Genomic DNA, 72,089 nt, shown 5'->3' with positions numbered 1-72,089 from the left:
CACACACACACACACACACTGATGTGCAGAGGTCTCTTCAAGGGTCCACACACACACACGCTGATCACTGATGTGCAGAGGTCTCCTCAAGGGTCAGCATCAGGTTTAGGATTACATGAAGTCGTGCTCTTACTGTGACTGTAACAGGCTCAAGAATTTCTCAGCTGTGCCATACACTCATATACATTCTCCCTCTCTGTCTCTCTCTCTCTGTCTGTCTGTCTGTCTCTCTCTGTCTCTCTCTTTCTGTCTCTCTCTCACATACGCTCACCAACAGCTTGAGTTATATTGTCACACACATCAATAGAGTATGTATGGGGTATATAGCCTTCTATATTCTAATATACCTTTACAACTTAGTATGTATGGGGTATATAGCCTTCTATATTCTAATACACCTTTACAACTTAGTATGTATGTGGTAGTTAGCTTTCTATATTCTAATATACCTTTACAACGTAGTATGTATGGGGTATATAGCCTTCTATATTCTAATATACCTTTACAACTTAGTATGTATGGGGTATATAGCCTTCTATATTCTAATACACCTTTACAACAGAGTATGTATGAGGTATATAGTCTTCTATATTCTAATGCACCTTTACAACAGAGTATGTATGGGGTATATAGCCTTTATATTCTAATGCACCTTTACAACAGAGTATGTATGGGGTATATAGCCTTCTATATTTTAATGCACCCTTATAACAGAGTATGTATGGGGTATATAGCCTTCTATATTCTAATGCACCTCTACAACAGAGTATGTATGGGGTATATAGCCTTCTATATTCTAATGCACCTCTACAACAAAGTATGTATGGGGTATATAGCCTTCTATATTCTAATGCACCTGTACAACAGAGTATGTATGGGGTATATAGCCTTCTATATTCTAATGCACCTGTACAACAGAGTATGTATGGGGTATATAGCCTTCTATATTCTAATGCACCTCTACAACAAAGTATGTATGGGGTATATAGCCTTCTATATTCTAATACACCTTTACAACAGAGTGTGTACGGGATATATAGCCTTCTATATTCTAATGCACCTGTACAACAGAGTATGTATGGGGTATATAGCCTTCTATATTCTAATGCACCTCTACAACAGAGTATGTATGGGGTATATAGCCTTCTATATTCTAATGCACCTCTACAACAGAGTATGTACGGGATATATAGCCTTCTATATTCTAATACACCTGTACAACAGAGTATGTATGGGGTATATAGCCTTCTATATTCTAATGCACCTCTACAACAGAGTATGTATGGGGTATATAGCCTTCTATATTCTAATGCACCTCTACAACAAAGTATGTATGGGGTATATAGCCTTCTATATTCTAATACACCTTTACAACAGAGTGTGTACGGGATATATAGCCTTCTATAGTCTAATGCACCTTTACAGGGAATGAGTCATGAAGGGATAGCAAGGGATGGAAATTTTACCAAAGTTGCTACTGTTTCCTCCCATGATTCATACATAAAACAGGGCTTAAATTCATCATAGTTCATGTATCCCATGCCAACAACATGGGTGGACAACATTTGGGTATTTCATTTACAGACAGGAAATAGAAAAGGGTATTAACTGGAATTTTGAAACCTCACAACAACCAGAATTTTTTCTGTCTGAAAGAGACATGTTCTGTTCTGTTCCCTATTTTTTTCTTTTTTTTTTTCTTTCAGCTTCAGTTTTTGTTCTTTGAACTGGTTGTAAGCTTTAGTCTCTGGCATGTCCTAGACCAACAACTGCCGCATAACACAATGCCACAAAGGTCTCCTGGAGGCATTGAGCTGCAACAGCTGCCTTCTCTCTTTGTCCATCGTAATACTGTGCCCTGCACCTCTCCACCTCTTCTCCTCCATTATCCCTCGCTACTTAGCCTCAGCTTCAGTAACCAGCTCCTGCTCCCGTACATCGGGATGTCACTTAAACCAATACAATCGGCCAACCCTAATTTGGTATTGGCACTGCTGATAGAGTTGCCTACTGCGTGGGATTAATTCCATGTAAGAGCATGGAGATGGAGGACAGAATGACGATTGTTTGATGCAAATTCAAAGTCTCTCTCCTCCATCTGTTCTGCTCTGCTCTTAATGTTCTCCTCTCCTCCGCCCATCCCCCTCTTCACCTCTCCGCGCCTCCCTCGGACAATAAACACCATTCTTTCTCCTTTAGGTCATTATAATTTGCTTTTCTTTGCATTTACAGCTCTTCATTTAAACACCAGCTGATATGGCTGCTGTGTCACTTTTTTGTTTACCTTAAATAGAACTGGTGAAACGCTTCATGCGACGGCCCTTTTTTTTTTAAATACATCTCTCAGACCATCTTTTACTGCAGTCAAATTTAGATTATCTGTGTTTCAGTGAGACAGTCTATGTATTGTGCCGAGATGATCAAATCCATTCCAACTTTGTCTTCCCTTGTCTGTAGGAGTACAAGGAGACTGTGCGAGGTGAGCGGCTACTCCACGCTGAGCGCAGTGAAGACATGCAGGTTCTTAGATCCAATGAGGATCACCTCAGCAGTGACTCTGAGGGTAAGCCTGGTTCAAGCCTTGCAAGTGTTACACCAGAATAAATACAACCTTTTATATCCGGTTGTATATGCAGCACTGAGTGCGTTTCTGTCCTGTAGGTCCACTGTCAGCCTCCGGTACGGGGAGCTATGTAGAGGCCCGGCCCCCACCCTCCTCTGGTCACATCAAGAGGCCCATGAATGCGTTTATGGTTTGGGCCAAGGACGAACGCAGAAGGATCCTCCAGGCGTTCCCCGATATGCACAATTCCTCCATCAGCAAGATACTGGGTAAGCCTGGCACTTTGTAGGCACACTTCCCTAGTTGGGGGTGTGTGCATCTCTGTGTCTCTATTCTGAGACTGTCAACTGTGGCTGTCCCGCTTGGCACAGTGGGGCATGTGAGAGCCAGATCTGCCACCTGCTTTCTCAAGTAGACACGAACATTCACCATTCACGCTTACACAACCAAACACAGACACACAGACACACAGACACAGACACAGACACAGACACACACACACACACACACACACACACACACACACACACACATACACACACACACACACACACACACACACACACACACACACACACACAGGCTGGCACCCATTTCCCCTGGCCGAACACTTTAATTCCATTCCATTGTGGAGAACTGGAGACACTCATCTCCCCTACCCCCCTTAAACCTCAAACACTCTCACCCTCTCTCGCTCGCTCTCTCTCACTCACTCACTCACTCACTCACTCACTCACTCACACTCACTCACTCACTCACTCACTCACTCACACACATTCATGTATACAGACACAAATACAACAAATCCCCCTCGCTTCCATACACAATTACTTGAACACTCACTTTTTATTCTACAGTTCCCACGTGTCCTGGAAAACCTGGAAATTTACAGACTAGTTTTCTGGTCTTTGAAAACTCCTGGACAATGACAAAATTGATCAGATGTCCTGGAAATATTCTTTAAGTCATGGAAAATTGTAAAGTTAGCTCATAAATTTGTGTTTTTTATTATTTTTATATTTTTTTTAGTGTAATTTTCATCTGAGATTGCACATTTTTTTTGCCATATTTTTAACTACTGTGGTAGCGCATCAGTGCTTGATGTTTGAAGGTTGGTACACTCGGTGACCAGATAAAAGTTTCACAGTCCATTTAAAGACTGTCAAGGCCTTCACTGATAGTTAATACTGACTAATATGACCTTCTGCAAGCAACAGCTGTCGTGTGCTGTATATCCAAGCAAAAGTCATGGAAATTGTCCCTGCAGAGTCCTCGAATATGATTTCCTAAAGAGAGTGGAAACCCTGATATCCTCTGCCATATTTCCTGGGACTGTTTTCTCCTATACTTTGTACAAATCCACTTTTGAGGAGACTTGCAAAGCTTTCAATTTGAAAAATTTCAAGTGAAAATTCCTGGAAAACTTGTCTTTTCACCCACCCTGCCCTATCCTGTTTGTGTCTAGGGTCCAGGTGGAAGGGCATGTCTAACCAGGAGAAACAGCCCTACTATGAGGAGCAGGCTCGGCTGAGCAGGCAGCATCTGGAGCGCTACCCTGACTACAAATACAAACCCCGTCCCAAAAGGACCTGCATCGTGGAGGGCCGAAGACTGAGGGTGGGCGAGTACAAGGCGATGATGAAGAGCCGCCGGCAAGAACAGAGAGCAACGTATGCTCACAGGTACAACATAAGGATGGCGCAAAAAAAAAAAACGTGTCCTTGGCAAGCGATGCTCAACTGTTTGCTGAAGTTACAGTGGAACATTCAACATCTCCACACCTTGTAAAGAAAACACCCGCAGGCAGCTCCCAAAGCTTTTTTTTGGAGATATAAACAAACTGCCAGCATGGTGGCACAGTGGTTAGCGCGGTCACCTCACAGCAAGCAGGTCCTGGGTTCGAGCCCTGGGGTAGTCCAACCTTGGGGATCATCCCGGGTCATCCTCTGTGTGGAGTTTGCATGTTATCCTCATGTTTGCATGGGTTTCCTCCCACAGTCCAAAGACATGTAGGTCAGGTGAATCGGCCATACTAAGTTGTCCCTAGGTGTGAATGTCTGGGCCCTGTGATGGCCTGGCGGCCTGTCCAGGGTGTCTCCCCGCCTGCCGCCCAGTGACTGCTGGGATAGGCTCCAGCATTCCCGCGACCCTGAGAAGGATAAGCGCTTTGGATAATGGATGGATGGATGTAGACAAACTGAAATATGGTAATGCGGCAGCACCACTGTAATCGGTCTGCTCTTGATAATGAATGGCAATACACCTCTTTCAACCAATTCTCCAGCTCTCCCCAACTGAATCAGTTTTTTACCTTTTTTCTTTTTTGGCGGACATATTTTTGATGGGTTGCTCTTGATGCTTTTTAAAAATGAACAATCTATCTCTCTATATATGTTGAATGGATAACACTCCATTAGCAACCATTATACCAAGCAGTCTTCTGCATGTCTCTGAAATCCCTGCAAAACTGTGCAAGAAAAAGGTTTCCACCAGTGATGTCACTGGTGCAGAATCTGTGAATCACATTTTTTTTTGTACCTCATTCGGTCGCATTCACTATAACAGCTGTATGGAGCATTGATATTCACAGTTCAGCTCCTTATATAATGTAGTCTATGTCGATGTAGCCTAATGAAGGGAGCGGCAAACCAGGATGCAGTCATTTTAATTTTCACTTTTTGTGACTGCGGAAACTTTTTGACACAGTTTCGGCAGCGTTTAAGAGACTGAATGAAGACTGCTCAGTATTATGTCTGCTAATGGAGAGTATCATAATGTCTACAAGACATGAGATATTGTGATTTTCCCTTTTAAGTTTGCTCATAGATTTGTTTCGGGTATATCACTGATATAACGACTACATCTTTGTCTTACCTTTGACTGTAATTTTAACTATAAAGTTATCCAAAGGAATTGAATCAAGTGCAACTAGACTTGGTATATATCCATGAAGACGTTTCGCCTCTCATCCAAGAGGCTTCATCAGTTCGTGCCTATCTGACAAGACCAAGCTAGTCTGACTGGCTGGTGATGAAACTCAATATGAAAATCAAGGCTAAATATCTGAGTTTCATCACCAGCCAGTCAGACTAGCTTGATCTAGTCAGAAAGGCATGAACTAATGAAGCATCTTCGATGAGAGGCAAAACGTCTTCACAGATATATAACCAAGTCCAGTTGCACTTGATTCAATTCCTTTGGATAACTATGACCTGGATGAATGAGAACATTCACAGACAACTATAAAGTTGTAATATTTTTTTCTTTCATGTTTGTCATTACCTCCTGTTGTACAGCCAATCAGAGCCTCAGCAGATACACTATGCCCCCAGCGACGGCCCATACCCGGGCGGTACCGGCTCAGTGTCTGTGGCAACCATGCCGTTTCACCCTGCGATGCTGGAGCATTACCTGCCCCAAGTCCCGCCCCCACGGCGAACAGAGGGACAAGCCACCCCCACTCCTCTCCCCAGAGAGAGGGAGCAAGAGAGGGAGAGAACCCCGTACAGCGAAGTAGAGGAGAGTGACGGAGGAGAGAGGAGTGAGGGAGAGCTGGTGCTCCTGACAGACTGAGAGGAGATGGGTTATGAATGAGGGAAGAGCGGGGAGCGCTTTTCATTGACTGACCACATCAGAGAGAGGACGGCGTAAACAGAGAGAGGGATTGAGTCTGCAGTGAATGGGAAGTCTATCCTTCTGCCTGACAAAAGTGAAGAGATTTGGTGACAGAGGAGTTGTACTCTCTCCCATGTAAATTAGTTCAACCTCCCATCTATCCCACCAAAGCGCACGCCGCGCGCGCGCACACACACACACACACACACGTGCGCGTGCTAGCGCCCCCCCCCCCCCGTTACCTTTGTTTATATCAACAGCTGTTTAGTGTTAGGATAATGCTGTAGATCTATCCTTTAATGCCTTACTCCTCAGTTATCCATCCTAATGTTGACCTTGTGTAGCTACGGCTGAGAGTTGTACAACCGCTATTTGTCCAGACCATGTCTATTATTGCTTTTTGTTAAATCAGACATTATGCCAGCACTTCATGTTAATTCATGAATGGAGGCAGACAGTTATGTTAAAAGCGTCTCTGCAACCTTACAGGCGCTATAAAATAGAGCTGGGTGCGATCAGTATGCGAGTGCTGCCCCCTGCTGTTGAGATTGAGAACAGCGCCAAACAAAATTTCAGTCTGCCTAACGGAGTATGCAACAGGATGTTGGAACTTAATACTGCATATTTGGAGCTAACGTTCATAAACAGAAAAGTATTTTAGCTCTAAGATTATGTTGATTCTAAGGTGATTGTTTAACCCAACCCTTATTGCTCTGGGGATTTAGCCCTTGTATTACTGCCCATACTACCTCTCTGGTCCTTCCCTGTCTGTCAGCTTTTCCAGACTGCACTTTGACTGAAGCCTTTGCCCTGTGTTTTTTTCAACAGCGCACACCAACTCCCTTCTTCTCCTCTAGCTATGCTAGTGCCAGATAGAGGGAAATGGTGTGTCTACAAATATAAAGGCATAAAAGACACAACGTGAAGTGAAGAGTAGAGGTAGTCGATCATGTGCCATGGAGAGTCATGTGTACACAGGTTTGCTTTCCAACCCAGCGCTACACCAGTTGATTTCACTAGAACTCCTACCTAAAACGGCCATGGGCGGTCAAAATGACGGCCGGTTTTTAAACGCTATATTCTGTCATGATAATACCCAATTGAGATATTAATGCATTGGATATGTTAGTATGTCTGTTAGGAAACGACTGACACCAAAAATTAACATTTTAACAACTATAATACTATTTTTAAATAAGTTAAACTTCAGAGACACATGGTCGAATTTGAATAGCAAAATTGAAAAATTGGAAATATTGCCCGAAAAACAAAACAGAAAACACATATTGCCAATCTAACAAACGTAAAAAAAGAACTGAAAATAACCATTGAAACAGTCCCAAACAATGACCGGAACTTAAAAAAAAAACAACACCTTTAACCAGACAGGGGAGGACGAGTGTAGTGTTGGGTTGAAAGAAAACCCTCCTATTGAACCGGTTGTTGCACTTAAATCCACAATGAAATCCTTCTCCCCTCCCACATCACACCCTTTCCATACTTGCTATTTGTGTGTGCGTGTGTGTGCGTGTGTGTACTTGTACCAAATCCGTTTCCTTTTGTAGGCTGACCTCAACCTTGCCTTTTTTATGTACCTCTTGAGTGTGCCTCTGAGTGTTTTTTGATTAAGGTCGTGTTGAGCACCTTGTGTCCTTGTGCACAGTTGTCTCTCCTCAACCCCGCGGGTGCAGTCGTTTCTTTGGAGATGCAGCCAGCCGCGCCCCTCGACGAATCAGTCAGCCTCAGATTGAGGGTGAGGCCGGGCTCTATCCAAATGGGCTTTAGCGTTCTCCTCTTCCCCTTGTTATCGTTCACCGTCCCGCTCCATGGTGGTCTGACAGGAAAAAAGCAAATCCTCCACAGTTCTGAAAAAATAACTGCGTAGGATTTGCGTTTTTCAATTGCACTGGAAAAGGAAGTAACTGTTAATTTTAAGGATGCACTTGTGAATCCCTCTTTGGTGTCCACAGAGGTGGTAAAAGGGTCAGATGATGGTTTTGGGGGATTTTTTTTTAATGTCCTGGAAACAGTTGTTGCTTTCATGATGCTGTATGTATATACCACATGTGCTGACATGGGGGTCAATCCATCTTTTGCTGACTGCAACTCCTGATCATTCATGGAAAAAAAGATAGCGTTAACCCCAGCACGGTGCACATCCTACTGAAGGAGGTTCCCTTCCCCGCTTCGCAATGCGCAGAGCAAATATGCTGGGTTTGTGTACAAAAATAAATATCAGACAAAACTGTTTTATCTTATTTTAGTGGAGACACGCTGAGGCGTCACCTATTGTCACCCCTGCTGATGTAAATATAGATAGACTTTATTTTGTTTATAAGAGCCTGTGTAATTTAACGGTGTACAATTTCTGTATGTTTTCCAAGTTTTGTGAGTTTGTTTTTTGAAAGATAATAAATCGACTGCCCTAATCACATTTATGAGTTATTTGTAAGTGTGTGTGTGTGTGTGTGTTTTAATCATGGCTATGTGAAACTCTCACAATAGATACACAGGGTGCTTCTGTAATTAGATGGCTGCAAGGCTCCCACAGGACATTTCCAAGGTAACGAACAACCCCAGCTCTTTCCAGCATACCCGTGTTGTGCATTACAGCAGCATAATGACACATTCTGCTGTGTGGTGTCCTCTCTTCATGTTTCAGCTGATGGAAAACTGTGAATGTATATAAGTGCTTTGGGTGTCTTGAAAAGTGCTATATAAATGTAATTATTATTATTATTACTATTGTTATTATTATTATTAGTCACTCAGGCATCCCTGTCTTATTAGCGTGCCGACTCCAGACATCTTCTATTGAAGACCTTGGTACCATAGAAAAGTCCTGAGCATTGTGTATGTGGGCACGATGGCCTAAACCTGAAACTAATAAGTAGGGCACAGGACCTGTCAAACAATAATTTCGTCATTGGAAGTAATCTCAAATCTGATGCAGAATTATGTATTTGGACGTCATCATAACTGGCCCAACTTACGGGGCACAAGACTTAGCTAAATATTAACTTTTGGCTTTTTGGTATACCGAGTATGGTTTCAAATTAGTGAATAAATGATTTTAATTTCAAACTGACCCTTACTCATGTGAGATTGCTCTTTTGAAAGACTTGCCTGATTTTTTTTCTTTCTTGACCATTACCTTTATTGATCCTTTTATGAAGAATAGTATGCAGTATGAAGAGTACACAGAATAGTGTCTACTACTACTTTTGGCTGCTCCCGTTAGGGGTCACCACAGCGGATCATCCGTTTCCATTTCTTCTTTTAGCATGCAGAATAGTATGTAGTATGAAAAATAGTATGCAGCATGGCTGAGAACAGTATGCAGTGTGAAGAATAGTATGCAGAATAGTATGCAGAATGAATAGTATGCAAATAGTATGCAGTATGAATAGTATGAAGAACAGTATGCAGAATAGTATGAAGAATAGTATGCAGAATGAATAGTATGCAGAATAGTATGTGGTATGAATAGTATGAAGAATAGTATACAGACTAGTATGCAGCAGGGCTGAGAATAGTATGTGGTATGAAGAATAGTATGCAGAATGAATAGTATGTGGTATGAAGAATAGTATGCAGAATGAATAGTATGGGTGGCACGGCGGCGCAGTGGTTAGCACAGTCATTACATTACATTACAGTCATTTAGCCGACGCTTTTATCCAAAGCGACTTACAATAAGTGCATTTAACGTAGGAAATCAGTAGAACTACTAGTCATCAGAGGTCATAAGTGCATCTAAACAAGCATCTAAGAGCAAAACCAGTGCTAAAGTAAAAGTGCAAGAATGAGATTTTTTTTTAAAGAGTGAATACAATAAGTGCTAAGAACAAGTAACAGGGTAGTAGTTCTTGAAGAGGTGAGTTTTCAACCTGCACTGAAAGATGGGCAGCGACTCCGCTGTCCTGACATCAGTGGGGAGTTCATTCTACCACTGTGGGGCCAGGAGAGAAAAGAGCCGTGACTGGGTTGATCGGCAGCAAGGGCCTTTGAGCGATGGGGCAACCAGGCGTCCTGAGGCAGCAGAGTGAAGTGGTCGGGCGGCGGTGTAGGGCTTGACCATGGCCTGGAGATAGGAATGAGCTGTTCCTTTCACTGCCCTGTAGGCTAGCACCAGCGTCTTAAACTGGATGCGAGCAGCTAGTGGGAGCCAGTGTAGGGACATGAGAAGGGGAGTTGTGTGGGAGAACTTAGGGTGGTTGAACACCAGATGAGCTGCAGCTTTCTGAACAAGCTACAGAGGTCTGATGGCCGACGCCGGGGCGCCAGCAAGGAGGGAGTTGCCATAGTCTAGCTGGGAGATGACCAGAGCCTGGATGAGCACCTGTGCCATCTCGTCGGTGAGCAATGGGTGAATCCTCCTGATGTTATAGAGGAGAAATCTGCAGGAGCGAGCAACCGATGCAACGTTTTCAGCAAACGACAGTTGGTCATCCAGGATCACACCCAGATTCCTCACAGTCCGAGTGGTCTCGGTTCGGGCAACCTTTCCCCAGGAGGACCATCAGCTCTGTCTTGTCCAGATTGAGCTTCAGGTGGTGTGTTGCCATCCACTCCGAGATGTCAGTCAATCATGCAGCAATGCATGTCTCTATTTGTGTGTCAGAGGGAGGAAAGGACAAGATCAGCTGGGTGTCATCGGCATAACAATGGTAAGAGAATTCATGCGAGCGAATAACAGAACCCAGGGATGTCATGTACAGGGAGAAAAGGAGAGGACCCAGAACCGAACCCTGTGGAACGCCTGTAGTCAGTCTGAGAGGCTCTGAAACAGATCCCCTCCATGTCACCTGGTAGGAGCGACCTGTCAGGTAGGTTGCAAACATTGAGAGTGCAGAGCCTGTGACACCCAGCCCCTCGAGGGTAGAGAGGAGGATCTGGTGGTTCACTGTGTCGAACGCAGCTGACAGGTCCAGGAGTATAGGAACAGAGGAGAGTGAGTTTGCTCTCACAGAGTGCAGCGATTCTGTCACTGCAAGGAGGGACGTCTCTGTCGAGTGACCGACCCTGAAACAGACTGGTTGGGGTCCAGGAGGTTGTTCTGGTGGAGGTACAAAACAAGTTGGTTAAAGACAGCATGTTCGAAAGTTTTGGATGGAAAGGGTAGAAGGGAAACTGGTCTGTAGATTTTGATGTCAGAGGGGTTAAGTGATGGTTTCTTGAGAAAGGGGGTGACTCTAGCAGTCTTGAAGGCAGATGGAAAGCATCCTGCCTGGAGGGAGGTGTTGATGAGGTGGGTTAGATAGGGAAGGAGTTCAGGTGCTACAGACTGAAGAAGAGGGGAGGGGTCAAGGGAGCATGTGGTGGGGCGACTGGATGTGATGAGGTTTAGAACCTCATCGGGGGAGAGGGGAGCGAGGTGGGATAGGGTGGGACGTGGAGAGGTGAGGGAGGGTGCAGAGGGTGGGATAGTGCAAGCAGCACTAACCAGGTGGTGAGAAAAGGAGGATCTGATGTTGTTTACTTTCTTGTCAAAGAAGTTAGCGAAGTCATCAGGGGGAAGGGAGGAAGCAGGAGGAGGAGGTGGGGGTTGAAAAAGTGTAGAGAAGGTTTCAAAGAGTTTCTTAGGATTAGAGGTAGCGGGTTGGGTTTTAGTGCGATAGAAGGCAGCCTTAGCAGCAGAAAGGGAGGAGGAGAAAGTTGAAAGAAGAGTTTGGAAGTTGAGAAGGTCATCTGGGAGTTTGCGCCTTTTCTCCATTTGTGCTCGGCCACTCTCAGGCTCCGTCTGTCAGTACGTACTGAGTCGGTCAGCCAAGGGGCAGGTGGAGTTGGATGTGCAGGCCTGGAGGTGAGGGGACAGATTGTCCAGAGAAGAGGAGAGGGTAGAGAGAAACGATCAGTAGCAGTGTCAGGGGGTAGGAGAGAGAAAGATTCAGGTGTAGGGAAGATAGTGGTAACAGAGGAAGAAAGATCAGTGGCGGAGAGAGAGCGGAGGTGTCTACGGGTGGAAACCATGTGGGTAGGGGAAGGGGCTGAGGAGGTTGAAGAGAGGGAGAGAGAGTAGGACATGAAATAGTGGTCAGAGAGCTGGAGAGGAGTAACAGAGAGACTGGAAATAGGACAGTGTCTAGTAAAGATAAGGTTCAGCTGGTTGCCGGCCTTGTGGGTAGGAGGAGAGGGTGAGGGGTGAAGGTCAAAACAGGAGAGGAAAGAGAGAAGAGGATCTAGCTTGTTAGTGTGGATGTTGAAGTCACCAAGAAGGATAAGTGCAGAGTCATCAACAGGGAAGTGCGAGACAAGTGTGTCAAGCTCCTTCAGAAACTCACCAAGGGGACCGCGGTACACAACCACGATGGTGAGTTTGACTGGATAAGAGACAGTAACAGCATGAAATTCAAAAGCAGGTGGAGAAAATTGTGGCATGGAAACAAGAGAGTATTTCCATTTCAGGGAGATTAGCAGGCCAGTCATCTCACAGCAAGAAGATCCTGGGTTTGAGTCCCGGGGTAGTCTAACCTTGGGGGTCATCCCAGGTTGTCCTTTGTGGAGTCTGCATGTTCTCCCCGTGTCTGCGTGGGTTTCCTCTGGGTGCTCCGGTTTCCTCCCACAGTCCAAAGACATGTAGGTCAGGTGAATCGGCCGTACTAAATTATCCCCAGGTGTGAATGTGTGTGTCGGCCCTGTGATGGACTGGCGGCTTGTCCAGCATGTCTTCCCGCCTGCCGCCTAATAACTGCTGGGATAGGCTCCAGCCTCCCTGCGACCCTGAGTAGGATAAGCAGTTTGGATAATGGATGGATGGATGACTAGTATGCAGTATGAAGAATAGTATGCAGTATGACTAGTATGCAGCAGGGCTGCGAAAGTATACAGGATATCCTCTATTGGGTCATATCAGTTTCCCAATCGTTAGAATGCTTTTTGGACAGCGTTTCATCATTATTAAGTAAAATGTAGCACTACCGCTCTTAGTGGATCTGCTTGCTGTTTTCCATGTAACCATAACCAACCCCAACCAAAGCCAAGTTTCTGTTAGATTTTTCACAGCTCCAATCTTCTGTTTAACATGGATTTGGTAATGTCAGTTGTTTTTCTCCGGTAACTTCAATATCGCAGATTCTGAATTAGTTATATAATGTGTGGGTTATATAAATTATAGTCATATTTTAAATTTAGATAGCTGCATTGATTTGAGTCTTATTGATCTTGCAATGTAGGACATTTTTTCTATCTGTTGCCATTTTGTTTTTGAGGTGTCTGTTGGGCCTCATCTTATTTCAGCCTCCCTTATCTTACAGCTTAAGTAAAATGCATGCTTCGATATTGTTTTTGAAGCAAACTGAGCTGAAGTCTTGCAGTCTTCCCCCGAAAATTCATTTGTTTTCATATTTTTACCCATTACCACAATTTTTCCCCAAGTGAATGGTTACTGATTCTTTTAAAACCATTGACAGATTTAAAAAACAAAACGATGGGATAAAGAAGCACACAGCCTTGATAGCCAAGATAGAAAACCACCGTGGCATTTCAATTGCTTACCAATGAGGGACCTGACCTTGCAAAAGTCAAAAAATAAAATGCAAGTCTCATATTATTCTGAATTTATTAAATTCATTAATTTCTAATTTATTTATTAAAAACTGTTGACCAGAATGACTGAATCATGAAGGTTGAAGATTTGGGTTTTGAACTTGTTTTGTTGTTGACAATATCATCATTTAACAACTCTAATTTTCTCTTGGTGATACGCTGAGTTCCAACTGAACATTTTAAATCATTCATTTCTTATTTAAGACCTAACGGACACTGTGCCGCACACATGGGCAATGCCACTAATTTTGACTCTGAAATGGCTTCTTACAATACTCCTTGCCAATTTACTTCACATTGTAAATGTTTTATATATTATGTGTGTGTACACACACACACACACACACACATATAAAACATGTATAATGTGAAGTAAATTGTGTCAAGGAGTGTTTGTGTAGCCCTTTGCTTAGCTCATTTTTCAAGCTGACTTGCACCAGTAAAGGGCTTTCGTTAAAGCATGTGGTAAAACTGTTTAAGGCTGATCTATTTGAGAAATCCGCAATGCATCTCCTGTTACACCAAGGATAAGCAGCTGGCCATGTTCATGAGAGGTTGAACAAGGCCTGATGAGTAAGCAGGGGCTTCAACACCTGGGTCTGCAGGATGTTGGGAGTCGGCCTTGCGTTAAAGAGTGAGGATGTTGCAGCTGTCTATGGTTTGCTGACCTTTGCATGCATTCAACTATGCATATGTGTGTGTGTGCGCATGTGTGTGTGTCTAAGACTGGTAGGATATCCCTATGGTGTGGCTTTCCCCTTCCGCTCTACTCTCGGGGCTGAAGACCCAGGTCAGCTGGCAGAAGAAGAGGGGCGGATACTAGAGCATCAACAGCTGTGCACCAACATGAAGTGAACCTTTGTGCAGGGGTTCTCCCCACCGTACTGACGTTTTATCACATCATTTGACCTTAATCTTTGCTTTCAGTCAGAGACCTTCACAGGACAAATAAAATCAGAAGTTTTATTTTAATTCAGACAGAAGGAAATAGTTCCAGACGAATGTTAAATAACTAAATAACCTTGCCACTCCGATGAAAGTGTGAAGGATCACTGTACAGTCAGATTTCACAGTATTTCTCACAGTATACACACTTTCCATCTCCACAGGCCCTTATCGCTGACGCATCCCCTTCGGAAGGGGATGACCACATAAACAAAGTCGCATCTGCATGCCGGCACACGTCCATCTGCAAATGTTGGGTCCACGTCAATAGCTCGTTCAGATTCAAGTCAAAGCATGTACAAAAAGTAAAGATGAGCTTAGAGCGCAGGGGGGAAGAAACACAAAAAACATCTGTACAGTGCTTAGGAAGTACATCAGTCGATACATTCGCACACAAAAAAAAAGTTCATCTCAAATGAACTGCAATGCAAATCTTATGAAGCTAATCATTTTGGTGTGTTGATAAATCAGAAAACAATGAGTGTAAGAGAACCACAATGACAGATTCACTCTATAAATACCCTGGTTTAAAACTGCTGTAAAACATAGAAATTGCAATCTTTCATGCCCGACACATATAATAAGATATTCACAGGGCCCGGAGTGGTAATGACCATCACAGAACTAGTCTACACTTGTCTTTCATATGTTGGTCCTTAAAACATCAGATTCTCCAGACAACTTTACAGACTTTCTTGAGAGAGCAATTTTTCAGTGAACTCAATTCTCAGGTATGTGCCTGTTTTTTGTCATTCATTATCCGAGCCGCTTATCCGTATTCAGGTCACGGGATGCTGGAGCCTATCCCAGCAGTCATTGGGCAGCAGGTGGGGAGACACCCTGGACAGGCCGCCAGTCCATCACAGGACACACACACACACACACACACACACACACACACACACACACACACACACACACACACACACACACACACACACACACACACACACACACACACACACACACACACACACACACACACACACACACACACACACACACACACACACCCCTCCCTAGGGACAATTTAGTACAGCCGATTCACCTGACCTGCATGTCTTTGGACTGTGGGAAGAAACCGGAGCACCCGGAGGAAACCCATGCAGACATGGGGAGAACATGCAAACTCCACACAGAGGATGACCCTGGATGACCCCAAGGTTGGCTAACCACTGTGCCACCGTGCAGCCCTGTTTTTTGTCAACTTACTTTAAATACGATTTACATTTATCGTGGGAAAAAAAAAGACTAAAGCACCCAATTAACTGGTCCCTATTCCAGTCAGGGTCAAAACCTCTGCCAATTACTTGAAGGATTAATTATTAAATGCTCCATTATGTAGGCCCCTCTTGTCCATGTTCTATTGCAAACAATATATATTTAAGGATTGTGTATTAAAGCAACAAGCTTGTTATTTTGGCATTTACCTGTTTACTAATTCTGAGCATTCATTCTCACTTTGAACTCACAGGTGCACAGCTAATCCCCAGCTCCATCCAACATCATCATACAGAAAATGCCAGCAGGACATTTACTTTGACCCGTTTCCTTTTGTATCAGTACACGTTAAATACACTGGATGAGAAAGCCATATTGGACTGTAAGGTCCCATTGCTCATGTTGGAGGAAGCAATCCATTAGTGTTGATATAAAGATTCACAAATACACATGTACATGTAGAATAAATAACTCTTCACTTCAGCCGTTCACACTGATCTTACATAAATTTTCCCTAAACCCCCAATTGTTTCACATGTTGCAGGCTCTTATCCTCACTTCAAATAATAAGAACTCAATGAATGTAGACCAGCACCACATTTCAACTCCGAATCTGTACCTTCAATAGAAACTTGTTACTGCTCCAGTTAACTTTCCTGGCTCAATATGCGTCCAGAACACCAGTGTATCTGTCTGTCCTGAGTTTCTGAAGGACCGATACTCACTCCTGGTGAATTATTAAGCCCGTCCGTAACATGAGACCAACACTGGAGGACAAGGGTCAGGCCCCAGTGTCTCCCCCCTCTGGGCCTCCAAGGAATTAAATGAACGGTTGTATTCTGTAAATGCGGGGAGGACTGGGGAGATGGAAGGGCACAGTATTCTTTTGTTGGAGTCTGGCATAAATCTACAGTTTCTGAGGTTAAACTTATTGGTAACTCAAAATCATGTGCAAATCAAGTTACTCTTACCACTTTAGGTGCATCCTGACAATTATGAAAGGTCATTATAGGAAAAGGTGGACCAGTGGTGGTAATCAGAGGTCTATCTGAGTGGCTTGAGACTCAATCCCCATGTACTACAGGATGCTGTCCACTCCCAAATCCAGACAACATAGCATTTATTTCTGCAGTAGTTCAAGGGAGGAACGTTCTCCGCTGTCTTGTTACATCTGAATGTAATGTCAGAGCACAAACGGCCTCCAATTACTCATTCCTGCCTCTTTAAAACCCAGACTTGCTTCAAACCTTTATACAACCTGCTGCTGTGTTGGATTATGTAAGAAAATGTGACTGGGATATTGTGAATGGCTTATGATGGGGAGGTGGGGAGCAGGCCCTGATGTTGAGTGTGTGGAACAGGCATTACTGCCACCGTCCTAAGTAAGCAGAAAACTGTCCGGTGGCCGATCTGACAGACTGTTGCGAGAGAGGGAGAGGAAAGGGGCAGGGTTAGAGAGAGCAGACAGGGTCCGGGAAGGCGAGGGGGAGGTGTGGTGACAGAGGGTGACAGAGGTTGTGATTTTCCAAGTGATTTGCTAGGAATGGAAAGTTTAACAGAGCTGTTTCCTGTGACAATAAAAGCCAAGAAGGTGGAACACATCTAAGGAGATTATGAGGGCAGAAGCACACTCAAGAGTTCAGTGTGACGTTTACTAGTATTAACCCTTATAACTCCCACATCCACTCCACAATTGTTGATCTTCACAATCCTTCCAAAATGAACAAAACTAAGTTTTTTCACCTGACATGCTTAAAATGCAATGCTGGATACAGCAAATGGGGGGAGGGGGGTGTCTCTCAGTACACGCTTAAAGATGGGAGGATTCTCAGGTGAAGTGCCTCTGTGCTCATTACAGTTATAAACACAATACTCTGAGCTCCAAAGCATTAAACTATTGATACTGCACACATAGGTCAGCATAAACTACGCTTCAGTGTCAGTATCCAAGCCTCCCTGCTATTAAGATCCCCTGTTTGAACTTCATTGCCAGTGTTTTGGAAGATTTGCTGGCGTGACAGACATTGGATCCCAATGTGTTGACCACAGTTATCAGATCACTGAACTTGGAATATGAGTTCCAGTGTAAACTCTGACCGCTACAGTCACTGCATCTTCAAACAAGTGGTTAAGCTGCCCAGAGTGGGAATGTGATGCGCAGGGTTCAATCTCATCTTCACAAAATAAATTAAAATCAACACACGCGCACACATGTATACTTAAAAACATACAAACTGTGAAGGTTTTGGAAATGTTGCTGAGCTAGAGTTGTGAGACAAAGGTGGAGTGAGTTAAAGAGGATATCAAGTAGTAATTGCGCTTGGCATAATGAGAGCCAAAAAGACCACATTATGGTCCCTCATTACTTGGCTTTATAAGATAAATTCCAGCCCACAGGAAACTCCCCTCATACAACACACACGTTTCTAATGTTCTGTGGTATCCACCCCTACCCTGATGTCAAACACCCAGCTCTTCAGCTAAAAGTGCATCTGCTCCTGTAGTAAATTGCAAGTGATACCCCACCCCCACCCTCAAACACACGACCTCTTCTATGGTCCTTTTCTCTTTTTTTCTCCTCTCATTCTGGGATCTGCAGGGCCATCACTGCAGGCTTGGTCTTGAAGTACTGGTTAAAACGCAGCACCGCGTATCTGTTAGACAGAGCAAAAGGAACGAGAGATAAGTGTGATGATGAAAAGGAAAAGGTTCTCCGTATGCTTCAAACTAGTTCATGTGAATTGTCATCAGACCACATCGGAGAGTAGCCATTTGTATTTTTTTCTGAACGGCTAAAGTGAAAGGTAGGGCATAAAGCTGTCCATCATAAGGAAGGGTGGGACTGTAAACTAGAAGTAGTTGTTGCTACAAGAGATCAGTTAGTGGTGGTAATGCACAATTTCTTTGTTTGCCAACTGCATTTCTTTGTTCACCAAAAGAAGAAGAATAACAGCAATTCTTTTTTTTCCCCCCTTTTTCTCCCCAATTGTATCCGGCCAATTACCCCACTCTTCCGAGCCATCCCGGCTGCTGCTCCACCTCATCTGCCAATCCAGGGGGGCTGCAGACTGCCACATGCCTCCTCCGATACATGTGGAATCACCAGCCGCTTCTTTTCACCTGACAGTGAGGAGTTTCACCAGGGGGATGTAGCGCATGGGAGGTTCACGCTATTCCCCCAGTTCCCCCTCCCTCCTGAGCAGGTGCCCGGACTGACAAGAGGAGGCGCTAATGCAGCGACCAGGACACATACCCACATCCAGCTTCCCACCCACAGACATGGCCAATTGTTTCTGTAGGGATGCCTGACCAAGGGAATGACAGCAATTCTGTTTACTTTCAGAAAAACACAACTGTAGCTGATTATGCACTACATGCCACCATGTCTATTGTTTATTATTTACATAGGGCTGCAAAATGTTGTTTTTTTTTTGCCACAGCAATATGAACTTCTACAAAAAAAAAAAAAAAAAACATTGCACAGGGGCCACAATTTCAAAACTGCTGAGATTTATTTGTCAGCGGTGACAGAAAGTTTGCTTTTCCACATTTAACTGATGATTTAAACGAGCTTTTTGTTATGCCGTGCTTATGTGTTTCCAATAAATAATGAACACACAAGAGGGTTTTGTAAACATTCATTTTCTTTGTCTATCATAACTGGATTTTAAGTGACAATCTCCAACTTTTTCAAATAATTGAATGTCCAATTCATTACTATCTATCACCGACTATAGTAAAACAACAATGATTCAGGTTATGCTCAGTTCATGAAAGCCTTTGCTTCGGAAAGTGATTGCATAGATAGGGAGAGAGAGAGTAGGACATGAAATAGTGGTCAGAGAGCTGGAGGGGAGTAACAGAGAGATTGGAAATAGGACAGTGTCTACTAAAGATAAGGTTCAGCTGGTTGCCGGCCTTGTGGGTAGGAGGAGAGGGTGAGAGGTGAAGGTCAAAACAGGAGAGGAAAGAGAGAAGAGGATCTAGCTTGTCAGTGTGGATGGATGTTGAAGTCACCAAGAAGGATAAGTGCAGAGTCATCAACAGGGAAGTGCGAGACAAGTGTGTCAAGCTCCTTCAGAAACTCACCAAGGGGGCCTGGTGGGTGGTACACAACCACAATGGTGAGTTTGACTGGATAAGAGACAGTAACAGCATGAAATTCAAAAGAGGGTAGAGAAAATTGTGGAATGGAAACAAGACAGTATTTCCATTTCGAGGAAATTAGCAGGCCAGTACCACCACCTCGCCGCCCAGCTCTGGGAGTGTGAGAAAAAGAGTACACATCTGACAGAGCTGCAGGTGTGGTAGTGTTTTCTGACAGGATCCAGGTCTCAGTTAGCGCAAGAAAGTTGAGGGAGAGCAAGAATACGTAGCCTGAGAGAAACTCAGCTTTCGGCACCGCAGTCGGGCAATTCCAGAGCCCTCCCGTCACCACTTGCGCAACGTGAGTAGAGCGAGTGGGATAGATGAGATTGGAAGGGTCACAGCGCCTAGGTGTGACCCAACATCTATGCCAGCCCCGGGAAGAGGAAAGGACAGGAACGTGAAGGAAACACATAGTCTATCCTAGGTACACAAAATACAGATGACTGACCGGATGTAAAAAGAGCAGTCCTTGCTTGACGAAGTCTTGGCTTGAAAAAGCCACGCTTGCCTTTGTTCAACCTAGACCTGTTTGCCTGTCGCTTGGAAGCATTAGCTTCCAAGTAGCAGCAGTAATTTAAAGAACACTGATTGCTGATTGTCTGCCAGGTGTGCAGAACACACCCTGGCCACTTAACACCCAATTGGCCAAAGACGTAAACTGAAACTAGGCCTATTGCCTAAAAACTGGTCACTCATGTAAAACTCTATCAAACCTCACACAAAACTATGAAAACTGCAAACAGCAAGTTACCAAGGAATATATTTATAAGCTAAAAGGATAACTAAGTCAAAACAGCTAGGCAACAAGAAATATTTAAGGACACACTAGGTAAAAAACAGCTACAGCTAGAATAAGACAGCTACAGCTAGAATAAGATCCCACTAGTTCCCAGTAGGAACCAGCAGTTCTATAGAGAAAAGGACTAATACTCAAGCAGCTAGAATACGACTAACAGCAACTTGTTCAGCAAGAAATATGATACCTTCTCTATTCTAGATGAACCAGCAATTCAGAATCACTCGTGAAGTTAAATGCAGACTGGACTGAAACTGAACCAGGCCAGACTTATAAATCCCTGTGATTTTCTGGTCACACCCTGGCCACTTAACAACCAATTGGCCAAAGAGGTAAATTGAAACTAGGCCTACTGCCCAGAAACTGGTCACTTATGTAAAACTCTATCAAACCTCACACAAAACTATTAAAACTGCAAACAGCAAGTTACCAAGGAATATATTTATAAGCTAAAAGGATAACTAAGTCAAAACAGCTAGGCAACAAGAAATATTCAAGGACACACTAGGTAAAAAACAGCTACAGCTAGAATAAGACAGCTACAGCTAGAATAAGATCCCACTAGTTCCCAGTAGGAACCAGCAGTTCTATAGAGAAAAGGACTAATACTCAAGCAGCTAGAATACAACTAACAGCAACTTGTTCAGCAAGAAATATGATACCTTCTCTATTCTAGATGAACCAGCAATTCAGAATCACTCGTGAAGTTAAATGCAGACTGGACTGAAACTGAACCAGGCCAGACTTATAAATCCCTGTGATTTTCTGGTCACACCCTGGCCACTTAACACCCAATTGGCCAAAGAGGTAAATTGAAACTAGGCCTACTGCCCAGAAACTGGTCACTTATGTAAAACTCTATCAAACCCCACACAAAACTATTAAAACTGCAAACAGCAAGTTACCAAGGAATATATTTATTAGCTAAAAGGATAACTAAGTCAAAACAGCTAGGCAACAAGAAATATTTAAGGACACACTAGGTGAAAAACAGCTACAGCTAGAATAAGACAGCTACAGCTAGAATAAAATCCCACTAGTTCCCAGTAGGAACCAGCAGCAGATCTATAGAGAAAAGGACTAATACTCAAGCAGCTGGAATAAGACTAATAGCAACTTGTTAACTTGATACCATGGTAACAAGTTGCTATTAATCTTATTCCAGCTCCTATCATGGTTCCTCAAACCATGATAGGAATAGATGTGTTTTATTTCAGACAGCAGTGGTTCGTTGGTTCACCGGAGAGGATAAGCAGAACGTCCTCTCTCGTGGACCAACCACAGAAAAGCTCTGCTTCATCTAATAAAGATAACACAAGATGGAACTGACATTTATGTAGCTAGTGAGCAGAGATTTGCCCACTAGGGAGGGTAAGGTAGAACTTCTCTGGTGGACCAACCAGAGAGAAGCATCAAAGACAGTCAACTAGTGAAAGATAGTAATCAAACGGACAGTGGAACTATTCTGTAAACCCATGGAGGAGACACACCAAGGATCCTCTTTACCTCACTCTGTGTGTTTGAGTGTTTTGTGGGAGCTGTTCAGTGGTATACCAAGTAAGAAAGGAGAGAGGGATGTGTTGGGTTTTGGCTTGAGTTTCAGTCTTTCATCTTAGCCTATTAGACCCATGCTGACAGGTCCTATATTCAGGCTTACAGCCCCCCACTGCAACATTTCACTTATGTAATACTGTACATAGGACGACGGGGGGCACCACACACAGCTCATTTTCTTTCCGTCTCTCTCACTCACACACACACACTCATTACCAACTTACCCTAGGAAGTCAAAGTCGATGGAGGAGTACTTGGCCTGGATGAGTGCCCAAAAGCCCCAGAAGAAGTGAGAGGCCTTGAGAGAGAAATTATGAATCCAGCTGAGTTAAGCAATGTAAAATGTGATGCATAGATGTTTGTTCAGGTGATGGCATGCTTGCATGTTCCTCCTTACCAGGGCGAACTTGTTGACTTGTACATAGAGGGTTTCCAGCTCTCGAGGGCTGACCTCTTCTGTTTTCTTGGTGAAGTATTTGTAGGCCTGTAGGTACACTTGAAGCCATTCCATTTGCATCTCTCTGTCGGGGTACAGTCCATAGTCCAGCTCACTCATACCTTAAAAATAACAAATAAAAACATCTAACATGTGAAAAGTATAACTATCTACATAAATAAGTGAAATCCATCCTGGAGAGGTCATGAGCCACCCCTGGTACAGCCCTTATTGTAGTTCCACCAACCTGCAAACTCATTGAAGTGGTTGCCAATGTCAAAGGCCTGGTAGTTGTAGCTAGAATACTCATAATCTATGAAGCGGACATGGCCTGGAGAGACAATAAAGAGATATAAGAGATGAGAAAAATACAGCATGGGAATATTTTGCATTAGAAAAAAGATGGCCATGTAGTATCAGTATTTCTCTATTGAGATTGTAGGACAGCTGAGAGGAACATAAAGTGGGGGAGACACAATAGACAAAGTTATAATGTGAACTGGTCCCAGCAAGGCAGGGGTACACGAGATTCCTTAGGAAGGCGTCTTTAGCATTACATCATCTCTGGGGACAATGAATATATTTGGGCTTGACTGAGCAATTATGTTTATGGAAAGTTTTTTTATCATATAGTCAATCAATCAATCAATCAAGTTGCATTTTATATAGCACTTTTCTAGCTGCATCAGCCACTCAAATCGCTTTACATTTCTAGTCAAATCTGAATTTCAGACACCTGTTACAACAGAACACAAGCCATTTTCTGTACAATCGCTACCTATTTTGTATGCTAATATATTAATTGTAGGGCACTAGCCACTAAAATGTAAACACAAGCACTTATTTTTAGACACTAGCCACTATTCTGACTGTCACTAGCTGTTATTGTAAAGCTAACTAGTTGCTAAAATTTAGACACTAGGCATATTAGAATAAGCAAATGTTAAGTTTCATTATGACATTTTCGTTTACGAGCAACAATTCAATAAACACTAGTTATTGTATCTGATTTACAAATAACTTAACTTAAAAAGCATTAGTCACTATTCTAATAGTACTTTTTAGCAACTAGTAACTTAACAATTCTAGTACTATTGCTCAATTAGTGTTTAATTTTTAGCAGCTAGTGCCTAAATGGCCCATAGTCCACCAGCTAAATGCAACCCACCATAAAAAAGATGTCTGAGGTGATTAGACACTAGTCACTAAAAATTAAACACTAGTATTTCCATCCATCCATTATCCAAGCCACTTATCCCAAGTGGGGTTGCGGAATGCTGGAGCTTATCCAAGCAGTCACTGGGCGGCAGGCGGGGAGACACCCTGGACAGGATAAGGATAAGTGGTTCGGAAAATGGATGGATAGATAGTCATTATTCTGGCTGTCACTTATTATTGTAAAGTCACTAGTTGCTAAAAAATAGATACTAGATTTAAAAATACATTTTACTTGTCTCTTAGGCAATTCTACTAGTAATTATAGATTAGTCACTACTAGTACTACTACTACTAAAAGTACTACTATTACTACTACTTTCGGCTGCTCCCATTAGGGGTTGCCACAGCGGATCATCCGTTTCCATTTCCCCCTAATTATAGATTAGTCACTAGTAACTATTTATCAATGCCAGCTGCTATTACAGTATTTGATAGTGAATGTACCATTGTTCCTAGGTGCTTTTGAAAAAAAGCCTAGTAGTTTTTCAAAAGTGACAGCTTCTAGTTGTGATTAGTCGTATTAATTCACTAGTGTTAAAATATGCATCAAGTGAAAACATATATGTTGATATCTTTATTTGGAACAGAAACTAGATCTTATTAAAAAGCTACTTGTCAATATGAGTAACTGAAACAAGTGAAAGTCAGAATAGCAACTAGGGCTTGATGAATAGTTACTGGTAATTAATATATAATGACTAGTAGAATTGGATAAACAGCTGTCCATCCACCCATCTATTATCCAAACCGCTTATCCTGCTCTCAGGGTTGTGGGGATGCTGGAGCCTATCCCAGCAGTCATTGGGAGGCAGGTGGGGGAGACACCCTTGACAGGCCGCCAGGCCATCACAGGGCCCATACACGCACGCACGCACGCACGCACGCACGCACGCACGCACGCACGCACGCACACACACACACACACACACACACACACACACACACACACACACACACACACACACACACACACACACACACACACACACACACACACACACACACACACACACACACACACACCTAGGGACAATTTAGTACAGCTGATTCACCTGACCTACATGTCTTTGGACTGTGGGAGGAAACATGCAAACTCCACACAGAGGACGACCCGGGACGATCCCCAAGGTTGGACTACCCTGGGGCTCGAACCCAGGACCTTCTTGCTGCGAGGCGACCATGCTAACCACTGCGCCACTGTGCTGCAGATTAACAAATAGTGCCATTTAAATAGTGAATAGATGTTCATGAAAGTTGATATCAAATACTATGCGATGCCTCATAAAGTTCAACTGATAAGCAGCTTGGTATTTTCCTACTGAGATTATAATAGTGACTAGTGCCTTTAAATTAGGTACTAGTAATTAAAATAAAAGAACTAGAGTTTATTGAATTGTTACTAGTAAATGAAAAGTGACTAGTCAGAGTCAAATAGGTAACTATTGCTTATTCTAACAGAACTAGCATCTAATTTTTGGCAACTAGTGACTTTACAAAAGCAACTAGTGTTAAAAAAAACTAAGTACCGGTGTTAAATTTTAAGTGAGTAGTGACTTAAAATATATAAACGATAAAACGGCCTGCCATTCATGTTGGCTGTTGTGGACAGTGGGACTAGTGTTTTACTGCAGGAGAAGTACCCACCCTCTTTACTGTTGTAGATGATGTTCTTGCACAGCAGGTCATTGTGACAGAGAACAACAGGGGAGCCCAGCATGGAGAGATGCTCTTTCATCCACAGCATCTCCTGTTCCAACACTGCCTGGCTGGGCACCTCCTGCTGGATCCTGGAGTTGAGAATACTGAAAGGTCAGCCACTTCAGACACACCTGCTATTCACTTACTTCTCTTCGACTGCTTTGACAACTATGTTCCCTGTATCCAAATAAATTAATAACTCTATTTAAGGAGTTACTGGAAAAAGTATGGCGGTCTTATTAGTTATTACTGGCAAAAGCAAAGGTGCCTCCCTGATTTGACATCAACACAAAGGGTACATATGTGAAATGAAAACAACTAAGGGCATTGACAGCACAAGGTTTCAGTGGGCTGCCGACCTGCTGGCACTCTTGGAAGCAGAAGCACATAGACACCTGCTTAATAAATAATTAGAGAGTCATGGTGCTGCATTTTGGCTTCTTGTCTCTCAGTCACTGGCCAGTGGCGAAAGTGTTAAGTAGCTGGGGCCAGTCTCTTAACCAATAAGAATGGACTGCCGAGCAGAGACCCCTCTCCTTAAGGTAATAGACTTATGGGGCTAATCCACAGTCAGCCTGAGAGGAGGGGATAACAGAAAGAGAGCAGGGAAGAGGAGTAATATATATTGCATGGGGCTTCACACACCCTCTCCCTGACGATTCATCTGTTTCCCCTCTCCTTCACCTGATGCTTCAAATTTAGAAAATTTCCAGAGTGGATATCATTTTCATAACAAACACATTGTGGTTCATTGTACATTAGAATGGTTATAGGGCAAAGTGTGGCACAAGAAAGGACAGAGGGGAAGTGATAGTGGGCCTATTCTTTGATAATAATAATAATAATAATAATAATAATAATAATAATAATCCCCGCCAGCCACCCAATGTTTGCTGGGATAGACTCCAGCGTCCCCGCAACCCTGAGTAGGATAAGCAGTTTGAATAATGGATGGATAATAATAATAATAATAATAATAATAATAATAATAATAATAATAATAACAATAACAACTTTATATAGCACTTTTCTAAACAAGGTTACAAAGTGCTTCACAGAACAGGATAAAATTGTTAAAAATAATTAATGACCCTTCACAAGCCTCATATTGCCTTGCTTAGGTTGGCTTGAAATGGTTAATTTCTGTTAGTTTGAAATTAATTTCAAATAATTTCAATTATTTTCAACTTAACTGAAATTAAATTTCCCTTGAGTTGCTTTCAATGCAATGGCACTTCACCAAAATGGAGGCAAAAAATTACACCACAGGCTTATTGGATCCTTACATAGAGTGTAAAATGATCCATTGGTCTTTCTTGAGTTGCCAGTTTTTCACCCACACTTGCTTAACCATTTTAGGTCATGTTTCTTCCTCTAGCACAGGGGTGCCCACTACGTCGATCACGATCGACCAGTAGATCGCGAAGGCAGTGCTGGTAGATCTCCATGACATTCCAAAAAAACTTTTTTTTTTCCCAAGACATTAGCCTATCATCTGTCCTCCATTTGGCCTTTGCCTTTTGATTGACGTAAAGGACGGCCAGTCTGCTGTTGCCTAAAACCAAAGATTCTAGAGCGGAACCTAAAACTTTGTTACATTAGGTTACCATAACAACCAGAGCCCTTCTCGAACGTACCTTGAAGTTCACATGCCCACAACGTGAGCTAACGCAGAACTGCATCGAGCTAGCTAGTTCAACTCTCTAAAAAAAAATTCTACTAAAAAGTGAAAAAACAAAAATGAGTGGGGGAGCCGGACCTAGCAAGAAACAAAAAACGTACCATTTCCATGTGGAATGGGAGGAGGACTTTTTTTTCACCATGTCTTATTCCAAATGCGTTTGTCTCATCTGTCAGTCTAGCATTGCTATCCCAAAGAAAGGAAATGTGGAGAAGCACTTTCGAACTGTTCATAAAAACTATGACAATGACTTCCCTCCGAAAAGCGAGCTGAGAAAGAGAAAGGTGAGGGAACTAAAATCGCAGTTAATCACCCAGCAGTCACTTTTTACGCAGCCGAATTCAAAGGCAAAGGCAGCCACCAAAGCATCTTTACGGGTGAGTCACTCCATCATTAAGCATAAGAAGGCCTTCCAAGATGGAAAGATGATGAAAGAGGCCTTCCTTGAGGCAGTAGATTCGTTGTTTCGGGACTTTAAAAACAAATCAGAAATAATATCTTCAATCAAAGCTCTCCAGTTATCAAGAAATTCCATCACAAGGCGCTGTGAAGTGATGGGCGATGATTTGACACAGCAGCTTTGGAGGGACATCGTGGACTGCGAGTGTTTCTCACTACAATTGGACGAGTCTACGGACATAAGCGATACGGCCCAATTGTGCATTTTCATTCGCATGGTGTTTCAAGATATGACTGCAAAAGAGGAGCTGTTAACAATACTAGCCATGAAGGAACACATGCGGGGAGAGGACATTTTTCAGATCTTCAAAAACTTGGTGGATAAAATCCAGCTTCCAGTGTGTAAACTGGTGTCAATCACCACGGACGGTGCGCCTGCTATGGTGGGCCGCTCGAATGGATTTATTACCAAGTGCAGGGAGGACGATGCTTTCCCTGACTTCCTTACTTACCATTGCATAATACACCAACAAGCATTATGCGCCAAAATGCTAAACATGAAAGAGATCATGGATGTGGCAACCAAAATCGCCTGTTCTATTCGAGCGAGGTCTCTTCAAAGACGGTTGTTTAGTACACATTTGGAATAGGCCGACTGTAACTACTCTGACCTCTTGCTACACACTGACGTGAGATGGCTTAGTAGAGGGAGATTCTTGCAGAGATTTCGAGAGCTCTGTCTGGAGATTAAGGACTTTCTCCTTATCACTAAACACGCGGAACACAAGCAACTTAATGACAATCAGTGGCTGCTAGACTTGGCATTTTTAACTGATTTAACCAACATGTTGAACGAGCTTAATTTAGAGCTGCAAGGAAAAGACAAAAGCGTGGTAAACATGATCAGCTCAGTTAACGCTTTCAAACGGAAAATGCAACTTCTGTCCTCAAAGTTGCAGCGCCGTGATTTGGGAAACTTCCGAAACCTCGCAGCAGAGCTGGAGAAGCAAGGGAGGGCGTGTGTGCAACTTGACAGTGCACGCTACACAGAGCAGATTGAAACGTCCGGTCAGACTTTGACAAACGGTTTCAAGACTTTGCTTTGCTTGAGCCAATCGCTACATTTATGTGCTACCCATTTGGGGAAGATACAGAGGTGGATTCCCTCGCCTCAAAAATGGCAACACTGTTTCACCTGAACTCGTCTGCAGTGGAGGATGAGATGCTGACAGTACAGGCTGACATTCAGCTTAAGTCCAGGGCGCATGGAGAGTTTTGGAACTTACTTACAGAGGACAAGTACCCAAACATGAGGAAATGCGCAACCTACTTGACGGCATTATTCGGCTCTACTTATTTGTGTGAGTCAGCCTTTTCTCACATGAAGATTATCAAGTCCAAATGCCGTTCCACCATGACAGATGATCATTTGGAGGCCTGCTTGAGGCTGGCTACCAGCAGCTACTGTCCGAACTATGCAACCCTGTATGACTCCCTCCAGTGCAGGTCATCCTCAGAGTAGAGAGGTAGAGATCACAAATCTATTTACCACAGCTGTAAAGGTTCATGCAGTGACGCAATTTCAACATAGTGTAGTAGCAAATGCTTGGTATGATTATTGCCTGTGTAAGGTTCAATATAAATGCAAATCCATTGCAATACTGTATATGTAACACAACATGTATATAAATACACACACTGCATATAAATGTTCATATATATGTAAAACATGTATTGAGTATTTTTATTATTATTTTTAATATGAGTAGATCATTTTGACCTGGTCATTTTAAAAGTAGCTCACGAGTCAAAAAATGGTGGGCACCCCTGCTCTAGCATATCCATAAGTATTAGTGCACTGATAGCTTTCTTCATGTTTTCCAGGACAGCCATAACGACACAAAGTAGCAAATGCCAGAAGAAGAAGAAAAAAAAACTTTCTAAAATACAGTCTAGCAAGAAAATACAGGCCAATGTTTTACAATGTTTTCCAGGACAGCCATAATGACACAAAGTAGCAAATGCTAGAAGAAGAAGAAAAAAAAACTTGGTCTAAAAGATAGTCTAGCAAGAAAATACAGGCCAATGTTTTACAATGTTTTCCAGGACAGCCATAATGACACAAAGTAGCAAATGCTAGAAGAAGAAAAAAAAAAAACTTGGTCTAAAAGATAGTCTAGCAAGAAAATGATACAAAATAAAATAGAGATCAAATGGTCGGGCGTCCCTACAGACACAATTGGCGTGTCTGCGGGCGGGAAGTCGGATGTGGGTATTTGTCCTGGTCGCTGCACCAGTGCCTCCTCTGGTCGGTCAGTCAGGGCACCCCCCCCCCTCCGGATCGGCAGAGAGGGGGTGGAGCAGCGACTGGGACGGCTCAAAAAGAGCGGGGTAATTGGCCAGATACAATTGGGGAGAAAAAGGGGGGAAATTGAAAAAAAAAAAAAGTAGAGATGAAAATGGAGTAAGTCCTAGATATCTAGTGAAAAAAAAAAGATAACCATTTAGCAGAATAAACTATTCAAATCAACTGTATTCCGTGCAACCTTGATTAGTTTTGATCTGTTTTGTGTAACTGTCAAGTTGTATGGAAATTAGGTTTCATGCTATTTACAAGTTTCACTGTGTAAAGCTAGCCTTGTGGACTGTCCAGGACTTGATTGCCCTGCAGTCTAGCTGTCTGTGTTAACTTGGAAGGAGAGTAAATTGACCTGCTAAACAGATCTGTGCAAACATCTGCTGACCCACAGCATACCTTAGCCTCTATAATCCAGTGTGCTATTATGGTTAGTTATATAAGCCAAATGTTGGACTTAATAGCCATCAGAATAAAGCTATCAGCTGTAGCCAGGCAGCCAGTCACATTGTGAAGACATCTCTGATAACTATAGAGATCAAGTGCCAAGTCAGAAAACAGACTGTTAGCCTTAAGTGTTCCTACATGCTTCAAACAAACTAGTTTGTATAACTCGTCATCTGACTATGTCAAGCAGCTAAGTCATTCGTACCTGTTCTGAATGGCTAAGTTGAACGTGGGGTGGGAATCAGTCCATCAGGGAGGGGTGGGATTATATACAGTAAGGCTTTGTCAGTATTGGTTACCAAATTTCAGACATTTCATAATCTACTGCTTCAGCTATGGCTGTCATGGTGCACTTAAGTAGCTACATCGAGTAGCTCAGAATCAGAATCAGAATACTTGATTCATCCCTGAGGGGAAATTGGGTAGGTGGAGTCAATCTAAAAAGTTCTTTCAGCTCATATTAAGGTTAAGTAATTTAATTCTACTCGCATGTTAAATATATCGGGCAAATTTGAACAATTTGAACTATCTTAGTTGTTACAGCTTTGTCCCACCTGATGTTGGAGGCCTGTTCGGTGAACTCTGTTGCTACCAGAGAGAAGTATTTCCGCATCTTAATCCACAGGTTGGGTTTAGGGATGCAGCCATTGTGTGCGTGGATGGCATGGATACGAGCCATCTCCCTGGCAATCAGTCTGTGAAGACAAATACCCAACAAATATTTACTCTGTTTCCAACAACAGATGATTAATTCATGTACATTTCCTGATTTGAACAGTCTGTTGACATTTTTCTGTTGACTTTTTTCTATAAATGGAAGTGTGGCTTGAAGATGCATTGCATTTGATAATAATAAAAATAATGATAATAATATTTTATTTATAGAGTACTTTTCAGGGTACTCAAAGACACTTTTTATACAAGTTAAAATGAACATAAAAACAACACACCAAAAACATGTACCACACATTAATCACATATTAAAAGCAATCCTGAAAAGGTGAGTTTTAATTAATTTGAACATGGACAAATGTGTTTAGGGAGAGAGTTCTAGAGGGAGGAGGCAGCTATGGAGAAGGGTGGTGCCCCAGGTCCAGTGCATACACTTGTCACTGAAGTTAAGTGCATTCCTGGTCTTGACAATTGGCTCTTCAGTGTGTCTAGGACATATTTATACTTTGATGCTATGCAATTTTGTTTTATATATTTAGAATCCAATTGGCCATAATATATCTATGGTTTCCAGGTGCAATGCGGTTCAATGATATCTGATGAAATGTATGAGTGATGTATGAACTGATGTACGAGTAGAATAGTGCAAGCCTTTTTGCACTCGAGTACTTCCATCATCTAAGCGCACCTGTGTAGACTACGAATAATTACAGTACTTGTGTGCAATTTTTTTTATTTTCATTGTTCCCAAGAAAGAATGTCTCACAAACTTAAAATACTTGACAAGTAATCTTAAATTCACAATACATTGCATACATTGAGTATCTATTGAACTATGTGTATAATTGTGATAAGTCATTGTGATCTAAAATTATACGCCAAAAACCGAAATCCATCATTCACCACTGTGCTAATCAGAGCACTGGAAGTGATGTCAATCCATGGGCACACCAGCCCTGCAAAATGTCAAAGTTTGTGGGAGCTACAGTGTTTTTTTCTTGAAAATATGTTAGAAATTCAATCATTGTATTTAAAATGACTGATTTTGTAGGTACTGCTTAATCCTCAATATCACTGTTGCAGAATAGCGGTATTTCAACATTATTGCCAGTTCTTAATTTGTGTGCACCTTTCAGTTTTGGCGAGCGTTTTGCTTACCATAAGAAGCTTTACCTTTGTAGTAACATGTTTGAATGCTGTGATATACTCCAGCAGAAAAAAAAATTGAATTTTTGCTTATTTCTCTCCCTCTAAAACATTCAATTGTCTAATTTCTCTATGTGTGGCCCAATTAATCAAACAGTTATTTCTATCTGTTACAGTGCAGATGCAACCGAACCTCCTTTGGATGCAAATAGCAGTCACAGCGACGCTCAGAAACTCTGAGCATTTAAGAGAACATTGTGTGGTTGGTGACCAAGGTCAATTTGTTAATTTCCATCCATCCATCCATTATCCAAACCGCTTATCCTGCTCTCAGGGTCGCGGGGATGCTGGGGCCTATCCCAGCAGTCATTGGGCAGCAGGCAGGAAGACTCCTTGGACAGGCTGACAGGCCATCACAGGGCCGACACACGCACGCACACACACACACACACACACACACACACACACACACACACACACACACACACACACACACACACACACACACACACCTAGGGACAATTTAGTATGGCTGATTCACCTGACCTACATGTCTTTGGACTGTGGGAGGAAACTGGGATGACTTCCAAGGGATGACCCCCAAGGTTGGACTACTTCGGGGCTCGAACCCAGGACCTTGTTACTGTGAGGCGACCATGCTAACCACTGCGCCACCCAATTTGTTAATGCTTATTTTCACGTATTGTACGTATGTCTACAGTTTGTCTTAACTAAGCTTTGCCAGTGTGCGTAACCCAGCTCTGTGTGTGTGCGTGCGTGCATCTCTCAACGGTCCTCAAGGACAAACCTTGCTGCAGTCAACAATTTGCAATTTACCTTTTGGGCAACACATGATGTCATGTTCTGTCAGACTGTGCTTGATAATCCCTTCTACCTGGGTGCACAGCAGCAGAAAACCCATCAAGATCTCAGGAACGAGTATAAATAATTTGATCGGGTTTTTGACATATTGTGGGATGTGCTTATAAACTGACCTCCTTTTTGCAAAGTGAGGTCTCCTCCTCACTTACCTTTAAGTGTAAGAAGACTCTTATTTGGTAACTACCTTGTGTCCTTTATGTGAAATTATTTGTGCAAAGAAGTTTGTGTGAAAGCAAAACCTATAGCTTTCACACAAACTCGACAGTTAAACTGTAATGTGAAGAGCAAGGAACACTTTGAACAAAACAATGTGATACTCCTTAACACTTTCTATCCATGCCATCTCTAAGCTCACACTGTAAACTCCCTGGCAGTGTCCTGACCTTAGCAGGGAGGGATCTCTAACATCCTGTGTTCCCAGGGCGTCCCCCTGCATGAACTCATAGCAGATGCCATTTTGAAAGGTGCAGTAGAGGCGGGGAGCGCAACCATTAGCATGCAGCACCTAGAATCATACACACAGACAAAAAGAATTAGACATTATAAACATTTTCAAAGTACAAATGCATTATGGGGGTCACCTTTAGCACACTTTGTTTTCAATACTACCTGGAAGCTCTTAAGTTCGTTGTCTCGGTCCACGATCAACTCCGTCTTGTTCCCGTACACTCGGACCAAAACCACGTCCTGTGGGCTGTCCTCCACATAGCATCCCACTAATTTGTTGGTGGTTCCATCAGTGAAGAACTGGGGTGGGGGGGGGGTAAGTATCAGTGCCACTTCTGCAGATATTTGGGCTATACAGTGATGAAGATATGCTGAAATACTCTAGAGCAAGATACGGAATCAACACCTTGATAATGACTGCAGAGGACAAGCTCTAACAGAAGTTATTTTATCACACATTACTATGTTGAGTCTAGTTTATGGTGCTTTCTTGCAATTTTATTTGGAATTCAGTTCTCGTTGGTTGGCAGTATTATATCAGTTAAAGATGGCATTCAAGGTTCTGGGAGTGTGACTGCCTCATATGACGCCACTTCTGACCTACCCTAGATAAATGTATGCTAAAAAAAAATAATCATTTACTGATCTCACATTCTCTCTCCCCGCAGATGCTTACGTCAATGCCTGTTTGTGTCTTAAGTCACAGATAAGCGAATTTCAACGCCTTGTTTCAATGAACTTAATTCCCTGAGGACATTATTGTTAATGTGATGCCAAGATAAAATTACTTGCCCTGTGTTCATCATTCCATGTTGTGTTTGAAAGCAGTATTTCAGTACAACTTCAAGTCAATGGCTATAGTCTATAAATCTTCTAAAATGACTGAAAAATGCTGTCTGTATCTGAGGCTGGGTTGGAAATAACTGATTCACGGCATTACTCCAAAGGATACCAGTGGCCGGTGGGGTGGCAGATCCCACTGCAGCGAGCACAATAACATACACATTGCCCGTCTCTCCCCCTTAGCCCAATCGCCCAACCAAACATAACTGGCATTCCACACATGATTCACCACAAAGATGGGCACACAGGCATCCCCAGTTATGACCCTATATACACAACCACACATGCCTTTGGTACAACATGATGATCCCATTTATCAGTAACACAATGGACCACTAAGACCAGTGATCAATACATTGACAGATGGCGATAAGCTCAGACTCAGACAGAGGTCAACTTTCAGACATATATGGCCTGATGAGGACAATGACAGTGGCCTCATGTTTGTCAATGAATGAGAGTGGGTTCTCTGAGAGACCCTAGTATCATTGCATGGCCTCTATGGCAAGCACTATCTGACAGAACTCATTACTTTTTTTCTCAAGTATGAGAAGGTTGTAAGAAGAGACTGTTACTTTGTTGTTTATGCTGTTGGCACACTGGTGTTTTAGAGCCACTATAAAGGTATCTGTGTAAGATGTTTGTCAACTCGACTATGTATTTACAGCATAACTTTTCCAGGTAGTTCAACTTGTCTGTGTTTGAGACAACAGTGCTGCCCTGATGTTTTTTGCCATACTCAGCGCCCTATTTTTGTAGCACGTAAAATCTATAATTTTCCTGTGGTGTTGTCATTTCTCATCGCACTGCACCTGTTGTGTTTTGGTGATTCTTCACACATTGAAGGGGGAGGATAGGCATGGCAGGAAGTGCATCATCGTCAATCCTGTGGCACGCTGCAATTTTGGTGACAAGAATGACCGGGATTTGCAATGTCCGCCATCTGCTTGTTTGGACCCGGTCAACTGCACATTGCGCAGGACACAGTCAATATTTCTGTCATTTTTGTCAATTTAGCTGACATAGCTGCTCCCAAATAAACCTACCTATCTCCATACGAAAGTTTCTACTTCTTAAAAGGCTTAATGAATGGTTAACTTTCATATATATACATACACACACATGCATATGGTGTTTTGATGATGGTGGTGGAAAGCAATCTAACACGTCAGTCCAACATCTCCCATAGGTGTTCAGTTGGGTTGACTGGTGACTGTGAAGGCCATAGAACATGATTTACATCATTTTTATAGTTAAACCATTCAGTGAACCCTTGTGCCCTGTGGATGGCGACGTTGTCATCCTGGAAGAGACCATTCCCATCAGGAGTGATCTCTGAAAAATCTGATAAATGTTTCATCATAAGATAAAGGTGATCATTCAGAATAACTTTGTACTGATTTGCAGTGCTCCTTCCCTTTAAGGGGACAAGTAAACCCCAACCATGCCAAGAAAATGCCCCCCACAGCATAACAGACCCCCCTCACATGCAAGCATGTGTGCGCGCACGCGCACACACACGGAATTAACCAAATTTCTGCATTAAATAGTCAGAAAATTTGGTCTGATCTTCAGCCAAGTCAGAATAATAGACAAGCACATTCTGCCTAAACTAATAACACACCAACAATTGTACTTTTCATGTCTTTATTGAACACATTGTTTTATCATTCACAGTCCAGGCTGGAAAAAGTATGTGAAACCTTTTATCTAATAACTGGTAGAACCTCCTTCAGCAGCAATAACCTCCACCAAACATGTGGCTGCTGATCCAACATGCACAACGATGAGGATACATTTTAGATTGTGTCTTCCTACAAAACTGTTTTAATATTTCTGGGATTTCTTACAGCTCTCTTCATGTCATTCAACAGCAATTGGGTTAAGATCTGGACTCTCTTGGCTATTCAAAACACAAGTTTTCTTCTTTCTTGGCCATTCAAAAGACAAATTTTCTTCTTTTTAAATCTCATCCAACTTCTATCAAGCTTCAGGTGACAGACCGCTACCCTGATATTCTCCTGTAAAAAGTATGATAAAATTTTGAATGTATTGTTCCAACAATGACTGCAAGCTGTCTGGGCCCTGAGGCAACAAAGCAGCCCCAAACCATAATGGTTTTGGTGTTGATGTGCAGTGCCTTTTTGCTTCCAAACAGCATGCGGCATTTCTTCCAAATGTCTCATCTGTCCACAGAACATTGTTCCAGAAGCATTGTGGAACATCCAGGTGGTCTTTTGTAAACTTGAGACTTGCAGCAATGTTTTTCGGAGATTAGTAGTTTCCTCTGTGGTCCAAACCCAGCCACTGGGAATGCACAAGCCAGTGCATTTTTAGTGACGGTCCCAAGCCTGGATAAATTGGGAAGGTTGCGTCAGGAAATGCATCCATTGTAAAACCTCTGCCAAATCAAATATGCCGATCATAAATTAGATTTCCATACCAAATCGGTCGAGGCCCGGGTTATCAATGGCCGCCACCAGTACTCTTGGCCAGCAGGATGCCGGTGGAATCTATACTAATGTTGGGCAAAGGAGAAGGAGAGGGGGAAGGCATATCCAGAGGCAGCAGGAGAGGAGGAAGGGTGGAAGTTTGGAGGGGAGAGCCAGAACTTTGAATGTTGGCACTATGACTGGTAAAGGCAGAGAGCTGGCTGATATGATGGGAGAGAAGTAAGTTAGATATACTGTGTGTGTAAGAGATCAGGTGGAAGAGAAATAAGGCCAGGAGTATCAGAGGGGGATTCAAACTTTTCTACCATGGTGCCGATGGGAAGAGAAATGGGGTAGGGGTAATTCTGAAGGAAGAGTATGTCAAGAGTGTGTTGGAGGTTAAGAGAGTGTCAGACAGAGTGATGAGTATGAAGCTGAAAATTGAAGGTGTGTTGATGTATGCTGTCAGCGCATATGCCCCACTAGTTGGGTGTGAGATGAAGGAAAAAGAAATGAGTTGGATGAAGTGTTGGAGAGTGTACCCAAGGAAAAGAAAGGGGTGATGGGAGCAGACTTCAGTGGGCATATTGGTGAAAGGAAGGGAGGTGATGAGGTGGTGATGGACAGGTATGGGGCCAAGGAGAGGAATGTGGATGAACAGATGATTGCGGATTTAGCAAAAAGGATGGGAATGGCTGTGGTGAATACATATTTGCATATTTCAAGGAAAGGGAGGAACACAGAGTGACATAAGAGTGGAGGAAGGTGCACACAGGTGGACTATATCTAGGCACAATCTGAATGATTGGAGACTGCAAGGTGGTGACAGGGGAGAACGTGGCTAGGCAGCATCGGATGGTGGTCTGTAAGATGACTTTGGAGTGAAGGCAGAGCCAAGGATCAAATGGTGGAAGCTGAAGGAAGAAGACTGTTGTGTAGAGTTCAAGGAGGAGCTAAGACAGGCACTGGGTGGTAGTGAAGAGTTGCCGGATGACTGGGCAACCACTGCAGAAATAGTGAGGGAGACAGCTAGGAAGGTACTTGGTTGTGTCATCTGGACAGAGGAGGGGAGACAAGGAGACTTTGTGGTGGAATGAGGAAGTACAGCAAAGTATATAGAAAAGAGGTTGGCAAAGAAGAAGTGGGAAAGTCAGAGAGATGTAGAAAGGAGTACAAGGAGATGTGCATAACGTGACGAGAGAGGAGGCGAAGGCAAAAGAAAAGGCATATGGTGAGTTGTATGAGAGGTTGGACACTAAGTAAGGAGAAAAGGACTTGTATCAATTGGCTAGACAGAGGGAGTGAGCTGAGATGGATGTGCAGCAGGTTAGGGTGATAAAGGATAGAGAGAAATGTGCTAACAAGCGAGGAGAGTGTGTTGAGAAGGTGGAAGGAGTACTTTGAGGGGCTGATGAATAAAGAAAAAGAGAGAGAAAGTTGGATGATGTAGGGATAGTGAATCAAGAAGTGCAGTGGATTAGCAAGGATGAAGTGAGGGCAGCTATGAAGAGGATGAAGACCGGAAAGGTGGTTGGTCCAGATGACATATTTGTGGAGGCATGGAGATGTTTAGGAGAGATGGCAGCGGAGTTTTAACTAGATTGTTTAACAATCCTGGAAAGTGAGAGGATGCCTGAGGAGTGGAAAAGAAGTGTACTAGTACCAAATTTCATGAATAAGGGTGATGTACAGAGCTGAGGAGTAATGAACAGCCAGGTATTTAGAAATACTTTTATAGTCTTTTTTCAGCTTCATGCATCTCTACAATTCTTCTTGTAAGGTCCTCTGAAATTTGTTTTGATCGGAGCATGAATCCAGGGCTTGAGACTAACGGCGTCCCAGCATCCCAGGGATGATAGAAAATGTGTTCGGGACAAACGGATCTTCCCCGGGACACCTCTGGGACAAAAGGGACTTTTGTATGTACAGTATGTATGTTTGAGTAACTATTGCTTAGCAAATGAAAACTAAACCTTGCACTGATTTAATCAGAGCATCTGTTCATGCTGTCACTATGGTCACTCACTATCACTGGCTTGCTACTAAGCATGAGACCAATGAAGATTCTGAAATGTCCCTGCGGCACTGGTCCATTTATCCCCTCAGTCACAGTCAGCTTGCTGGCAGGGCCTCGGCATGTTGCAGTGTTTAAAGCAAGAGGGCACTGCTGCATCACCTTTAACGACCGCCAGTATATCTGAGAACTCCGAGTCTGAGGTAAGGAGTAAGGACACATGTAAATCGATGTAACATAGTTTTTATATTGTATTTTTTATGTACTTATGATCGTGGTGAAGTTGCTAGGTCACGTCAAAATACGAAAGGACGCTGTAAACTCATTATCAACGTGGGCGATAACGTTAATCTCTGTTGAAATAGGCCGCAGAGAGCTAGTTGGCTGCTAGCTGTTAGCTGTTTGTAGCCGGTGGCCAACAGTCTTGCAGTGTTTGACAGAGCTAACCTCCCCTCGATGGCTCCATAGCATTAAAAGCTAACTGAGCTAATGTCAGCTGACGAAGCTAACCACTAACAAAGCTAATAGAGCTTACACAGCTACATTACAGCTAAAACACAGCAGGAATGAGAGTATCTGTTTGGAGTAATGTGTCGTTTAACACTGAACTGCAGCTTAAAAGGAAAGCAATTTCTGTATTTTTTAAACTTTGTGACGACCTGGCGGCCTGTCCAGGGTGTCTTCCCGTCTGCCGCCCAATGACTGCTGGAATAGGCTCCAGCATCCCCGCGACCCTGAGAGCAGGATAAGTGGTTAAGATAATGGATGGATGGATGGACAGACAAAGTTTCCCATATTTTCCCACGTTTTGTGTCTAGTGACTAATGCGGGCAACAATTTGTGGATGAATTTGTGCAACCATGAAATGGGTTGCGTGTTAATTGCAGCGGGCAAATGTGCACCATTAAGGTACATTCACTTAAAGTGCTAGTTTTTGCCACAGGCTAATATTGTTATGTCGGACAACTTTATGAAAGAATCCTTCAGATAGACATTTCTGTGAATTAATGACATAATTTTAAGCCGCTATGCAAAGCCACCAGACTTAATTTGCAGGAACACTAGTTACGTATATTGTTGTACTAAAACACACTTAATTCAAACTCCACAGAAAAACAAAATAAAACTCAACACCATCTAGGTTAGTCTTTCCACCATTACAGCATAACTAACTCTGGTTTGGTTGAAATAAAGTCCTTAATTCATCACATTAGATGTGTAGATATCAGGAGAGGAAAGAAAGAGCATGGTGAGCCTATATATATATATATATATATACATACATACATACACACACACACACACACACATACATACACACACACACACACACACACACACATACACATATATATATATATACTGCTCAAAAAAATAAAGGGAACACCTAAAAACACAATATAGACCTCGATGAATGAAATATTTCAACTGAAAATCTTTATTTATTAGACAGAGGAATGTGTTTCGGGCAAAATAACCTAAGAATGATCAATGGAAATCAAAATCATTAGCCCATTAAGGTCTGGATTCAGAATCATACTCAAAATCAAAGTGGAAAATGAGAACATAGGCTGATCCAACTTCTGTGGAAATTCTTCAAGACGATTCAAAATGAGGCTCAGTACTGTGTGTGGCCTCCACGTGCCTGTATGCACTCCCTACAACGTCTGGGCATGCTCCTTTTTGAGACGACGGATGGTCTCCTGAGGGATCTCCTCCCAGACCTGGATCAGGGCATCGGTCAACTCCTGGACAGTCTGTGGTGCGACATCGCGTTGGTGGATGGTACGAGACATGATGTCCCAGAGGTGCTCGATTGGATTCAGGTCTGGGGAACGTGCAGGCCAGTCCATAGCATCAATGCCCTCGACATACAGGAACTGCTGACACACTCTGGCCACATGAGGACGAGCATTGTCATGCATGAGCAGGAACCCAGGGCCCACTGCACCAGCATATGGTCTGACAATGGCTCTGAGGATCTCATCCCGGTACCTAATGGCAGTCATGGTACCTCTGGCTAGCACGTAGAGGTCTGTGCGGCCCTCCAAGGATATGCCTCCCCAGACCATCACTGACCCACCGCCAAACCGGTCATGCTGGAGGATGTTGCAGGCAGCAGAACGTTCTCCACAGCGTCTCCAGACTCTCTCACGTCTGTCAAATGTGTTCAGTGTGGACCTGCTCTCATCTGTGAAGAGCACAGGGCGCCAATGGCGAATCTGCCAACCAAGATGTTCTCTGGCAAAGGTCAATCGGGCTGCACGGTGTTGGGCTGTGAGCACAGGCCCCAATTGTGGACGTAGGGCCCTCATACCATCCTCATGCATTCTGTTTCTCACTGTTTGAGCAGAAACCTGCACATTAGTGGCCCGTTGAAGGTCGTTTTGTAGGGCTCCGGCAGTGCTCCTCCTGTTCCTCCTTGCACAAAGGACCAGATAGCGGTCCTGCTGCGGGGTTGTTGTCCTCCTGCGGCCCCCTCCACGTCTCCTGGTGTACTGGCCTGTCTCCTGGTACCTCCTCCATGCTCTGGACACTGTGCCGGGAAACACATCAAATCTTCTTGCCACAGCACGCATTGATGTGCCCTCCGGGATGAGCTGCACTACCTGAGCAACTTCTGTAGGTTGCAGATACCGCCTCATGCCACCTCTAGTGGTGAGGGCACTAGCAAAATGAAAAACTAACCAAAGATCGGCCAGAAAAGATGAGGACAGGCAAATGGTCTGTGGCCACCACCTGCAAATCCATTCCTGTTATAGGGGTTGTCTTGCAAATTGTCTAATTTCCACCAGGTGGAAATTAGACAATTTACCAACAGGTGAAATTGATTCACAAATCAGTGTTGCTTCCTAACTGGACAGGTTGATATCTCAAAAGTGTGATTGACTTGGAGCTACATTGCATTGCTTATGTGTTCCCTTTATTTTTTTGAGCAGTGTATATATATATAGCGTTTTTTTCCGAAACCGTCAATGGTGTTGAGTGCTCGACTAATGAGGAGCGGAATATCAACACGGATACAGGAAAAAAAGATTACGCTATGCATTAAAATCTGCTATGCATTAAAATCTTTTTTCCTGTATCTGTGTTGATACACACACACACACACACACACACACACACACACACAAATATATGGACAAAAGTATTGGGACACCTGACCATTACACCTACAGGAGCTTTTATGACGTCCCATTCTAAATCCACAGGCATTAATATGGAGTTCGTCCCCCCTTTGCAGCTCTAACAGCTTCCACTCTTCTGGGAAGGCTTTCCACAAGATTTTGAAGTGTGTCTGTGGGAATTTTTGCCCATTCATCCAGAAGAGCATTTGTGAGGTCAGGTATTGATGTTGGACGAGAATATGGCTCGCAATCTCCGTTCTAGTTCATCCAAAAGGTGTTCAATGGGGTTGAGGTCAGGGCCCTGTGCAGGCCAGTCAAGACTCACCTATTTAAGAACTACTACCCTGTTACTTGTTCTTAGCACTTATTGTATTCACTCATAAAAAAAAAAATCTCATTCTTGCACTTTACTTTAGCACTGGTTTTGCTCTTAGATGCTTGTTTAGATGCACTTATGACCTCTGATAGTTCTCCTGATTTCCTACATTAAATGCACTTATTGTAAGTCGCTTTGGATAAAAGCGTCGGCTAAATGACTGTAATGTAACGCAATGTAATATACACACACACACACATATATATACAGTGTATCCGGAAAGTATTCACATCCCTTCACTTTCCCCACATTTTGTTATGTTACAGCCTTATTCCAAAATTGATTAAATTCATTTTTTTCTCATCAATCTACACACAATACCTCATAATGACAAAGCAAAAAAGGTTTTGTAGAAATTTTTGCAAATTTATTAAAAATAAAAAAATTTAATATTGCATGTATATAAGTATTCACACCCTTTACTCAGTATTTGGTTGAGGCACCCTTGGCAGCGATTACAGCCTCAAGTCTTCTTGGGTATGAAGCTACAAGCTTGGCATGCCTATATTTGGGGTATTTCTCCCATTCTTCTCTGCAGATCCTCTCGAGCTCTGTAAGGTTAGATTGGGAGCGTCGCTGCACAGCTATTTTCAGGTCTTTCCAGAGATGTTCAATGGGGTTCAAGTCTGGGCTCTGGCTGGGCCACTCAAGGACATTCACAGACTGGTCCCGAAGCCACGCCTTCGTTGTCTTGGCTGTGCGCTTAGGGTCGTTGTCGAGTTGAAAGGTAAACCTTCACCCCAGTCTGAGGTCCTGAGTGCTCTGGAGCAGGTTTTCATCAAGGATATATCTGTACTTTGCTCCATTCATCTTTCCCTCGAGCCTGACTAGTCTCCCAGTTCCTGCCGCTGAAAAACATCCCCACAGCATGATGCTGCCACCACCATGCTTCACTGTAGGGATGGTATTAGCAAGGTGATGAGAGGTGCCTGGTTTCCTCCAGAAGTGACGTTTGGCATTCAGGCCAAGGAGTTCAATTTTGGTTTCATCAGACCAGAGAATCTTGTTTCTCATGGTCTGAGAGTCCTTTAGGTACGTTCTGGCAAACTCCAAGCGGGCTGTCATGTGCCTTTTACTGAGCAGAGGCTTCCGTCTGGCCACTCTACCATAAAGGCCTGATTGGTGGAGTGCTGCAGAGATGGTTGTCCTTCTGGAAGGTTCTCCCATCTCCACAGAGGAACGCTGGAGCTCTGTCAGAGTGACCATTGGGTTCTTGGTCACCTCCCTGACCAAGGCCCTTCTCCCCCGATTGCTCAGTTTGGCTGGGCGGCCAGCTCTAGGAAGAGTCCTGGTGGATCCAAACTTCTTCCATTTATAAATGATGGAGACCACTGTGCTCTTCGGGACCTTCAAAGCTGTAGAACATTTTTTTGTACCCTTCCCCAGATCTGTGCCTCGATACAATGCTGTCTCGGAGGTCCACAGACAATTCCTTTGACTTCATGGCTTGGTTTCTGCTCTGACATGCACTGTCAACAGTGGGACCTTATATAGACAGGTGTATGCCTTTCCAAATCATGTCTAATCAATTGAATTTAATACAAGTGGACTCCAATCAAGATGTAGAAACATCTCAAGGATGATCAGTGGAAACAGAATGAACCTGAGCTCAATTTTGAGTGACATAGCAAAGGGTGTGAATACTTATGTACATGCAATATTTCAGTTTTTCTATTTTTAATAAATTGGCAAACATTTCTAAAAAACCTTTTTTACTTTGTCATTATGGGGTATTGTGTGTAGATTGATGAGAAAAAAAAGGAATTTAATCCATTTTGGAATAAGGCTGTAACATAGCAAAATGTGGGGAAAGTGAAGGGGTGTGAATACTTTCCGGATGCACTGTATATGTGTGTGGATTATTTTGCTCCTTATTTGTTGAGCACGTTCCCTACTGTTGAGTGTTTCTTTTAACAAAGTATGTGTATCATCTAATCGGGGGAGAATAAGAAAGATGTTTTACTTATAGTTACTATATGTCAAACGTCTTTATCCCCCCCCCCCGATGTAACTATAAGTAAAACGTCTTTATTATTCTCCCCCCGATGTAACTATAAGTAAAACATCTTTATTACCCCCCATGTAACTATAAGTAAAACGTCTTTTATTATTCTCCCCCCCGATGTAACTATAAGTAAAACATCTTTATTATCCCCCCCATGTAACTATAAGTAAAACATCTTTATTATCCCCCCCCATGTAACTATAAGTAAAACATCTTTTATTATTCTCCCCCCCGATGTAACTATAGGTAAAATATCTTTATTACCCCCCCCTCCAATGTAACTATAAGTAAAACATCTTTATTATTCTCCCCCCCGATGTAACTATAAGTAAAACATATTTTATTATTCTCCCCCCGATGTAACTATAAGTAAAATATTTTTATTATTCTCCCCCCGCTCCAATGTAACTATAAGTAAAACATCTTTATTATCCCCCCCATGTAACTATAAGTTAAACGTCTTTATTATTCCCCCCCCGATGTAACTATAAGTAAAACATCTTTATTATTCTCCCCCCCGATGTAACTATAAGTAAAACGTCTTTTTATTATTCTCCCCCCGCCGATGTAACTATAAGTCAAACACCTTTTATTATTCTCCCCCCCTCCAATGTAACTATAAGTAAAACATCTTATTACCCCCCCATGAAACTATAAGTAAGACACTTTTTTTTCTCCCCCCCGATGTAACTATAAGTAAAACGTCTTTATTATTCCCCCCCATGTAACTATAAGTAAAACGTCTTTTATCATTCTCCCCCCATGTAACTATAAGTAAAACGTCTTTATTATTCTCCCCATTTATTCGTTTTTTTTTAAATATTTCAACTACCTGTCCTTCCAACTGTGCCCCAACACCACTCCACTATATAATTCATATAAATTACCTTGTTATATTTTTAATGTTCGCCATTTCAACAGTGCCCTGGTCCCGAAATGCTTTTCAAAACAAGCCCCAGTCCCTTAACCTAATGGTTGTGATGTTTTGTACCCCTCCATTGGTTGGTGTGCATCGTAAGTACCTACCCCATTAGTTGTTACAGTTTCCTCATCTGATTGGTTGCTGTCCAACTGAAATAAGGGGCGTGACGCTGGGCAAACTAAGCTGTATGATTTGTTGTCGAACCACATTAGCAGCTGATGAGTGTGCGACACACGAAACAGGCCTGTACTGCAATGCATTAAAACTTTTTTTTCCTGCATCTATATTGATATTCCGCTCCTCATTAGTTGAGCACTTATAACACCATTGACGGTTTCGGAAAAAAACCGCTATATATATATATACACACACACATTCGGGAATTGCTTTATTGACAGCTGACGATTGCTTATGGCATGAAACAGGCTTGTACTGTGACTGTCTCATAAAGACTTTACTTGACCTCACTGGATTACTTATATAATATACAGGTGTGTGTGTATGTACAGAATATGTATGTATGTTTCTCCTGTATCTTTTACTGTGAAGTTTTTCGTAAGTAATGAATGAATGACCTTTTTAACCAAATCAATTATATTCTACTTCTCTACAGAAACAAAGAAGCTTGGGCTATGAAGCAAAATGGAAAAGAAAATTTCTGCCTGAATGGAAAACGTCATATTCATTGAACGGAATTCATTAAACGAAACACTTCATATTCATCATATTCATTGAATATGATGAAGCTGCACAAATTATGTACTGCAAAAAATGTAGGAGCTGTCCAGCTCAGGCAATGGGGAAAAGCCTGTTCCACGGTGTAACTAGAGAGAAAGTAATATAGTCCATGGGCCAGACGATATTTCGGTACACTCAAGGTGGCAAAACTTACTTATAATTTTTGAAAGGATCCATGTCTGTAGATGATATTTTGGTATGATAACCATTCCTGAGTGGCAGCTGTATCACAGTTATCAGCTCATGAAGTTAACCACCCGCTAAACTAAATTGCATTTTAGACGCTGGTGCATATCCTGGTTTAGCCTCATGGTCAGGACATTTTTCAATGTTCTATAATATTGTCTTTGGTATCATTTTAAAGGGGACCTTCTTAGCTTTCATTCAAGCCCTGTTGTGGATATTTCTCACAAATATAGAGGTCACTTGAGCTCTTCAACCCGTCAATAACACAAATCTTTCTGCAATTTTCGCCTAAACTATATACTTTCTTTTAGCCCTGTGGCATCTAGGAATATCAGGGACACAAAACACAAAAACTGGAATACTCACAGGACTGTAAAGATTCAGAAAATGTATAATATACCCATACTATTTCATTGTGTGAGGTGATAGTGAGCCTTAAATGAGAACTAGACCAAAGCCAGTTAGGTCACAAACTGGTCTCTATACATTTGTTTAAATACACAATCAAAATACAAGATAAAAATGAATACCATAGTGAGGTAATGAACTATTTTAATATTTTAAACAACATTGACATTTACATATACTTAGTCAATGATACATGTAATCCCATATCATTAGTGGATATATGTAATGGTAATGGGTAGGGTAATGGGTATATGTGAATATGGTTACATTATTGTTATCAAGCTCTGGGTAACCAAGTCCAGAATCAACATCCTGTGCATCAATAGACTACTACCACAGTAATACCATCAGAATCATCACACTGTCATTCATCAAACTGCTCGTTTCTCTCATCATCTGACTCCCCAAGTTCAAAGTCCAGTTCTGGACCATCCTGCTGTTTTTGGTTACTGCAGGTCTGTAACCTGCACATGTCTGTGCATGGAAGTCCATTTGACAGGCACATGCAGCTTGGCATTTTGCATGAATGCACACACTTGCATGTTAGCATTTCCAAGACCACATCTGGTGCAGGTGGGGAGCGCATCCAGTAAATGGCCAGCTTGCCTTCATCGTCTGTCCATCCATACTCAGTAGGGCTTGGCACCACAGGGTTAGCCTGCAGACAGCACTTCCATATTGCTGCCTGATAGTTGGCTCGTTGAACATGCATAAAGAGACAGTCTCTACATGGTGGCAGCTGGCTGGACTCAACCTCTCCCCTTTTGGTGCAGAAGAGCTGGTAACGCAGTTTGTTCACCTCAGCAGTGCTGCTATTAGCAACATACATCCGACAGGTGAACTGCTCAATTTTCTGGAACAGCTCATCACTCACATTCCATGTCTGTCCCAGTTGACTAAAAGTATCTTGGCAGGAAGTGTGCTTTCTCACTATCTTCAGGGCATTCAGCTTCCCTCGACCAGCGAATGCACTGACAGTGTCGCAGCCTGTGAAGGCATGTAAGCCAATTAGGCTGTCACAGATGCTGTCTCCAAGTGAACTTGCCAGTTTGGTGATGTCGACAAACCGTGTGCGGTTCTGAGTCCCACACTTCTGGTAGATGGGACAGGTGATGTCCTTCTGGAAGCCAAGACAAAGCACCATGACATCAGTGTCCTCAGCTGTGATGATAACTGACTTTGAGCCCGCATTTGCTGCATGCAATGCATGCAGGAGCAGACAGGTGTCAGCTTCTTCATGTGTGGAGTGCAGTTCTGCTGCTTCCTCACACCCATCTTCTGTCAACTTGTAGCAGGTTTCCTCACAGGTCATGTACAACACCTTGCCATGCAGCATAGCTCTGTATCGTGGGAGTTTCCACTCTTCCACCAGAAACTTGATGAGACTGGTCTTGTTGGAGGAACTGCACAGAAATTTTCTCCACTGCTGGACGTGGTGTCCCCCTGCAAGATTCTTGTACTGGAGAGTGATGTCTCCACCCCGGTTCAGTCGTTCAGCATCTTTGATCGAAGTCTGGTGATAGACATCAAAAACAACATCAATCCTCCCACTCTGTGCTCCCTCATGGAGGACCTGGGTCAAGGCTGACTCTGCCACCTGTGCAAAGGTTTTGTTGTTGCCATTCATTTTTTGGACCAGGCTCATCCCATCAATGATGGAAGTAGATGGGATTGGGATGTCTTCTGCAGGAGATACATTCTTTTCAAGCTCTCTGGCAAGTGCAGCCTTGTTTGTTTTTCGTAAGGACCCATCAGCATTTGCCAGTGCCCATGGTAGTGGGCCCAATGGGTAGGCAAGGACATCCTTCAGATTCACCTTCCTGCTTTCAGCCACCAGGATCATGTGACTGAAAAGGTTTCTATCTGCCTTCAGAACCACATCCTGTGCTTTCTTTCCATGAGCTTGTTTTGTGCTGACATTGGAGAATGTTTTCAGACTTTGCTTGGTCATCTTGTCGTGGAATTTCACAGGTGGTGGGTCTGCATCTAACCTTGTTTGCTGGAATGCTTGGTAGGCCTCTTCTCCTTTCTCAAGAGCTCTCAAGAGATCTATGGTCACATCAGGTGGAGCCATGTTGCCAGTGGAGAGGCTAACCAAATCAATCTCAACAGGGGACATAGGATTGAGCCAGTTATTCTCCATAAGGTCCATGAGAGACTGGACATCTGCTTCATCTCTCTTGATCCTTGGACTCTGTAGATCTGGATGAGACCATTTGCACCTGCCTTGACCTGTCAGGTCTCTCAGCTGTCTGAGGTACATGCTTCTATACTCAGCTGTGAGATAATATTTGGTCACAGCTCCTGGCTTCAAGCTGAATCCCTTTGTCCCTCCAGCTGTTTGGGTGTCTTTGTTCACCATTTCTTCTATAGCTTGGTCAACAGGGATTCGGCCAAAGGGATTGGTGGAGCCCAGTTGGACTGAGAAGCCTCCTTCCATGAATTCTGTGTACACATCTGGGTGTGTGATGGGCAGCTCAGACATCTGGGCGTAGTAGTAGGGGAGGTAGCGTGCATAATTCATCCTGTCATAAGCAAAGCACCATGGGATCATTGCTCAAATGCTAGCCAAGTGTAGCATCCAGTCTCCCTCTGTGGATGCTCGGATGAGCCCCAACAAGATTTCAACCATGTCCAAATAGCACATCCAGAAGTTCGAGAGGCTGCCGTTTCCACCTCTAAGGAACTCACGGTAGACTTCAAATAGATCCATGATGCGTGTACAAGAGCTGTTCTCGAGGACCTCCTTCAAAGCATGTTGTGAGACTTCTTTCCCAAGGCTGTCAATGGTCTTCAGTGTCTCATTCAGGTGAACCATGTCATTCCTGTGAGTTTCTTCCAACCAGGACAGGAAACCATTCAAGGTCAGTCGCATGAGAGCCTCATACAGGAGCTTGTGTAGTCGCACTGCCCTGTTGTACTTGCGGCCATCCATAACACCAGCAATTGAGCCTTCTGCAATCATGCCAGACTCAATGCAGAGGTCTTTGAGTCCAGCATCTTGGAAACGCTTTCCTATTATTGCCAGCAGTGTGCAGATGGTGTGGAATACCCCAAGCCTAACGATGATATCATGGAACTTGTCATGGTGTTTCCATGTGATCTCGACAGCCTTCGCATACAGGGCTTGGTCAAAGACACAGACAATCTTCCTCAGGCCTAAGCACTGCATGATGCTCAGTGACTGGTTAAACACCTCGTTGACAGTAGACATTTGTGTCGCTGGAGCATTGATGGTAGGCAGACAGCCTATATTGTCGGGGATGACCGTCATCTCTCCTCGAGTCAGGATGTTGAAGCCTGTCCAGCTGCTGACTGACTGTTCTTCTTGTTGTGACATGCGTGCTAGGACCCAAAGAAGGTTTTTCTCTCTGGCAAGCTTAGAATTGGCTGCAGTATCGGCATCTGACTTTTTGCTTTGTGGTGGCCCTACCCGTTGTCCAGCATTGTAAGTTGGTAACATTGGTGGGGGTCCATCAATGCTTCTCTTCTTTGTTTTGGGAACAGTGGGCATGGGTTGGACAGGAAGTGGGTTGACTGGCTTTGCTTGCACAGCAATCCCATTGACTCTGTGAGATGTTCCCTCACCACTGACAGTTTCTTCAAGACGGTCGATATTGTCCCAGGCTAAAGTTGTGAATATGCCAGGATGGATGTTAGCTGGAAGGGCAATGCCACTCCCTGATGATGAGAGTTTCTGGAGACACAGGGCAGTGTTGATCTCTTCCATCTGTGAATAGGACACACTGTGACCAAGTCGGTTGAGGATGTTTATCAACTCTACATTTCCTGTCAACGATTTGACACTGAATGGCAGAACAATGTGCTTGGAAGGCTTGGTATTTCCACATGTCACTGCATATACTATGTCATGGCCAAATGACTGCAGAAGGCACTGCACTCTCTGGGATGCATGATCAGGATCATTTGAGCCTGTGAGTAGAGAGTACAGGAAGATAATGAGCGACTCTGGAATGGTAGGACATTCTGCTTCTGGTTTGACTTCAGGCGGCCAGGTTTGAGGAACATCTTGACTTTTAATGTCTGCTCTCAATTTGATGGCTGCTTTGGCTATAACATCTTGTGCACTGACACTTTTCAGGGTCTGCAGCTCCCTTTTGAGAGACTGATTTTCTTTGGCAAGTTCCCTCATGGACAAGTTATCGGGATAGAGGAGGAATTTTCCTTTCTCATCAGGGAATATCTGCAAGGCTCCAGCAAACTCACTCTCCAGGTTTCGCCTTATGTGCTTCTTGGTTGATTCCTTGACTTGGGCAATGCCTTGGGAGTTCATTGAAGCTACCAGTCTAGAAGAGAGATCAGTCATTGTCATCACTTGAGGATTGCCAAAAAGCTCCATCCTGATGAAGAGGAACAGCTCATTGTATGCCTTATTCACAGCAGCTTCATACTGGGCTGCAGCATCATCATCTTCATTGCTGGCAACCTCTCCTTTGGAAACCTCTTCTTTGGTGTAAAGTCTATAGCATGACCTGTGGTAGTGCCCTTCAGCTGCTACAAGGTCTCTACTCACAATGGCAAGGATTCTGCTGTCCCTTTTCTTTGTGGCTGCACTCCTGATCTTTGCATCAGCTCGCAGTTCTCGACACTGCACCAGTACGTCTCTTGTATTCTGTCTCTTGGAATATTTGCTGTTTTTCTGACAAAATATGCACTCTGCATCATAAGTCCTAGATGTACTTGGAGCATGTCGAGCTACTCTCTTAGATTGTTTCTCTTCAGCAGAGACACAACTTTTCTTTTCTTTTGCAAGGAGGCCATCAAGAATTTGCTTCATAGTGAAGATACTGCGACACTTTCTGTGGTAGTAGATTGCTGGAATCTGTCCCTCAGGAATGTCTTTTGCCAGTTTCAAAACTGGTGCATGATTTCGTATCTGAGCTGCCCTGAGCAGAGTTCTCCATGAGTCGACACTTTGTAGTGAAACCAGCTTATCTGTATCATCAGAACAGTGGATAATGCACTCCACCCGTGGGCGCTTTGGTATTGGGTAAAAACTTGCTTGTTCACCAGTGGCCATATTCAGTCAGTTTTCACCTGCCACATACAAACAAATACATGTAACTTAGGTGTATGAACACTACTAAAACAAAGTTTACTTTGCTTCACCAGCGTCATATTACCATTATGTATCTTGCATAGCCACAAATAGATACATTACCTAGTTGCTATGCAACAGCTGTATTTTGTCCACATGAGGCCGCTAAAATCAACACAAGATGAAAGTTCCTCGTAGCCACTTTAACTAATCATATTAACATATACATTAAAAGAACATGCTAACATTATGGGAAATTAGCTTACAATCTTCTCCAGAGTGAGACAAGAAGATAGATACCAGTTTCCTCTATATGTGTTTAGTAGAAAGCTATCTGGCTGCACGTTAGCCTAGCTTAGCACAATGAATGGAAGTACACAGTACTGGTTATCCTTGGTTGTTGGCCAACTAAGAACTGTCCCAGAGTTTAAGCTAGGCTAATCAGTGCCAGGGGTGTTGAAATGCTATATTTGTAAAAATCTGGGCAAATACACAATCGTGAGAGGCACAGAAACAGGTTTCCTGAAAGAAAAATGAAATAGCTGCTCATTTGGAAAGGTTATCATGTATTATTTTACTTCTGTTAGTGTACCAAATAAAATGGCACCAGTGAAGTTGTGTCACCTTGGGTGATATCGATATCTGGTCTGACCCATGGACTAACTGGCTTTGGTCTAGTTAGTTTCTTAGTAATAATGCCCTTCTAATTTAAGGTTCACAATCACCTCACACAATGAAATAGTATGGGTATATTATACATTTCCTGAATCTTTACAGTCCTGTGAGTATTCCAGTTTTTGTGTTTTGTGTCCCTGATATTCCTAGATGCCACAGGGCTAAAAGAAAGTATATAGTTTAGGCGAACATTGCAGAAAGATGTGTGTTATTGACGGGTTGAAGAGCTCAAGTGACCTCTATATTTGTGAGAAATATCCACAACAGGGCTTGAATGAAAGCTAAGAAGGTCCCCTTTAAAATGATACCAAAGACAATATTATAGAACATTGAAAAATGTCCTGACCATGAGGCTAAACCAGGATATGCACCAGCGTCTAAAATGCAATTTACTTTAGGGGGTGGTTAACTTCATGAGCTGATAACTGTGATACAGCTGCCACTCAGGAATGGTTATCATACCAAAATATCATCTACAGACATGGATCCTTTCAAAAATTATAAGTAAGTTTTGCCACCTTGAGTGTACCGAAATAGGAAATTTTGGGCTCTGGCCCATGGACTAATAGTGAGAAGCATTAAAGAGCATGCAGCCACGACTGGACACAAATCAGCTGAAGATACTCTACAAGCAAGAGATCACCCAGAAAGAGGAGCAGTAGTGTCAGCTTTTGACAGAATGGATGTGGCAATAAAAGAGAAGATGGTGAAACTGTTCAACATAGCCTCCTTCATTGCTTAAGAGGAGGCCGCCTTCACCATGTTCCCCAAGCTAGTGGCTCTCAACAACATATAGCAATGACCAGGCATGCCGAATGTGTATCACAGCCATCGGTTCATGCCTCACTGAAGAGCTTCAGGAAAAGTTCCGATCTGCCAGGTTCTTTCTGCCATATCTTGACTCTTCAGTCAACCGATCAGCGAAGGACCAGGAGCTTATCTACTGCACCTACCTCCAGAATGGCAAACCAGTGAACCAGCTTATTCAGATTGTTGCCCTGGAGCATGCCCATAGCCAGGGCATTTTGGATGCTATTCTGGCTGGACTGTTTAAGGTTGGAGTGGGAGAGGAGGACCTGAAACAACGTCTTGTTGGCTTTGGGTGTGATGGAGCTACCATTATTGTGGATGTGAACAACAGAGTGACTGCCAAATTCCAACATTTGTGCCCACCCCTCATCCCAATCTGGTGTGTGGCTCATCGTCTAGAGCTAGCTGCTCTAGACTGTGTCAAACAGGTTCCTCAGCTGCAAGACATCAAGCATACCCTACGTGCCATCCACATGCACTACACCTGCTCTGCCAAGGCCACATGGGAACTTCAGGAGATCAGCAAGGTGATGGAGATTTCCATTGTGAGACCACGCAACACTGAAGGTACTCACTGGCTACCACACTTGTCGCACACATTAGAAGCCTTGATGAGGAACTACAGGCCCATTTTGGTACACTTTGAGAACCATGCCAGTGACCCTAATGACAGGGAAAAAAGTGTAGCCATGAGGGCAAAGCTTGTGACCCAGTCGCTGAAGCTGTACAATATGCTGCTTTTCATTCACCTCATGCTAGATGTCTTGCAAGAACTGAAGCACCTCAGCCTCTTATTCCAGCAAGGAGGCCTCACATTGCAGATGGACTGCAGACAACACTGGCTCTCGTGGCCATGCAGGTGAGAAATCATTGTTTAAGGTTTGGCGTCATTATGTGTTAAATGTCAAACAGAAAATGTTATTTGTAACTGACACACATACATATTTAATTATTTATAATTACATAATTTTATTTAATATCACAACTCAACATAATTAAAGTTTTGTTTTTTGTTTTTTTGGGAACTAAAATTACTCAAGTGTTTTTTATGTTTTTCTTCTTCTTTTAACTGTAGACAAACCCAGAACCAAGGTTACGCCAGTTCATGGATAAAGTTGGGACTGGAAGTACCTGGCAGGGCGTCCAGATATGCAGGACCAGTGCTTCACCTCACCAATGGCTTCTGTGAGTTTGTGTCAGAGTGTTTCAAGAGTCTGGAGACTGGCGTACTGAAGGCAACCTCCACACTGCTTGACCTGTCCAACTGACCAGAGGACACCAACGAGCTGGCTACATTTGGCACCACTGAGCTGAATATTTTTATGGAGCATTTTCATCCAGTGCATGAGACATGTGAGAGTATTGAGTCTATAGAAGCAGCTAGGAGAGAGTGGCTTGACATCAAGATTCTCATTGCCCGCCACTAAAGGCACCTCGATTCCCAGGTGCTATGGCAGCGGCTGATTCAGGGTGCCACTGGAAGGGAGGGCCAGTTCCAGCACATGCAGGTGGTAGCAGAGATCAGCCTTGTCCTACCCATGAGCTCCTCTTGCTGTGAGCATGGCTTCTCTTGCAATGAAGAGGATCAAGTCAGACTGGAGGTCCTGCCAGTCAAATGAAATGCTCAACTGCCTACTGCAAATATCTGTTCATGGTCCTCCTGCACAGCAGTATGACTCTGTGAAAGCAGTGCTAAAGTGGTGGAGAAGTGGCTTTAGAGTACGAAGACCTCAGTACAAAAACTGAGAAAACAGACTGAGACACAGAATGTTCAAATAATTCTTAAATATCGCAAATTTGGCGAGACACTGTGTTATCACTCAGTGGGATTTGGTTCAGTTTTTTAGCTGACTTCTCGTCTATAACTGTGCGAACCATGTCTACTGTTGATGGCAGTATTAATCTCTCCACAAGTGTGTGGGACACTTTCTCTTTAGCTATGCAATACGAAACCATACAACAGGCTAACTGTAATTTCTCATTGTATGTGATATTTCTGCTAAGTACCTGAGGTGACAATTGAATTTCTTGAGCCTTCCTTTGAAAAAAGGACAATGGTTTATCCACCAGCTCATCATGACGAGTATATAAATGTGTCTCCAGTTTCATGGGTTTCAGACACTAATTCGCCAGCTTTTTGGGTTTTGCATTCTGATCGGCGTTGGAACAGTTGACAAAGCCAAACTTTAAAAAATAGTCCTTGTATGTCCTTGCTCCCGATTTCTGTCTTTTCTTCGCAGGCCCCAGAGTACCAGTACTCAGTTCATTGCCAATATCTGTGCTGCTTTGTCCCACAGATGTTGTTTGCTCGGCAGGCTGGCTAATGTCAGCTGCTTCATTTCGATCCTAGGTCGTCAGCGTCTCCGACCTTCTTTTTTTATATAAAAAAAAACGATTGATGGTGTTGCTTGTCCTTGGCCTATTCATCTTTAGTTTAATTGGAGTAACACCAGTCTAAACTGGTAGCTAAACATCTTAGAATGGAGTCTCAATTTTGCTAGCTAACATAAATGTAGAACATTGCAATGTGGGATCTGGCTGCGTCAGGATAGGAAAAATATTGTACATGATGACGTTTCACATAGCTAAACATTAGGATAGATCAGGCATTGTGTTAAATTCTCTGTGCAACAGCAATACGTCATTTTTTAAAATCCTGAATGTGACCCACGAATGGCTGCAATATCTAGAGAGCTTGATTGATTGCACATACAGGGCGTACTGATGTGAGATATAATTTACAAAAAAAAAATGTGTCTACCACATCAAATTTGTCAACCAATTTTTAATATTCTGAGACCCATCCGAAGTGTCGTGACCCAGGGCTTGAAAGCCACTGCTGTAGGCTACAGCAGAGCTCCTCACATAGCTACAAAGACTTTGCCGTAGCCTACAGCACAGCCCCAATTATCAAATCCAAATTAAATTTTTTGTTTGTTATTTGATAAGACAGTTCTGACATGAAAACTCATATTTGCAGATTGTATCTTGTGGTGTTTGGTTGACAATTTATTTAAATAAAACCTAGTTCAAATTTCCCAGGTGATTCTCACACAAAGACGCCAGTTTCTTCCTAGGATAAACTTTGTCAGTGTGAGGAAAGCTCCCGACTGCACGCTGTTGCTTCCATTACTAAACTAGCAGAGTGATCTGGTGAAGCGTGAGCACCTGGGAAGGAAAACAGGATATTTGATTGGTTCATTCAACATCAGCACCAGCCACATGTATTCCTTGTTCCCAATTGCGCCAAGCTCTGTTGACTATGAAGCTGACTGCATTTTGTGCTGCACGCTTTGATTCACAAAAATATGGCCCTCAGCCCTTTCCTTTCTAAGAAAAACAAGGGCCAAACTGGCTCCACAGGAAAATTGTTCCCATCTCAATCAAATACTCTATTCCTACTGTATTCTCACCCAGACTCCTCACTAAACAGTTCACTGTGTCATCATTATTGTCTATAGTCCAACATGCAATTGACTAAAACACAATGGATACTAGCAGGACAAAGCCTGTTTGGGTGGTGGCCATTGAGAAAAGCCCGGGCGGTCTGGCCCATAGAGAAAGAGGTAAACACTGTCACGTTTTCAGTCACAGGGGGTCTAGGTGGGTGGGGCATGGGATCTCTATAGACATTAAACGTGTAAACATACCACTAGCCTTGGTGTGTTCTAAATCCCTCTAGCTGGTGAGTTTCCAGTACAGTACATTCATTGGTGTCATCCCGTTCATAGACACAGCCAGTCTAAAGGGTTTTACCTGGTCAAGAAACAGAGTTTACCCAGTCCTTTTAGTAGGAATCAATAATGCATGACCCTTTTCCTTACAAACTGGAGCCCAGAATGGAACTTGCTACCAAACACACCTGCATGCATCAAGTGGTCCATTACAATGAGGTGTCTACATGCTCCACCTTTCCCATTTCCAGTCATCTGGGTTAAACCCACACTGCATATGACATACGTATAAGAAGCATTCCAGTTTACAAAAAAAAAACGCTTCTATGCACCGCCTTTGTGCACTGCCTGTTGACACCTATGTCCTATCGGACATGAACCTAGTTTTTTGACACTTACTTGCATTATCGCCTCCTGACTAGATCCTTGCTTGTGTTTTCTTAAGTCTCAAAAGTATGTCACTTTGGATAAAAGTATCTGCTAAATGAAACTGTAACACCCTACAAAAAGCTCATGACATCAGAGGTAAGAAAATCCCTAGTACACTGTGCTGACAGATAAAGTATCTGTACATATATCTGTAGTTAGTCTTATTCTGCAGTTACTCTACAATGATCCATTGTTTATATGTTATGTTGAACCCATAAACTGCCAAAAATTAGTGATATTACTATCTCTACAACATTTAACAGACAGTGGGTTCTTGCACACAGTTGTTCATGTGGCTGAGTGGAATTTTTTTAGACCTTAGGTTTGTCTTACAAAGAGACATCTATTATCTGCCTATTGCAACTATCAATCACCCAAGCTTGCAAAGATATCAATGTTAGCAGTTTGATGTCTAAATTCAGGGGTTACCCAAGCTCTATGTCATCTCAACCAAATAAACATGAGGGCTAAAATATTCCATTGTTGTAAGAAAAAAATTATGCTTAAGAACATTTCATAAATTAGGCCTCAGGAGAGTGTATTCTGAGCATATTTCAGGCTTGCTTTGTACCACTAAGAGAAATATATTTCATATGGAGGGTTGGATTTTCAGATCTGGCATGTAACATTCACTGAGTTTCTCAATGGAGCTTTGACCATCATGTCAACACCAGCTGGCCACTGCTGGCAACTGATGGCAGTGTGACTGAACGATTAGTGTAGTTGTGTGTTGTCAATTGGATTTACGCAATACTACGTTTACCTAGACACGTTGTGTGGCTATAATGTACAGGACATGAACAGCTGTCTTTGTGACAAATGAATCCGTTCAGTATTCTTTAATTTCTTGACGATAGTCTAATTCAGTGACACTCGATATGTACCATGTTGAGTCATGTGCATGCATGTTTTCTTCCCAACCCTTCATCAGCTGACCTGACTGATCGTTGCTCCACTGCCCGGCAGAAGGTGTGTTAAATCAGCGATATCAGCTGGTGTGTTGAACTGAATAGAAAGCCTACATACAGGACTCTCCATGGTGCATATGGTCATCACAGTGTTAGTTTAGTACCTTTGGATTCAGGTGTGTATAAGTGTTTAGCTAGCATTCGATGCCGACTTAAGTTGGGCATGTAAAAGACAAAGTATATATGAAGTTATCGATGGTATTACAAGTACGACATAGCTAGAATAGCTAGTTTAAGACCCTTTACTGGAAACTCGTGTTCTAAGAGTGGGAGTTCAACGTTATATGTTTAATTTAAATTGAGAGTTATAACGCTATTAACACAGCCTCAGGGCCACCTTTTGGCCGGTTTGCCGAGCTTAGTCAGTATAGTGACCGTGCACGGCTGTCAGTCTTACCCAGCATAATAGCTAGCATAGTGGTTTAGCTTACCTTAGTCTTGACATGGTTCACATCCCACGCTGGTCGCAGCTCTTTGATAAGCTTCATCGCCCCATCCGTCACGTTGTGTTCGTCCACGAATATAGGATATTTTCTAATTAACGGAGAGCCGACAGGCACGTGTATTTCAGTCTCCATCCTGAGGTAGATTATCTTTAGCTAATCTTCGAGCTCTAAGCAGATATTTCTTGAAACCGGGGCATAAAACCGCTGCTGGATATCAACCGTTTGAATTGTCGATTGGCTGACAATGGTCACGTTTAAGTGGCTTGTTTAGCTGATTAGCTGAACGCTGTGAATGTGCAGGTTGTCCACTAAAGATGCAGGGATGTCACCACTGGCGTGTATGACCGTCGCCGGCTTTCTTCGAGGAACGAATGAACCGTTTCCTCTTCCTTAGCACCGCCCACGCAGATCATGCGATGGAAATAACGGGAGGCGCGACATGAGACGACATCCTAACACGCCCATCACTTCCGGGTTTACCCTAGTAGAGCCGAAGTTCCTCCACCTGCTTAAAGCGTTAACCAAAAAACAACAAAAAAACAATTGAATAAATTAATAACTAAAAATAAATAGATAAAACACAAGAAACAATATTCGCTTGATGAGGATATATTCAAGTTTGGGTTTTACGGCAAACTCGCAGTGAACTAGTCGCCAGTGAGGCAAGATGTGGCAAACAATCTGCAATATGACATCAGAAGTAGCGGCAACCTGCCCTCTTGGACTGCCACGTAAAATACCGATTCTCAACCAAACGGTGGCGTAACGGTACTAAAAATATCCATTAGAGGGAGGACACGTGTAAAAAATGTCTTGAGTCGTGAGTTATATTATTTACACGGTTTTAACCTTCAAGGCTGACAGACACATTTGTGTTTAATCGATTTTACAGTGGCGACCATCAAACTGGAGATTCTTGTAAAGACCCGTTTGATTTTGAAATCAGAAGCATCTATCAAGGCCGTCTCCTGACATGGGGTACCTGGGCTTTGCCCTTTTATCCGAAAGGAAACAAGAAAACACTGTCACAATAACAAGTGCCACATGGAAATGACTTATCTTGACACCACTTCTTTTTTATTTCTTTTTATCTTATTCTGTATCTCTTATTTTGTGTCTTTTTACGCCCTTTTGTCAAGCACTTTGAATTGCCTGTGTGTACGAAATTCATTCATTCGTTTCATTCATTATCCAAACCGCTTATCCTTACTCAGGATTGCGGGGATGCTGGAGCCTATCCCAGCAGCCGGGTGGCAGGTGGGGAGACACCCCCCAGACAGCAAAACGAAACTGAGCCAGTTCCGGGCCGGATGTATCACAGCGTTCAAACGTTCTTTCTCTTAAACAGTCCACTGAAATATGTTTCTAAAAAAAAATTATGCGATAAATAGGGAATTCAGGTGCTGACTCTTGACTCATTTTAGATCCACAAGGGCCTAATTCAAAAATGGGTTCCGACTTTCGTAAGGAGGCCACACTCTGGCCAGAGGTGCGGGGCGGTCTAGGAGTGGATGTGATTCCTATGGGGATCTGCCGGACTGTGGGCGGATCCGGCCCAGTGTCAGCTGCTATATGGGCCTGGACAAGCCGCCAGTCCATCACAGGGCCAACATAACACAACGACACACACACACACACACACACACACACACACACAACACACACACACACACACACACACACACACACACACACACACACACACACACACACACACACACACCTAGGGACAATCTAGTACGGCCGATTCACCTGACCCGCATGTCTTTGGACTGTGGGAGGAAACCGGAGTACCCAGAGGAAACTCACCTAGACATGGGAGAACATGCAAACTCCACACAGAGGATGACCCCCAAGGTTGGACTACCCTGGGGCTCGAACCTAGGACCTTCTTACAGTGAGTCGACCGCGCTAACCACTGCACCACCGTGTCACCCTGTGTATGAAATGTGCTATATAAATAAACTTGCCTCACTGTCATATGCTTGAACTTGTTGTTTTATCTAGGCACGACCGTAAAGAAAATCCTCAAAGGAAAACTTTGACAGGAAATTCTTCTTTTATTATGTTGTCATCCTCTATATTCTACCTTTATATTTGTACATGTATATTCACATTTTGTACATATTTACATTTGATGTACATGTTAGCTTTTTCATGTTATCTTTTATCCTCTTTCGGTTTCAGTGTTGAGGGCAACCGCAGAAGAGAATTTCCATGCATTGTGTAACTGCTGCAAATGCCAAAGGAGTTTTAGAAGGAAAACTTGAAACCTACCTTTACTATGTGCATGGGGCAGCCAGAAGGATCTGACAGATGTTCATACATCCATTCTGTGAAATGTATGATGCAGGTTCTCTCAGCTGGTTTTACCCGAGAAGCCAAACATTAATTATATGCTCGAATAGCCTACAGCAAATGCCTTGCATTTATTTTATTCATCAGACTTGATTACAATAAGTTAGCTCGGTTTTAGTTTTAAAAGTGCAATGTAATTTGTATATGTGATAATAGCAGTTGAGTCTTTGTGATAGTAATAGAAGAACAAACAACGATAGTCGTAGCAATAGTATTAGGCTGTTAAAACACAGTACGAGCAGCAATCATCATCGCTATCTTAAAATCCACCAAATTCCTTGTATTGGTTACTTATAGACTCTCAAGGGGGATGTAGGTGGAATGGCTTGATTCCTTCAGGCACGCTGAAAACTGGGATTCAAGTGGGAGTGTGAAAGTAACCTAACCAACATCACTCATGCAGCTTGTACTTGTAGGCACATGCCCCATTTGCTTTCCTTAAAGTTGAACTAGGTTCTTCACCAGGCCCTAGGAATGCTGAGTGCTTGAATGTGCTTGTGTTTGTAAGTAGCTGCGTTTGTTTGTGTGTGTGTGTGTGTGTGTGTGTGTGTGTGTGTGTGTGTGTGTGTGTGTGTGTGTGTGTGTGTGTGTGTGTGTGTGTGTGTGTGTGTGTGTGTGTGTGTGTGTGTTCCTGCACATCTATGTATTTGTTTCAGCCATGACCTCGTGTACAGGCGGGGCCGCTCAAAGTTAGACTATTGTGTCGTCAATATCTCAGGAATGAGGAAATGTTTACATTGTACCACACACACACTCGCACACACACAGAGACACACACACACACACACACAGACACACACACACAGATCATAAATCCAGTTACCCATTCAAAGAGTTCACTGCAACCCCACCCCAACCCGCGTCCCACGCTAACCTAATTTCTCTCATCAAGGTGAATATTGACACACAGTTCAGGGGTATTTATCGGAGACGCATATGATTAGACTGAATGGTTGTGTTTGGGAAGTAGCAGCACAACGCCATCACTCAAAAGTCATATTTTCTTTCACACACAAAATACACAACCTGCACACATGGACAGGCACAGAGGTTTTCTTCATTGAAAAGTCAACAGGTGTTCTTTGGGTGGCTAAACAATGTGCACAGTTTATGATTAGCAACAATATAAACTGAATGGAAGATTATTCAGGGAAGTCTTACCATCTGGACATTGTAGAGCTCTGTGGACTGAAGACCTCTCATTGACCATCCTCTCTGGGCATGCATGGCTGTACTACTTGCCCTGCCATCCCCTCTTTTTACTATTTCTAGAAGCATTTACCAAGTAATGGCTGCAGGTCTACACCGATATCCCATAAAGCTACAATCTTCCTACTTTTGACATATATGTAACTTTAATGTCAAGTCAATTTTATTTGAATAGCCCAGAATCACACATTACAAATTTGCCTCGGTGGGCTTTACAGCAATACAACATCCTGACATTAGACCCTCACATCGGAAAAGGAACAACTCCCTTTAACAGAGAGAAAAAAATAGGAAGAAACCTCAGGGAGAGCAACAGAGGAAAGATCTCTCTTCCAAGACAGACAACGTGCAATGGATGTTGTGTTTACACAATTTACAGAATACAACATAGAAAGAGGATAACAGAATTATAATGGAATTATAAGCTATATGAAGAATATGATGAGGGGGACATCAAGCAGTGTCCAGATGCCACCGGAACAGCCCAGGACCCGAGCCACATGACCACCATCACCATGGAGACCTGAAAGGAGGACAGACTACACATGTACACAGGGGAGACTCACATCACACCATTCACATACACAGGAGAAGAGACAAAAAAAACAGCCACACACTGGAGAGAGAGAAGGATACAATGTTAAAACAGGATAACAAAATTATATGGATTTATAAGATATATATCCATCCATCCATTATCTGAACCGCTTATCCTGCTCTCAAGGTTGCGGGGATGCTGGAGCTTATCCCAGAGCGGTCAGATAATGGATGGATGGAAGATATATATACATAAAAGAGCACTTATAACAACACCATTGACAGTTCCGGGAAAAAGAAATATAACGTGATGAGGAGGATGCCAAGCAGTGTCCAGGTGGCAACCACCATCACCATCGAGACCTGGGAGGAGGACAGACTACACGTGCACACAGGGGAGAGTCACATCACACCATTCACACACAGAAGAAGAGAAAGAAGAAGACATCACACAGCAAACATGCCCGCACGGGCCCACTGTGGGTAGGTGTGGGTTTACTGTGGGGCAATGTGGGCAGGGGCAAACCTGCGCTGATCCCACATGGGCCCCATGTGTCCCTATGTGGGCTTATTGTGGGCAAGCCCAACTGTGCTCTTGCCCACAGTAAGCCCATATGGGCCCATGTGGGTCAGCCCATGCGGAGCCCACAGCAGTTACATTTCACGTACTCCAAAATGGCTGAGAGGGTTATTGCATTGTGACATCATCCACAATAGCTCGCTGGAAAAAAGAAAAACGATGGAGGTGCATTCCCCGTGCCAATCCCGGACAATATGACCCCCTGTGGTCATATGTCCTCCCACCGACCCCGTATTGGCACGCCCACCGGAAGCGCTATTCCTCTTTCCATCTCCAACTAGATGAGATCTGTCGATGGCTGTTTCTCTCTCGCTGGGATTAAGAGTAAAACTGCAACTACGCAAGTAATCTAGTGATATACTGGTATATTAGGTACTAATCTATAGTTAGCTTACCTTTTATCGCCTAAATGTTCGTTAATCCGGTCGATGTGGCCGGATTCTACGCTTGGTGCGGGTGTGTTAAACCGGCGACGCTCCAATGGGACCCCCATCCGGACTGTGTCTCCCATATCCCGCATGTTCACTACACGGGCTACTTGAGGGATGTAGACCGTAATGAGATCGACTGCAATTTCTGTAAAACCATCAGAGGATCGGAGCGCCAAAGGTAGGCTGCCCTGTACCGTCAAAGATGGGGACTTGCAGATCCCTTCGCACCTGCTAGCGAGGCGGCTAGCATGGTGCTACCTAGCTATAGCCATGGGGCGGAGGCTAGCAACATCCCTCCGATGCTTCCTAGCTACAGTCACGGGACGGCGGCTAGCATTAGCATCCCTCCGGAGCCAGAGGCTATCCCACCATCCGGGGTAGTTAGAGAGGACTGGACCAATGAGATCCTATCTCTCCCTGGTGAATCCGTGGCATGTTATTCGGCGGGTGCGGAACCCGAGGATTCACTGCCTTAGGAAGTAGACGATCAGGGCGTGGAAGACGACCAGCCAAGTTCGTCTCAACCAAACAAAGATGGCGACGCCATGCAACGTGGGTCCGAAACATTCCTCGCCAGTTTACGCGATCTGTTCGCGCGAGCGGTCAAGTCTGCCGACATCGTTACCGAGCCGGGCAATCCTCAAGATCCGGTGGTAGCCGATTTTCCACGAATGGCAGAGAGGGTCAGGGACTCCACTCTACCACCTTATCCTCACATCGAACGAGCGTTTAAGCGGGCGGAGGCGGATCCGCTACTTAAATCGTCCTCAAAGTTCAGTCAGAAGGGGGTTGACGTCTTAGCAGTCGAGGTTAGGAACCTGAACTTCAAAGACTGGAAAATTCCGCAACCAGAGAGGGACGTTTTATCGTTCAACCCTAACACCAAGGTGGGGTCTCGCGATACTCCCAAACACCCTTCGCAGTGGGGCCAACAGGTGGATCGTTACGCGTGTGATGCATGGCACGCCAGCACACGCGCAACTGGACTCGTCTCAACGGCTGGGATGATAACGGCGTACATGCGCAAGCTCTGCAGCCTATCAAACGTCGAGCAAAGCAAAGCCGCCATCGCTACAGCAGGTATCGACGGGGCCGAGTTCGGTGACGTAGTGGCCAGCGAAGCAGGTTGTGAGTACATCTTGGAAATGGAACGCATAGCTGACTCCCTGGGATCGCTGCTGTATTCCATCGCTCTAGAGTGCGGTTCTAGCGCAGCTGCCTCCACCCTTTCGCGCAGACGTCTCTGGCTAGAGACAGCCGGGGTAAAAGAGGAATTCTGCAAGGAGTGGATGGCCCACTCCTGCGCAGGGAACCAGGGCCTGTTTGGAACGACCCCGGACATTATCAGCAAATACAAGGCCGCCCAGGCCGAGCGCGAAACCTTGCACAAGGAGCTTCTCCCGATGATGAAGAACCCGCCTACCCCTAAGCCCGCGGTGGGCACAGGGCAGGGGGACAAGCCTGCGCGCAAGCAGAAATGGAGAGAGACTTATCCAAAAAGAGGTGGTAAAGTGGGGCGCGGGCGTGGACAGGGCTCACGTCCAAACTCCCAGTCTTCCACAGATCCAGCGGCCAAGGCGGCCAAGCCGGACAGCACAGACACTTCCAAGAAGGGAGCTGCCAAGTGACGTGTTTCGGCAGGATGTTACGACCCACACCAACAGACTGATTCCAGAGCCGTCTCCAACGATATAGACGCTTGTTCAGGGGACACAGCGTGCGCAGGGCTAAACACTGCGCCTTTTATTTTGGTTTCTGATGCACAGTCTACTTGTTCTATTCCAAAGGTTGTGAATGTGAATAAAAGTTTTTATGTTGGTGATGATGGTGATTGCGTTTTAAAAGGTTTGATGATGATAACAATGTAATAACATCCCTGCTGGAAATATTGGATAATAATGACATGAGCGCAAATGAGCCCCTGGGAGGGGACTATGATGCGACAATGTTTAGTCTCTCTGATGGGTCAAATGGTAATTTGGAAAGGTTCAAAACGCCAATTCCCCCATCTGGGTCTCCTTTACAAGGACGAAGCCCCCCCATGGATGCAGGGCATGGCGGGCGGGGCTTCCCCAGACCCTTTACGCGCAACTTACGCGCGCTACCTGAACAGCAAGGTACAGGAGGCAACGAGACCTCTGTCACGCATGTTACACAGGTGGAAGGAATTGGTCCCGTCGGCTTCTGTTTTGGATCAGATAGCCCACGGACACCAAATCCTTTTCGAGAACGGTATTGTACCCCCGTACTTGGGAATAGTGCATACGGAACCGGGGTCGGTGGCCGAAGCACAAATCCTAGACAACGAACTCACAGAGTTACTCTCGAAAGGGGCAATCACGGTGGTTCCTCCCCTAGAAAGAGAAGACGGGTTTTACAGCCGTTACTTTCTGGTCTCGAAGAAGGATGGGGGCATGCGCCCAATCCTAGATTTGAAACCCTTCAACAAGTATGTAGAGAAGGTCAGTTTCAAAATGCTACGCACACCGGTTCTGCTGTCAATGATGACACAGTCCGATTGGCTAACTTCGGTCGACCTAAAAGATGCTTTCTATCATTGTCCGATTGCGGAAAGACACAGAAAGTATCTTCGGTTCTGTTACCGGGGTCAGTGTTACCAGTACACATGCCTCCCGTTCGGATATCGCCTCTCTCCTCTGACATTCACAAGGTGTGTGAAAGCAGCGCTCGGAGTGTTGATGCGCAAAGGTATGCGCTTGGCATGGTTCCTAGACGACCTGTTGGTGTTGGCCCGGTCGCCGGAACGAGCAATACTCCATACTCAGGAGTTGATGGAATTAATGGAGTACATGGGTTTCACTATCAACATAAAGAAGAGCGCGCCATGGCCTTCGTGCCAGGCAACGTATCTGGGTCTGAGTTTGGATACGGTATCCATGCGCGCAACCCTTACGCAAGAGAGATGGCATTCCACCAGGACCACGTTAGCACATTTCGTCCCGGGGACATATGTCACTTATCGGATGATCAGGAGGCTGCTGGGCCTTCTGGCATCGGCTCACCAAGTTGTTCCTTTAGGTCTGTTGTTCATGAGGAGACTGCAATTGTGGTTCGCAGTTCACTTCTTGAAATACGGCAACGAACGCCGGTACAACAACCATCTTATCCTGGTCCCGCGCGTGGTAGCGCAGGACCTAGACCACTGGAACAGAGCCTGCATGGACATGTCTGGGGTCCCTATGGGCCCCAGGGGACCCGAGGTAACGATTTATACGGATGCGTCCCTCTCGGGTTGGGGGGCCATCCTTGGCTACAAAACAGCGCGAGGAGTGTGGCCGTCTGGGGAGAAGGTCCACATCAACGCGCGCGAGACGGAGACGATTTGGCTGGCTATCCAGCATTTCGCTCAGGATCTCGTAGGCCGTCACATACTGATAATGACAGACAGCATGACGGCCAAGGCCTACATCAACCGCCAAGGCGGTATGAAGTCCAAGCGTTGCAGAGAGTTGGCCATGCAAATTTGGATTTGGGTCAACAGCAACGCGCTATCAATCAGGGCGCTTCATGTTCCTGGGAAGGACAACGAAGCAGCGGACATCCTCTCGAGAGGCGGCCCGCATGCGGACAATTGGAGCCTCAACCCAGCCATAGTGGCTATGATCTGGGAGAGGTTCGGGGTAACTCAAGTGGATCTGTTCGCATCGAAACTCAATTACAAGTGCCCTCGTTGGTACTCGATGCTCCCGTCCGACCTAGCGCCGTTGGGGGTCAACGCGCTTGGACTAGATCCATGGCCCGAGGAGATGCTTTACGCATTCCCCCCGCGCAGGTGACTCCTAGACCTGGTGGTCAAGTTCGAGCGCACAGGGGGTCGGTTAGTTCTCGTGGCCCCGTACGAACCGAGCACCCCGTGGTTTCCGCGAATAGTGCCCTGGATAGTAGACGAGCGGTTCGACGTCCCGGAGTGGGCGGACGCGCTCACGCAAGCAGGAGGGCTGCTACGGGAGGGCCCCTGGATAGGAGGCTCCCGATTAGCGGCGTGGATGCTTACAAAGCCAGGCTCTTAGCTATGGGACTTAGTGCGCAAGTGATTCGTGTCATCTTAGCGGCGCGTAAAGACTCCACGTATTCCAGGTACCAGGGGTACTGGAATCGATTTGACCAATTTTGCGCTGAACGCGACATGGACCCTTTGTCAGTAGGGATTGGCCCTATACTGACTTTTGTGGAGGTTTGTAGGAGTGATAGACTATGGTCTTTCTCCTCGGTCAAAGTCTGTGTATCGGCTCTCACGTTCTTCCGGGGGAAGATCGAGGGTAGCACGGTTTTCACGCACCCGCTCATGACGCAGTACCTGTTGGGTGCTAAGAAGCTCTCAGCTAAGGAGCTTACGAGAGCTGAAACTTGGGATGCTTCCCTTATTCTGCGCGCACTAGAGAAAGATCCCTTTGAACCCATGTCTACGGCAGACATGCGTTATGTCTCGGCTAAGCTGGCTGTGCTCTTGGCACTTACCACCGCAGCGAGGGGTTGTGAGCTCACTGCACTCACCATCAAGGGGATGGTGTTTTCTGGTGATCTGATGTTCACGCTCTTTACAGACCCCAGCTTCGTGCGCAAAACTGTGTCTGTCCTGACGCGTAGGGCCCCGGTGGTGATACACGCGTTTCATCCGTCACCGGTGCCTAGGGATGAGAAACGCTTGCACCTCTCGTGTCCTGTACGGGCTTTACGCATTTACATGCGGCGCACAGCAGATATTCTTAGGTCCGACAGGCTGCTGTTGACCTACAGAGTGAGCAAACCAGGTTATGCCCTTTCCACCCAGAGGCTAGCACACTGGCTGGTGGATGGTATTACGGAGGCGTATACCAAAGCGGGTAAAACAGCTCCTAAGCTGAAGGCGCATTCTACCCGAGGGACTGCTACGTCGATAGCTGTGTTGTCAGGTATCGACTGGGAGGTCATCCGCCAGGCGGCGGTTTGGAGTGGTGAGACCACTTTCTTACGGCATTATTACCGGCACGTTAAGGTGCGGTCGGTTGCCGACGCTGTTCTGGAGCAGGCCTCTTAGGATGCTCTCATCAGAACGCGTACCCCTTCCCACCAGGGGTTTGAAGGGTTCATTGGACGGCTAGGGAACGGAGGCACGAATCCTGTCGTTGTTCAATGCAATAACCCTCTCAGCCATTTTGGAGTACGTGAAATGTAACTTTGGGTTCGCGAAGCGAACCCTAGTTATATGAACAACGACAAAATGGCTGAGAATAGAGCCGTTCTCCTCCTACCCGGGCCACAGGTGTGGTGCTCATTTAGTTGGAGATGGTTCGACTTACAAAGAGGAATAGCGCTTCCGGTGGGCGTGCCAATACGGGATCGGTGGGAGGACATATGACCACAGGGGGTCATATTGTCCGGGATTGGCACGGGGAATGCACCTCCATCGTTTTTCTTTTTTCCAGCGAGCTATTGTGGATGATGTCACAATGCAATAACCCTCTCAGCCATTTTGTCGTTGTTCATATAACTAGGGTTCGCTTCGCGAACCCAAAGTTTTGCCCTTTGAGGCCCCCATGAGGGTTTTCTGTGGGCAACCCCCTGTGGTCTTGCCCACAGTAAGCCCACATGGGCATCCTGTGGGTCAGCCCATGTGGGGCCCACAGAAGTTTTGCCCTTTGAGGCACCTATGTGGGCTTACTGTGGGCAAGCCCAACTGTGGTCTTGCCCACAGTAAGCCCACATGGGTCCTCTGTGGGTTAGCCCATGCGGGGCCCACAGCAGTTTTGACCTTTGAGGTCAACCCCCTGTTGACAGTACAGTTAAAACGTTTTAAGATTACAACTGCTTTAGGGTAAGCGGTACTCAAACTTTTTATTTACCGTCCATGCCCAATGCTGCATACTAGTCAGACCTCTGCTAAAATGACAGTAAAATGTAAACAAGTTGTCCAAGGTATAACCAGTCCATCCCATACTTTACTAAAACTGCCCATCCAACAAGACAAGTATCATCTCAACTTTTTGGTTTGTTGCAGCTGTTTCATATTATAGTTAAGAGAAAGAACACTAGTTTTTTGTTAATTTTTTTCCCCTTAAATGTTCCCATAGAGCAGCTCATGCTGTTTTTTTAACCAACTTAATTACAGATGAACTATTACTCATAGCTTTACAATTTTAATAATTTTGAAACATCAGAAATTTAGCGAACATACACACACAGCAGCTTATTGTCGTCTCATATTGTCTGCAATACATCTGACATGTTGTGCATGTGTGCAGCCATAAACTTGACGCACTCCATCACTCTAGCAGTACACAAGTAAATATAGCCTATAGCCCTGGTTCAGTTTGGGCTTGGTCACGAGGTGGTGCCAATCCTCATTACTTTAAATTGGGTAATTTAATTTGAATTTTGCCCCGCCTGAGTCCACGGAACAATCAAAGTGTCAGTTTACCTAAATAAAAAAACACGGTCACATACAGATAATTTTGGCTTTACTTGCCCAGGTTTCGAGACATCTCTGTTCGAGATTTGCCTCTACCTCAACAGGTGAATGGAATCCCAGGCTAGATTAAATGCGCCACCTGTGGCTAACTCATGCTGTGCACTTACATTTCAATTGTTGTTTTGTTCAGATGCTGTGACAAAAAGCAGCCGGGCCACAGCATCTGAGGTGGAAGCTGTGGCTCAGAAATGCCAGGGATAGAGACGGAGGAAGGAGCAGAAGGAGCAAAAAAATAAATAGATTTATTGTTTTTTTTTTTTCAGATTTAATGTTCTTATTGTGTTCAAATGTGGTTCTATGTTTGTTGTTCTGTTTTATAAAAGCATTTAATTTGGTATATAGTTTTGTTTTTCAATTCCAATTGTTTCCAATTTTCAATTAATTCTTTCTTCGTATAATTTATATTTTCTTCATTTCTTTGTTTGAGCTGGCTGTCAATAAATGTCACTAGCATACCAGGTACACATGGGGCACTATGGGCCTGTGTTGGGCCACTGCTCCCAGCCTAAAGGGTGGGCATACTATGGGCATGCTGCGGGCCCACAATGGATCCCATTGAGGGCCCACTCTGCTTAGTGTGGGCAGCCCACCAGCGGCCTTTTGTGTGGGGCCCACACGTGCCCCGCATTTCATGCCGGTAACAGGGCCCACCCTCTGTTCCTGCCTGCAGTGGCCCCACATGGGCCCCAAAGAGGCATGTTTGCTGGGCATCGAGAGAGAGAAAAGACGTGTGAGAAGAGAACAGTTTGCAATAGTCAGTATACTCTATAATCTCGTTGGCAGAACAGTGGTTGGTAAATTCATTGCGACAGAAACCGACCCACCATGCAGTACAGGTTGTGAAGCACTCAACTTAAAGGCAACTAATTGTAGGTTAAGGCAAAAAGATAAGTTTTAAGTTTGGATTTAAAGGACTCAACAGACTCTGATTGTCTGATGGCAGCAGGCAGGTTTTTCCACAAGAACAGGGACCTATAGGAAAAGGCCCTGCCACCAGCTGACTTCTTCATAACGTTGGATACACACAGGAACCCTGTATTTTGAAAGCACAGAGCTCGAGATGGAATGTACAGCTTAAGGAGATCAGACAGGTAAGATGGGGCAAGCCCATTTAGGATTTTATAAGTCAGCAGAAGCACCTTGTATTCTGATCTAACATGGATAGGATGCCAATGAAAGGAGGCAAGAATTGGTGTAATATGGTCAAATTTCCTAGATTTAGTTAGGATTCTAGCTGCAGCACTCTGAACCATCTGAAGACTTTTAGTGCTAGCATGTGGAAGACATGAAAACAGAATATTACAATAATCAAGTCTGGATGAAATAAAACATGTATTAAAGCCTCTGTGTCAGCCATGGATGGGGAAAGACCGAATTTTAAAGTGAAAAAAGGCAGTCTTGGTGATTTTTTTAATGTGCTTGTCAAAGGAACGGATGGGATCGAACGTAACACCGAGACTTTTGGCTGCCACACTGAAATTGCAGAGTTGTCGATGCGTTACTGTTTCTTGATCCGAGTTTAAAAGCAGGAAATTTAGTGACATCCTATTTTTCACAGCAGCCAAGCAGGCATCTACATTAGTCATTTGAGTAGGATCCCGTCACTTTCTCCCTTGTGT

At 43.9% G+C, this 72,089-nt stretch overlaps 2 protein-coding genes across 2 annotated transcripts in view; one reads left to right on the top strand and one right to left on the bottom strand.

Annotated features, from left to right (window-relative positions):
- LOC130131836 (transcription factor SOX-13-like) overlaps window positions 1-8,598 on the top strand; it is a 40,381-nt gene extending 31,783 nt beyond the window's left edge. Inside the window, 4 exon segments of the mRNA XM_056301618.1 lie at window positions 2,458-2,563; window positions 2,662-2,832; window positions 4,029-4,245; window positions 5,860-8,598. Coding sequence (XP_056157593.1) covers window positions 2,458-2,563; window positions 2,662-2,832; window positions 4,029-4,245; window positions 5,860-6,136 — 771 coding nt within the window. The 3' untranslated portion in view covers window positions 6,137-8,598.
- A 6,094-nt stretch (window positions 8,599-14,692) lies between these two features.
- etnk2 (ethanolamine kinase 2) lies at window positions 14,693-59,264 on the bottom strand. The gene is made up of 9 exons (XM_056273430.1): window positions 58,872-59,264; window positions 33,936-34,073; window positions 33,710-33,831; window positions 31,181-31,321; window positions 25,690-25,832; window positions 23,075-23,158; window positions 22,789-22,949; window positions 22,616-22,689; window positions 14,693-18,546 (listed from the first exon to the last, which is right to left on the bottom strand). The coding sequence occupies exons 1-9, from the start codon at window positions 59,016-59,018 to the stop codon at window positions 18,474-18,476; spliced, it is 1,083 nt and encodes a 360-aa protein (XP_056129405.1). The 5' UTR covers window positions 59,019-59,264; the 3' UTR covers window positions 14,693-18,473.
- Window positions 59,265-72,089: the final 12,825 nt, after the last annotated feature.

Source organism: Lampris incognitus, chromosome 2, assembly GCF_029633865.1.
Source record: "Lampris incognitus isolate fLamInc1 chromosome 2, fLamInc1.hap2, whole genome shotgun sequence".
Taxonomy (NCBI): domain Eukaryota; kingdom Metazoa; phylum Chordata; class Actinopteri; order Lampriformes; family Lampridae; genus Lampris; species Lampris incognitus.
Note: the sequence above shows the minus strand (reverse complement) of the source record. Positions and strands in the feature narration are given on the sequence as shown.

What these genes read in the sequence shown, in the direction of transcription:
- etnk2 (XM_056273430.1), bottom strand. Translation starts at nt 59,018, where the DNA reads ATGGAGACTGAAATACACGTGCCTGTCGGCTCTCCGTTAATTAGAAAA. An exon ending in TGAACCATGTCAAGACTAAG is followed by an intron (nt 34,074 to 58,871) that starts GTAAGCTAAACC and finishes CCCCCACCCCAG; the next exon opens with TTCTTCACTGATGGAACCAC. An exon ending in AGAGATCCCTCCCTGCTAAG is followed by an intron (nt 31,322 to 33,709) that starts GTCAGGACACTG and finishes TTGTCTTCACAG; the next exon opens with ACTGATTGCCAGGGAGATGG.